Below are 67,175 nucleotides of genomic sequence, written 5' to 3'. Positions count from 1 at the left end.
GTTTCGTTTGAATTGGATGAAACTTGTAGGAAGAGATAAGTACACAAAGTTCAAATGACTTTGTAATATTTCAAAGGCAAAAACAAATTGGATAAAAAATCCCGATGATATGCGCATGTCAACTTTATGTTGACTACGTATACTAAGTTTCATTTGAACTTGATGAAAACTGTAAGAGGAATTGAGTATACAAGAAAGTGTGACGGATGGACAGACGGACTGACAGACAGCTCAAACACTACATACCTACAGTGTTTTCCACATCGGAAGTAACAAATTGTGAAATATCTTATTGTTAAGTGATAAAACAGTTTTTTTAACGGAACAGGCAGAACACTTTTGAAACATATTATCACGAGAACACGGCAAACTTAATGTTTTGTAATGGGAACAGAGCATACCTAACGTATTATCATTAACCTCAAGTGCTTCCAACTGTACGCTGTCTATGATATCTGTAATTGAAAATAAATAATCAAATTAATAAAAGAGGCAGAGAATGCACACAGCTATTAGCCACCTCAGCACAAATAACGGTTAACCACATTGACACGAAGGGTTAACTACACTGACATAAAGAAACAGTTAACTGATTAAGTACATTGGTTTAAAAAAGCAAATCTACATTGGTAAAGAAGCAGGCAACTAGTTAAATGCGTTAACATAAAGAAGCAGTTAACAGGTTAACTATGTTGATGAGTGTGTGTGTGTGTGTGTGTGTGTGTGTGTGTGTGTGTGTGTTTTGGGTTTAACGCCGTTTTTCAACAGTTATGTAACGGCGGGCAGTTAACCTAACCGGTCTTCCTGGATTCTGTACCAGTACAAACCTGTTCTCCGCAAATAACTGCCAACTTCCCCACATGAATCAGAGGTGGAGGACGTATGATGTCAGACACAATGTCTTTTATCAAATCGTCACGGAGAACATACGCCCCGCCAGGGGGTCGACCACGCGACCACGTGATCCATAGATCTGCGCTCTCTATGGAAAGCTATAGCTGCCTTCTGATGTTGATATAGCACTTTATACTGTACATATATCAGTATATGAAGTGCCTCTACTTGCATGTGCAGTGCTTATGCATGTATATGATGCGCTTAACACTGTATATGGGGTACTTTCATCAGTATGTGCGGTGTTTTTAACTTTATATGCGGTCCTTTCATGTGACTGTGCGGTATATTTAACTTTGTATGCGATAGTTTCAACTGTTTATGTGGTGCTTTCAACTTTATATGCGTCGCCTTTATCTGTATATGCTGTGCATTTAACTATGTATACTGTACTTTTAACTATATGCTGATTTAACTGTGTACGGGGTGCTCTTATCTGTATATACGGTGATTTTTACTTTATAGGTTTTGCTTTTAACCTTATATGCGATGCTTTAAACTACATATGCTGTGCTTTTAACTTTATATGATATGTGTTCTACTGTATACGTGGTACTTGCAACTGTATATGGACTGGTTTTACATTTTCATGCGGTGGTTTCAGTTGTACATACGGTGATTTCAGCTTTATATATGGTGCTTTCTAACGTGTATGCGGTGCTTTTAACGGTATATGCGGTTGTTTCACCTTTCGTCGGTCCTCTTTTTCATTATGTCCAGTGGTTCGATTTTCATATTCGGTACTTTCAGCTTTATTTGCGGTGATTTCAAGTGTATATGCGGTGCCAACTTCATTATGGTTAAATAACATTATGAGATCCAGGTTATTACGAAAAATAACGAGCATCGCCGGAAACATCTGACATAGGATTTCATACAAGAGTACTTTTTATTTATAAACATGTGTCAACATTATCTATAAGTTGAGAGAAAATGCAAACAAAACAATAGGAAATAAAACAACATATGGCTTATTTTCGCACTTAAGGTTATTTTCGTTAGCGATTTTGACCCACACATCATAAATATTTGCTGTTCATTTCGTTATTGTTGGTACAAAATCAATTATATTTCGTATATAAGTATGTGCAAACATGTTCTTTAAAGTAACAGAAAATACAGTTTTAAAAAATGTAAAAAAATAAAATATATAGCTTATTTTCGCATATTCAAAGTTATTTTCGTTACCGATTTTGACGCGTGTTAATTAAAATCGCTAATTTTTTTCCTAATTGTTGGACTAAAATCATTTATTTTTGCTTATAAGTGTCTACTGATCGTATCTGTATAATGATATAAAATAAATTCAAATAAAATATAAAACAAAAAAAATATGGCTTATTTTCGTTAAAAGAATCTTATTTTCGCGAAAATAACCTTATTTTCGCACTTTAGGCCTACCCTGAACCAGTGTAAAAGAGGCAGAATGCCCTCGAATAATATCCTATGTCGGATGTTTCCGGCATTATTCGTTAACTTTCGTAATATTCCGATCTCATAATGTAGTTTGCACATAATGTTATTTGCACCGCATATAAAGTTGAAAGCACCGGATATAAATATAAAGGTACAGCATATACAATTAAACGAACCGTATATACAGTTGAAAGCACCACATATACAATACAATGCGCCACATATAAAGTTAAAATCACCGCATGTAAATTTAAAAGAAATGCACATACAGTTGCAGGTACCTCATATACAGATGAAAGTTGAAAACACCGCACATAAAGTAATTCCGATACAAAGTTATAAGCACAGCATATGCAGTTGAAAGCACCACATATACAATTGAATGCACCACATATACAGTAGAAAGAACTGCATATAAAGTTAAAAAGACCACAAATGCAGACTGAATCACCATATATACTATTAAAAGCACCACATATACAGTTGAAACAACCATATACACAGTTAAAATCACCCCAAATACAGATGGAAGCACCGCCTATACAGTGTTAAGCTCTTTATATAAATGTATAAACACTGTATATATGGGTAGAGGCATTTCATATACCGGTATATGTACAGCATAAAGTGCTATATCAACATCAGAAGACAGCTAGAGCGTTCCATAGCTCTCACTATTGAGGTAAGTCGTTAACGACGTTGATGAAAAGAAGCAATTAACTGGTTACATGTATCGGCTTAAAGGAGTTGTTAACTGGTCAACTGCATTGATATAAAGAAGCAGTAAACTGCGGAAGATAAATCAATACAGATATAGGGGTGCATTTCATCTATCCGAAACGGAAACCTGGTATCGTCGGTGAAAAACACTTTTCACGTAATTCTCATGTTTTCAAACCGGTCACAAACAAGCAGTATGCAGTGGCTACTGCAGTCGCTTTTACTTTTCTTAGGTTCAAGACTTTTAATAAATCAATGGTGATAGATGCAATAACTTTGCTGAAACCGAACTTTTGATAAGTTTCGTCAATCACGGAGCTTTTGAGCTTGATTCATTTCGATCATCAGTAAGTGGTGATTTGATGGAGTTGGTACATTAAAATACACCGCTGAAACATACATGATTCGTAATTAAGTTTCGGATAAATCTGACGCACCAAAGGTCAAAAATGAAATATTTCTGGTAATACTTGCTTTTCATTGGGGTCTAATTATTCGACGCCGCCCTGAAGGCGGTGTCGAGTATATGGGATACACTTTTATTTCGGACCCTGTAAAGATGGTAATGAATAGTTTCGGAGTGATAAACTGAACACAGTGAATAGTTTGTAAAAGGATCAACGATATTGCACAATACATTTTAGTGAATAAACAAAAAAAAAGCAAAAAGAAAACATAAAAAATGTATGTAATGCAACTTATTATGTGATTTAAAACAATGCTATCTGTCTTTCCTCTCCTTATTTGTAGAGCAGAACATATTTTTTTTATTTACAATTTCGTCAGAAATGTTGATCCGATTTATTTATAAGGCAGGTTACTCTGTAAGGCAAGTTTTCTATTTCTATTCTTAGCATGACCTACTTACCTATCTCATTTTCTATAAATAGAACACACCGCAGATATACCGCGTGAATCGCCTGGACAAGGGAGCGTTCGTGTATTTTACAACTTCGAAGAGAATATTAAAAAAAAATATGGAAAATTACAATTGCCTGCATAAAAATTCCTTGGAAGAAAAAACGTATTTACAAAGTAAATAAAGGAATCAATAAGCATAGATATGTTGAAATGAACGAAGGAAGTGCTGCTGTTAACTTATTTTTAACCTTTTTGTCTTATTTTCTTTGTTGATAGGTACAGTGATGTAATTTCAGAATGCGCACACTTTTGCAAATTCCTATTTCTATTTGTTTTGTTTTTTTTTGTTTGTTTGTTTTTTTTTTCTTTTTTCTTTCTTTTTTTTTTTTTTTTTTTTTGCTTATGTATCATATAGATCTATTCATTGTTTACAGATATACACTGTCAACTAAGGTGTGCAATAGGCTAAAGAGCACTTGGCTGAATTTGTCAGTGACAAGTTAATACTTCTTTAAATGTGGTTAGATCGAAATATCAAAAGCCATGGGACCATAACTTATCAAAGCATCAGTGACTTTAAAATAGAATTCCTTGTTGAATTTATATGTTCATTGATCTTATATGACTAGTCAGTTGCTCTGGTTTTATTATATCTTGTTACTTGCTTCTTTTTTTTTCTTTTTTCTTTTTAATTTAATAGATAGTTTTTGTATTTGTCCATTCCTGACAAAAAAAATAAAATAAAAAAAAAAAAAAACATTTTCATTGAAATATTTTCTACACTTTGGCAGTGGGTTATTATGCTTTCTAAATTTCTTGTAATATTAGATTTGAACTAGACACTGACATACTCCTAGTAACCTTACAGTTCAACGAGGACTTCAAGTTTATCGTTCGTCCGAAAAAAAAATGAATTCTATGATATTCAAAAGTATATAAGAAAGATTCATGCTTTGTGAATAGGGGCAATATAGAGATTATTTATGTTATATCATTCTTTTCTTGGACAAAATTTTTTACTGTTTTTGTCAAGGGAAACAGTAAATTGCTGTGTATAATCTGCATTCTGAAATCTATAATGTAGGTGACTAAGGTCCACAAAACTTCATCAGCAAATAGAAAACACTCATTACATTACATGATAATAAAAATAATGGTTTCTGTGAACCACAACTTTGAAATAATTTCAACATTTCCTCATTTCCAAACAAACTGCATTTCTGTGAAACTTCATACACACGCTCCTGCATATAAGAACTTTTCACAGGAGATGACCTTAGTTAGTGAAATAATTACTTTAATTTTGTATGTAAAGGGATCACCTACTCGCAATGTTAATGTCATTGCAGGTAGAGGATTTGTATTGCATGGTAAAACTTCTCTATCATGTTTATTCTTCATGTTTTAAACAGTTTATAGCATATATTGTTTTATGTGCTAATGTTGATAACTTGTAGCCAGTCAGACTAATAAAGTAATGATTAGGTGATTTCTCATATTGCAATAAATGTACTTCAGACACAACACTTGGCGGCGTCTTTGATGCTTGCATCAATGAATTGCCTTGTATTTCATTGTTTTACAAATTTACAAGACCTGCATGCAAATGAAAAATTAATTTAAGAATTACACCAATACACGAGTATTCAAATTGTATATAAAAGCAAAAGGATCAGGCAACAAGTTTTAACAACTGTCATACTGAGATTAACAGAATTAATAATACTCATTTTTCTTCGTATTTTTGTAACATTCAGATTTATGGTAAGAACGAATATTCGATAAATGGAGCTTGAATATTAATTGTTAGATAATGATAATGATAAAGACAGTTTATTTTATCTATGTGTGGGTGGGGGGCGGAGGAAGAGGACCGCGGACTGATGGGACGAAAGAGAAAAATCCCTGTGTTGATATTTTCCTGCAAATAGTCCCATCAGAAACAATTAGACAACAATTATTCGATGTGCGTTTTTTAAACCTACAGTATGTTAAGTTTTTATTGTCTTCATCACTTTCAAGAATGGTTATTTCCAAATAGATCTTTGTTAACACTGAGAGATAGATATCCAAGAGTACGACACATGCAAAATTTAAAATGCATTTTAGAAATGAATAAAGAATTATCACGTAACTGATACTAAATGCAAATCTGTAATTAGATTGACACACTTCTTTCTAATTTCAATGGGTTTTAATTAGTCTGTTTTTGCTCAAGTATGTAATCAGGCCAAACGTATGAAGCATCGAACATTCAGCATTGCAAAATGTAACATGTAATATTGCAGCATATTTTAAAACGGAATATCAATGAAATACTATCAACTGGCGTCTTGGTTATGTAGTAATTTACGGATCTTGAAACAATTCAAGGCCAATAACTCTGAGGTAACTGATGTGATCCTGATGAAAGTTGCATGTGGACCACCAAACTAAGCTTTTGGTGTTAAGTGCTGTGTGGCGGCCGTAAAAAGTCGCCCCGACTTCATCTCAGTGTTGTTATATTTTCTGGTCCTTCGGGATCATTGATTTCAACTCATTTAGATTTGAAGATTGAATACTGCTTAAGCCGGTGCTAGGGGGCGTGGGCAGTGTTGCATTTTCCATTACTGCTCATGAACAGACTTAATCAAACCGAGTCTGCAATTTTCACTGTTTGCTTTGTTTTCGGTGCTTCCGAGGGATCTACTTTCCAGATTTTATTTGTTATATTAGTTATAAGTATAATGAGGTTCTACCTATTGGTTACTTTATAATGTAGAAATCTGTGGATTTTTAAGAAACTGATGGGCAACAACTCAGCAATAACTCCAGACACTATTCTGGTGTATATTTGAGTGAAATGGAATTATACTAACTGGCTATTTCGTTGTGTTGGAATTTAAGGATTTTAAAACAACTGAAGGACAATAACTCTCAGGTTACCAAAAAGACCCTGATGCACATGCACCACCACACTATGCTGTTGTATATTTAAAAAAGGACGTACAAAATGTATTTTTTCTTTTTCTATGATCATTGCTTGTATGTTGACTTAAGTTGTAACGAGTTGTTCTCCTTAAATCTTTTTCGGTAGGTACTATCTCTAGTTGAAGAGTGTACTTAGTATTGATTTTACCATTGTTTGATATATGAAAATTCATCTTTTTTCATTTCAGTATCAACACTATACTAAGATGAACTTTTTATTTCAAATGATCAAGTTTTATATATTGATTATTATCCGTCCACATTATACCTTGACATTAACACATGTTCACACCGTCGAAGCGAAATGACATCATACCACTCTCATCTTTTCAAACAACAATGTTTGAGAGTGGGGGGTGGGGGGGGGGGGGGGGGGGGAGGAGAATACCTGGAATACTTGACGCCCTGACTGTTATTATTTCCGGAGACATGTCTTTCACAGTTCGGTAAACCAGACGAAACGATTCTTCGGTCAGTGTATTTAGAATGTAAAATGAAATCTGAACCGATCCTGAAGCAGTGTAAATGATACCAGGTGGCCTGTCAAGGGTGCAGTACCTCCTTTCGTCCATGAATTTATCGGCTAGAATAAAGCCGGACTCTGAAATGAAACGGTAAAATGTTTGGTTATAACTATTCCATCTATAATTCGGCGACATTTTTTCCTAACACTTTGCAAGACACAAATATACATTTGAAGGGAGTGTTTGTAAGAGATTTTGATAAAATCTTGAATTATATCAAATTCAGTCACATTCGTACGAAAATGAAAATCAAAAAGAGTCATAACCAGAGAAGTAACAACAGGGTCATGATGACCCTGGACCACTCACCTGGGTTATATGAGCTAAATGTTTCAAATGTCAAACTGATGCTAAAATATTAGGAAAGTAGGTCAGTAGGTCACATTCATGGTCACTGAAAGTCAGTTTTAAGATCGGTGTGCAAAACTGTACATGTCACGCAAATTTCAAGGCTGTATCTTATAAAACAAGAAAGTAGGTCAGTAGGTCACATTCATGGTCACTGAAAGTCAGTTTGAATATCGGTGTGCTAAACTGTACATGTCATCTAATCTTAAAAAACAAGAAAGTAGGTCAGTAGGTCTCTTTCATGGTCAATGAAAGTCGGTTTTATGATCGGAGTGCAAAACTGTACATGTTATCCAAATTTCAAGGCTGTATCTTAAAAAACAAGAAAGTAGGTCAGTAGGTTACATTCAGGGTCAATGAAAGTCAATTTTAAGATCGGTGTGCAAAACTGTACATGTCATCCAAATTTCAAGGCTGTATCTTAAAAAACAAGAAAGTATGTCAGTAGGTCAAGGTCACAGTAATTATAATTAAACAGTCTAGGAAATATGATCTGATAATTTTTTAAGTATTCTTTTCCTGTATAACGCATATAACAAGTGACCCCCGAGCGGGGCCTCTTTTCACCCCAGGGGCATAGTTCGAACAATCTTGTTAGAGATCAACTAGGGAATGATACAAACAAAATATCAAAGGCCTAAGCCTTGAACTTTCAGACAAGAAGAGTTTTAAAGTTTTTTCCTATATAAGTCTATGTAAAACTTGGGACCCCCAATGCAACATACCAAATATCAAAAGCCTAGGCCTTTGCAGTTCCAGGCAACGAACGACGGACATCGAGCGGTCACAAAAGCTCACCTTCAGCCTTTGGCTCAGGTGAGCTAAAAAGACAAGTAAAAAGGCATGTTTACCTGGGTAACATTTAACATCAAAATACAACATTTCAATCCGAAAGGTGCTTGCGTTGTGGAATATATTCCAATGTTCGGTGTAGCCATAGTAATGTATATTATTATATGTCAGCGAAGTTAGGTACATAACTGGCATATCACAGTATTCAACGTGAGGGTCCGACAAAGGATTAAAGTCATAAACCGTAAAGCATGTAGGGATATCTGTAAAAAAGAGGAATGTAAAACACAAACATACTTTGATAACATTATATAACAAGAGCTGTCCGTAAGACAGCCAAGATCGACTATTCGAAATATTGTCACAGAAGCAGGAAATTATTACCCAAAATGTTAAATATCAAACGAGTTTTAAGTTCCGAAACGGGACATAATTTGACCAAAATGCATATTAGAGTTATGGGACTTGATGCTATCAACTAGTTTTATAACCCCGAAGAAACATGTTAAGTTTCAATTCCATATCTGCATTAGTTTTGGAGATAGTAACTTGCATGTAATACTTTAACCAGAATTTTCTAAGTCCAAAAGGGGGCATAATTTGCTCAAAATACATGTTAAGAGTTATGGAACTTGACCCAGTGAGGTTGGTAACTGACCTGGCAAAGAATAAATAAGTTTCAAATCTATATGCCTTTTAGTAATAGCTGTATGTACTTGCACGCAAAACTTTAACCAGAATTTTCTAAGTCCAAAAGGGGGCATAATTTGGCTAAAATACATGTCAGAGTTATGGGACTTGATTCTATCAACTAGTTTTATAACCCCGAAGACACATGTGAAGTTTCAATTTAATATCTGCATTAGTTTTGGAGATAGTAACTTGCATGTAAAACTTTAACCAGGATTTTCTAAGTCCAAAAGGGGGCATAATTTGGCTAAAATACATGTGTGAGTTATAGGACTTGACCCAGTGAGGTAGGTAATTGATCTAGAAAAAGAAAAAATAAGTTTCAAATCTATATGCCTTTTAGTAATAGCTGTATGTACTTGCACGCAAATGTTTAACCAAAATTTTCTAAGTCCAAAAGGGGGCATAATTTGGCTAAAATGAAGGTCAGAGTTATGGGACTTGGTGCTATCAACTAGTTTTATAACCCCGAAGACACATGTGAAGTTTCAATTCAATATCTGCATTTGTTTTGGAGATAGTAACTTGCATGTAAAACTTTAACCAGAATTTTCTAAATACATGTTAGAGTTATGGAACTTGACCCAGTGAGGTTGGTAATTGACCTAGAAAAAGAATAAATATGTTTCAAAGCTATATGCCTTTAAATGATAGCTGTATGTACTTGCATGCAAAAACTTAACCAAGGTGTGACGCCGACGCCGACGCCGACGCCATGGTGAGTAGAATAGCTAGACTATTCTTCGAATAGTCGAGCTAAAAAGCAAACCTGAAAAACAATATATACGCATGTATTTAATGCCTTTGCAGAAGACAGAGCATCAAGAGAAACACTAGTACAGTCCCAAAGAAACAGGCCAAAACAGCTCTGTCGCAGTTGGACTTAACTCGTTACGTTCCAAAGAATTGTTCACAGATTTTATCAATACCTGTCCATCATGGAATCCTCTACCTCCATCGTACTTGTAGAAGGTCGTTGTTTCTATCAGGAATCCCGTCAAGGCATGACATAACACCTTGCACGGCTCAATCAACATTGCAGCTCGCAAGTCTTTGTATTGTGATTTATGTCATCTAAAGCATTTAAGCTGTGATTTTTACAAATTATAATGTAAAACTAACCCTGTTTTAGGAGTATAGCACGGAATCCTCGTGCACGATTATCTGTTGTAGTGTAATGAAGACAGCTCGTGAATGTGACAGTCAGCTGGTGGACTCTTGAATCTATTATAAATATCCTGTCATTATAGTTATTGTCAACTGTAAAACTATGCACCGATTTACTGCCATTTGTGTTAAACGCCTTACGTTCTTCATCAAACTTGAGGGTATCATCACAATGCCACTGGTTTGCTTCATGCTAAAATACAAATCTATTTTCATTAATTTGCAAACCTGTCATGTGTTTTAAAATCTAAAATTTAATACGTATTTAGCACTTGCAGTAAAAAAAACATTACTCTACCTGTAAACTGATGATTCAGTTATTACACAGTCATTTTGTCATGATTTTATTAATGTTTTCTCCTTGTATTATGGTTTTTTGCCACTCAACATGACGACGTCCGAAATTTACAGATTCATTTTTACGTCTAACCTTGTATTTCAAAAGAAATGACGTACATTGTATCCAAGTAACTTTACTAAAGGGTATATTTTGAAAATATTTTTTTTCATTATATTTACGATTCCCATTCCTCTACGTTCAAGTTCCGTATAAATGTATGAATACACCACTGCAATTCACAGTCAATGAAATACTAAAAACACAAAGAAACTAAATATAAGACAATGGTGAATATTCAATTAATTTAATCACAAACAAACACTAATGAACAAATATTACTAACAATAGTTGTAACTGGACTCCTTAATAAGTTTTCATGACTTTTCTTTTGCAAATATGTATCAAACAGATTTAAAACCACCCTGCTTAATCTTCATTTATAGGGGATCATTCATGTAAAGTTTCATTTAAATCATATCAGTATAAGTATGGATATGCAGTTTTGATTCTCATCAATATTAATTTAAAATTTCACCTTATACACATTTAGTGACAGGTTTGTGAAGACAAGCTGTATGAATTCATATTCTCTGTACTGAATGACCCATTTGTAGCTTTCTCCATATCCATATTGCAAAGGGTAGCCAATACTGGATAGTATACTTTCACTGTTTATCACGGATATATAGGCTAGCATTGTGCTAGTTTGATTTATCGGCGGACTGTAGAGAACGTTTGGAGTTTGTATGTAGTCTGAAAAAAAAGAAACGAACATTGTTGTTCCATCAACAGAAAATAAAAGATGATTTCGCCGTCTAAGAGACATTTGCAACTCTGAACCTATAAAATCTATATAAATGAGGGAAAAACAAAACTGTTTTAAGTATGTAATGAATAACATGAATTAAAGCAAGTAAACGTGGAGGTATAATGTGCAGCCTCCACACACTTAGACACGCCCATGTGGAGGTATAATGTGGAACATCCACACACACTTAGACACGCCCATGTGGAGGTATAATGTGGAGCCTCCTCACACTTAGACACGCCCATGTGGAGGTATAATGTGGAGCCTCCTCACACTTAGACACGCCCATGTGGAGGTATAATGTGAAGCCTCCTCACACTTAGACACGCCCACTTGGAGGTATAATGTGGAGCCCCCACACACTTAGACACGCCCATGTGGAGGTATAATGTGGAGCCTCCTCACACTTAGACACGCCCATGTGGAGGTATAATGTGAAGCCTCCTCACACTTAGACACGCCCACTTGGAGGTATAATGTGGAGCCCCCACACACTTAGACACGCCCACGTGGAGGTATAATGTGGAGCCTCCACACACTTAGACACGCCCAGGTGGAGGCATAATGTGGAGCCTCCTCACACTTAGACACGCCCATGTGGAGGTATAAGGTGGCGCATCCACACACTTAGACACGCCCATGTGGAGGTATAATGCGGAGCATCCACACACTTAGACACGCCCATGTGGAGGTATAATGTGGAGCCTCCTCACACTTAGACACGTCCATGTGGAGGTATAATGTGGAGCCCCCACACACTTAGACACGCCCACGTGGAGGTATAATGTGGAGCCTCAACACACTTAGACCGTGAAGCATGTGGAGGTATAACGTGCAGCCTCCACACACTTAGACCGTGACGACCACGTGAAGGTATAATGTGCAGCCTCCAGACACATAGACACGCCCACGTGGAGGTATGATGTGCAGCCTCCAAACATTTAGACACACCCATATAAGTTTTACTTAAAATTAGAATAAGTGAACGGTTATTTATTTAAACAATCATGTTAATACGGACAAAACCTTTAGACTAAATGTGTGAAGTGAGGTTCAACTAAATACATACCTGACTCACATAACTTTGCGGATGTGAATCCTGCAACATCTTCCTGAAGGTACCAAATTTGGTCGTCATTTTCGTTATTGCAACTTTGGTTAAACTGAACACAGAGTCCATTTAGATATAAATGGGAAAAGGTGCACACATTGCTTTCTACGCATGCGCGCTCGCATTCTTCCAATGACGTGTTTTGCAATATGTAGGAATGTTGGTCCTGCGGTGTAACAAGTCCGGAATATCGTTTGAAATCATTTGATTGTGTGCACTGTAAATGCTTTATTCCTGCAATTCGAAGTATCATTTGATATTAACAGGTAATCGACGCAATTTGAATTAATTTTGCAAAAGAGTGTAGGGAAACCCGTATGAGTCAATAAGACATAAGCTGACTGGATAAAAAGGTAATGTTTACAATCATAAAATTGTGTCAAAATCAAACAACACTATGTTTTCTGTGAAAACAAGAGTCTGACTGAAAGCATGACTTTATTGTCACTTTAGAATAGTAGGTGTCAGTGGGCACTTGGCCTCTATATACCATTTAACATAGGCGGTAGTTGTGCTTGAAGATAAATTGTATAAAAATTGAATAAGTTAAGCCTATATAAAATTACTGACTTTTTTGGTGTCTGACATGTTATCTTGAAGTGTGGCAGGCTCGGCCTGAACACGTTTTGAGATGTTTTCCTTCTATAATAAAGGTAGCGGACCTGCAATATACCTGTGATGACACTACGCAATACCGTTTATATGACGACGTATTTTATGCCATTCAGCAGTATTCGGATGTAAAACAAGATGAACGCGCACAAGACATTCCGTAAAAAACGAAGAATGCCGAAAGTATATACAGTGAATGTGTAATTTGCCAACACTACGGGTCCGCTACCTATAAATGATCCTTGTGGACCGTTGTGCTCATCTTTTGTGGAAAGGAACAGTTGCTCCCTTACTCCATGCTTTTCCACTTTATCATGAATAATGTTGAATTTTTGATTAGTGAAACAAATTCTTTTGAGTCAACAATGAAATCAGCAACAATCGTAATGTCTTCACAGCTCACACATTTACAAAAAAAAAACAACTTGAAATTGTTTTGCTTTTTTATTTTACAAAGGCTAATAATAAATTATTCGTCCCTATTAACGAAACTATTTTGGTTAAAATGTTCTCATGATGTGTATTGGAAATACTGCGGAAATAACTTAATGAAATAGTCTAATTAAAATCACTACCAATCTTATTCGATTGACATTTATATTTCCTGATGTATTTCCTAAATTTAAGAAATAATAAGTTCCCAAAGGTGGGTTATCGTATAATAACCCATGTTTTGAGTTCTTATGCGTAAGAATATGTAATATATTGTTTCGCATAAGAACGAAAAACTATAAAAAATATAATGCATAGAAAACCCGTGTTTTATTGTTATTAATACACGAAGAGAGGTTATACGTCCGCGGAATAATTTCACGAGGGCGTAGCCCAAGTGAATTATTCTGGTGACTTATAACCGATTCTGAGAGTATTATTTAAGTAAAACACGGTTTTCTATACATTATTTCGATTCAGATGTGCCCTTAATCTTAAAAGTAGATAAAATATAGTAGCGCTCTTTCTTGGTCGCAACAAAAACATTGACGTCATAGCATAGGACAATGAAACTTAAACTGGCACCTGACACAATAATATCGTTTAAAGATATTGGTTAACCAGTTTATACCTTTCAAATTGATAAAATAAAATTAAACAAATTTTGACAAAATATGTTTAAAAAAAGCAGAGAAATAAATGCACAAGTCTAAGCGAAAATCATGCAATGCTAACCTGTTTTTCGACATCCATGCAATTCAAAGCGAAGGCACTTCATGTTTTGAGACAAAGGTTCTATTTCATGTATCTTAACAACTCTGGCATACAATGGTCTGTAAAACCGGAAATACTGAGGTTCATCCACGTCATGAAGTAAATCTACCTGAAATCATCATACACAATGTGCGGTGTTTACATTACTTCCCTTTTATGTGCAGTACAGTAATGCTGAAAATGTATAATTTCCATTTGACAAACTATATTTTGAAAAGCGCAGTTAACTTTGAAATGTAGTATTTTGTTTTATACAATTTACATTTTGACATTCAATATGCTCCTCTTACATGGTTTTCGAGAATAATTGAAATGTAACAGTGAAGAACATGTATACATGGTTATTTCACAGTGAAATTTCTTTCACTGTTTGCACGGGTCAAATGAGTCGAGTTTTGTTAAAACCATTTAAATGACATGAAATAAAACGAATCATAAACCTTGTCTCATATGATGAGGAAGATGATATGGAAGAACCATTTTAAGTTTGAAGCAAATGCATCAAGTAATTACAGAAATAAAGCGAAAGTGCATCAAAACTTTAACCAAGAGGTGCAGACGCGGATGCCTGGTCGAGTAGGATAGCTCTTGCTATACCGTGTATAGCTAAAATGACTTGACAAATGATGTCATATATATGAAAATGTGCACGTCCATATTGAAAAATGCCGGTGTATCATGTCCAACTGCAAGTAAATGGATACTGAAAATAGGTATCACAAAAAGTATGTGTATATTTTAATAGCTATCTATTGCAATTCGGTTACAATTATTACCTTAAAATTCAAATATGTAGTGAGGTTGTCCTCTGTCAGACCGAAGGAAAGTTTGAAGGATTTAGTCCCCATCCGAAAGAACTGTTTCTCAACAACACCACTCACTACTGCTTTGAACGTTCCCTCCCAATTCCGTATTGTTATACCATCCAATCTAACTTCTCGACGGAAACGAATCTATTGATTTGAAAAGAAATACACCATAGTTTCATTAAAGGGAAATTTGTTACTCATCTTTAAAGGATGGTTAGTAGTATAAGAAATAGCGCTTATAAGCCACTCTGACCTCATTTGACCTTTAACCCTTGGTCGAAAGTGACCTATGCCGGCCAATTTAAAAAATATAAAAAAAAAACACAGGTTTTCACAGTACTTTATAAAAACGTTCAGTAAATTATAATTAAACACTTCTGCCAAATTTCTGCCAAAATCCTGTCACGAAGGCAGCAATGTGGCAATGTCTGCTTATTTATATATTTATACCGCAGTTAAACAGACGATTTATTATCGCATTCATATTATCAGCTGTTACTTGCAATAATCAATAAAGCGACACCGGTGCCGCAAGACTTCACATTAAACCAATATTTGTTTAAACTTTTTGATATTGATAAACTTGAAAATGACACCGGTGTCGTTAATTAGTTTTTGTTGAATGAAGGAATGTTAAAACCATTAAACGTATAGATTATAGATGGGAGTATTATGATATTCAACCATGCGTATGAGTATGGCATACTACTACGGTTGAATGGTTTCAGTTGTTTGTACATTTACCAACGTAAAACACACGTTGTATTTTGTTGGCAGAAGTGTTCTTTAAATAATTTTAAATACATATAATATAAATGAATCAAAAACAAATACACTGTGTAAAAGAAAGGAAATTTACTGATAGTATAAATCCTCAATATGTTACAACAAAAATGGTAGACTTAAGTTAAGAGCCCAGTGTGCATCCTGCGGTAATATAAAAACACAGTTTGTGAAACGTACTGGAGCTTTAGCTCCTTATGAGCTTCACGCTCAGCCTGGAGGTGCAATTGATATTTATAAAGCAATGTTACCTTTGTTAAATAAGAAAGGTGTAACACTCCCAGGATACAACTATTGCGGGCCGGGAAACCCTTTAGATAATGGACCTCCTGTTAATGAACTGGACGCAGTATGCATGGACCATGATTTTTGCTATACTAGTACAAATAAAAATGAATGTGATAAAAAATGTTATCTAATTTAAAGAACACTAAATCAAAATCTGTTGGAGAAAAGATAGCTAAACATTTAGTTGTAAAACCTGCAATTAATATGAAATATAAACTTGGGCTTGTCCTCGGGAGCTGGAAGCTCACTCGGACAAAAACAAAAGTCAAAAAAACGGGAAAAGGGGGTAGAGTATTTACTTGGACGTAAGTCCTTGGAAGCTAAAAGCTTACTCAAAAAGACCCCCGAAATAACATGGAGTGATGAATTAGCAGAAGAATTACATAAACCAATTAAACGAAAATTTATGAAACGAAGAGTGATAGTTAATGATATTGATGATACTTGGTCTGCTGATTTAGTCGATATGCAAGCGTTTTCAAAATATAATAAAGGTGTAAAGTACTTGTTAACCGTTATTGATATATTCAGCAAATATGCTTGGGTTATTCCATTAAAGAATAAAACTGGAGAATCTGTTACTGAAGCATTTGAAAAAATAGTTTAAAAGGTAGAACACCAACACATTTATGGGTAGATGAAGGAAAAGAATTTTATAGTAAAAAGTTTGAATCATTTTTAAATAAAAATAAGATTAACATGTATCATACATTTAATGAAGGAAAAGCTGTAGTAATTGAAAGATTTAATAGGACACTTAAACGGATAATGTGGAAATATTTTACAGCAAATAATACTTATACTTATTTAGACAATTTGCAGGATATGGTTGATAAATATAACAAAAGAAAACATTCTAGTATAAAAATGACACCGACTGAAGCCAGTAAAAACTTAAATAAAGGTACTGTTTACTTTAATTTATATGGTAATTTAAAGATACCAAAGAGTAAACCGAAGTTTAAAATTGGTGATCGAGTTCGCTTAAGCAAACTAAAACGACATTTTGAAAAAGGATATACACCAAACTGGACAGAGGAAATATTTATGATTTATAAATTAATAACACAACTCCCAGAACATACACTATTAAAGATTTAAATAAAGAAATAATTCAGGGTTCATTTTATGAGCAAGAACTTTTATCTAGTAAACAAAAGATTTTTAGAATAGAAAAAGTTATTACACGAGACTATAAGAAAAAAACCAAAAACAAGCTTTAGTAAAGTGGAAAGGCTTTAATGAAAAATTTAATAGCTGGCTACCATTTAGTTAATTGGAAAAAATTTAATTTAAAAAATATATTATATAAATGAGTAATAAAAATCTAATTTTTAATGGAATAGAAACAATAGATCAATTAATTATTCACTTGACTAAACTTGCTGCTGCTTACAGAAAAAGTTATAAGTTTTGTGGAAGTACAAATTACAGCAGGTATTTTTGGTTGCTCGACTGCATTAGTACTTGTTCCTGCTATTCCTATATTTGTAGCAGCTGCTGGCGCTGTTCCAGCAGTAATTACTATATTTACTAGTAGACTAAAAGTTGAAGACAGGAAAACTATTTTAAAATTACATCATCACAAAATAAAACAACTAATAACAAAAGCACGGATTGGAAAAGTAAGTAAAGAAGATGAGAAAAAAGTTATTGAAGATATTTTTATAATACTGTTAGAAAAGCAGAAAGAAAAAAAAACTATTCAATGCCTCTTGAAATGCATATGAAGGAATTTAAGCTTAACGGATATAAAAATAAAAAAGACATGTGACATGTTGTTAAACAGTAATAACGAAATAACACATTATGTTTGGATAAAAGACTTTAATAGATTAATGTTTAACAAAACAAAATATCAACATAAAAAACATTTTTGCATATCATGTTTACAATGTTTTTCTCCAGAAAGAATATTAAATGAACATATTCCAAAATGTTTAGCTATTAATGGCATTCAAGCTGTAAAAATGCCAAAAGAGGGAAGTAAAATACATTTTAAAAATTATCATAAAGGCTTAGCAGTACCTTTTGTAATTTATGCTGATTTTGAATCAATAACTGAAAAAATATCAACTGCTTTACCATCACCTGAATTTTCATTTACTGAAGCATATCAAAAACATATAGATTGTGGTTACGGTTATAAAGTTGTTTGTTGTTATGATGCTCAATATACTAAACCAACACAAGTTTACAGAGGTCTTAATGCAGTTTATAAGTTTACTGAGAAAATGCTTGAGGAAGAAGAGTATTGTAAGAAAATATTTAATGAAAACTTTAACAAAGATTTGAGAATGTCTAAAAAAGATGAAGCTTTATTTAAAAAACAAAAGTTTTGTCATATCTGTGAAAAAGAATATAAGAAAAATGAAACTAGAGTAAGAGATCACTGTCATATAACAGGAAAATTTAGGGGAAGTGCTCATCAAGAATGTAATATTAATTTTAGATTAACACACAAAATTCCTGTTATTTTTCATAATTTAAGAGGTTATGATGGTCATTTTATTATGCAACAAATAGGAAAATTTAAAAAAGAAATTAATGTTATTCCTAAAACTATGGAAAGATATGTGGCATTTATAGTAAGTGATTTGGTGTTTATAGATAGTTTTCAATTTATGTCTCAATCATTAGATAACTTAGTAAAAAATATTCCAGAATTTAAGTACACATCTCAAGAATTTAGTAAAATGAAAAACTTGAATTATTAAAAACAAAAGGTATTTATCCATATGATTATATGGATTCTTTTAATAAATTCAACGAAACAGAATTACCTTCTAAAGAAGAGTTTTATTCAATTTTAAATGAAAGCTGCATCAGCGACAATGAATATGAGCATGCTAAAAATGTTTGGAATAAATTTAAAATTAAAACAATGGGAGAATATCATGATCTATATTTAAAAACTGACGTATTACTTTTAGCTGATGTTTTTGAAAATTTTAGAAAACTATGTCTGGAATATTATAAACTTGACCCTTGTCATTACTTTAGTAGTCCTGGGTTAGCTTGGGATGCAATGTTAAAAATGACTGGAATAAATCTGGATTTAATAACTGATATTGATATGTATTCTTTTATTGAAAAGGGACTGAGAGGAGGAATAAGTTATATAGCTAATCATTACAGCAAAGCAAACAATAAATATATGAAAAACTATAATCCAAAATTTAAATCTAAATACATTATGTACCTCGACGCCAATAATCTTTACGGTTGGGCCATGTGCCGACCTTTGCCCTCTGGAAATTTTAAATGGGTCACTTTAAAACAATATAAGAAATTAATTGCAAAAGGTAAAACTAACTTCATAATTGAATGTGATCTTGAATATCCAAAACAATTACATGATCCTCACAATAATTACCCTTTAGCTCCTGAAAAGATACTCATTCAAGATCAATGGCTTTCAAATTATAGTAAAAATATTACAAGAGGGCCAAGATGGCCCTAGGTCGCTCACCTAAACACACCATAACAGTGTTAACATGTTTGACATAGTGATTTCATGGAAACAAATATTCTGACCAATTTTCATTAAGATTGGACCAAAAATGTAGTCTCTTGAAGTGTAAACAAGTATTTTCTTCAATTTAACATAATGACCTAGTTTTTAAGCCAAGGTAACCTACATTCAAACTTAGCCTAGATTTGATCAAGGCAATCATTCTGACTAAATTTCATGAACCTCAATTGAAAAATACAGCCTCTATCGCATACAAAACCTTTTTCTTTGATTTGTCCTAGCGACCTAGTTTTTGATCCCAGATGACCCGTATACAAAATTGACCTTAATTTCATCAAGGCTATCATTCTGACCAAATTTCATGAAGATCAATTGAAAAATACAGTCTCTATCGCATACACAAGGGTTTTTTTATTTGACCTAGTGACCTAGTTTTTAACCACAGATGACCCATATTCTAACTTGACCTAGATTTCATTAAGGCAATCATTCTGACTAAATTGTATGTACATCCAGTGTAAAATGCAGCCCCTATTGCGTACACAAGGTTTTCCTTTAATTTGACCGGGTTGACCCTAGATGACCCATATTCAAATTCAATCTAGATTTCATCCAGACAAACATTCTGATCAAATTTCATGAAGATCCGGTGTAAAATGCAGCCCCTATTGCATACACAAGGTTTTTCTTTGATTTGACCTTGTGTCCTAGTTTTTGACCCTAGATGACCCATATTCGTAACTGGCCTAGATTTCATCAAGGCAATCATTCTGACCACATTTCATGAAGATCAATTGAAAATTACAGCATCTATTGCATACACAAGGTTTTTCTTTGATTTGACCTAGTGACCAAGTTTTTGACCCCAGATGACCCATTTTCGACATCAGCCTAGATTTCATCAAGGTAATCATTCTGACAAAATTTCATGAAGATCAATTGAAAAATACAGCCTCTATCGCATACACAAGGTTTTTCTTTGATTTGACCTAGTGACCTAGTTTTTGACCCCAGATGACCCATTTTCGAACTTGGCCTAGATTTCATCAAGGTAATCATTCTGATCAAAATTCATGAACCTCAATTGAAAAATACAGCTTCTATCGCATTTACAAGGTTTTTCTTTGATTTGACCTAGTGACCTAGTTTTTGACCCCAGATGACCCATTTTCGAACTTGGCCTAGATTTTATCAAGGTAACCATTCTGACCCATGAATATCAGTTGAAAAATACAGCCTCTATCGCATACACAAGGTTTTTCTTTGATTTGACCTAGTGACCTAGTTTTTGCCCTTAGATGACCCATTTTCGAACTCGGCCTAGATTTTATCAAAGTAATTATTCTGACAAAAATTCATGAAGATCAACTGAAAAATACAGCCTCTATCGCATACACAAGGTTTTTCTTTGATTTGACCTAGTGACCTAGTTTTTGACCCCAGATGACCCATTTTCAAATTAGGCCTAGATTTCATCAAGGTAATCATTCTGACTAAACTTCATGAAGATCAGTTTAAAAATACAGCCTCTATCGCATACACAAGCTAAATGTTGACGGACGACAGACGACAGACAGACGACGGACGCCGGACATCGAGCGATGAGAAAAACTCACCTGAGCATTTCACCTGAGCTAAAAACAAAATTTGAAATAGGAAAAAGTAATGTAAAAAAATTAGTTCCAACTTCAATGAAAAAACAAAACTATGCTGTTCATTATAAAAATCTTGAACTTTATGCACAATTAGTATTAAAAGTAACAAAAATACATAGAATATTAACTTTTGATGAAAGTCCTTGGTTTAAAGGATATATTGATTTCAATACTCAAAAAAGATCTAAAGCAAAGAATTCTTTTGAAAAAGACTTTTTTAAACTCATGAACAACTCTGTATTCGGTAAAACGATGGAGAATTTACGCAAAAGAATCAATATTAAATTAACACATGATGAAAATATTTTATTAAAGTATATAGCAAAACCTTCATTTGTTAGTTCAACAATGTTTAATCAGAATTTGTTTGGTATTCATAGAATAAAAGAAAGTTTATTATTAAACAGACCTTGTTATGTTGGAATGTGCATTCTAGATTTATCAAAATATTTAATGTATGATTTTCATTATAATTAAATTAAGGAAAAGTATAAAGGTAACTGTAAATTACTATTCACTGACACTGATTCATTATGTTATGAAATAAAAACCAAAGATGCATTTAAGGATTTTTATAAGGACAAAGATTTATTTGCTAATAGTGATTATGATAGTAAGTCAGAGCTTTATTTTGATAATAATTAAAAAGTAATCGGAAAAATCAAAGATGAACCTGCCGGAATTCCCATTGTTGAATTTGTTGGATTAAGAAGTAAAATGTATTCATATTTGTTAGAAAATTCATCTGAGCATAAAGCTCAGGTTAACATTAAAAAATGTAAAGGAATAAAAAAGCAAGTGGTAAAGAAAACAATAGTTCATGAAAATTACAAAGATACTTTGTTTAATTCAACCCAAAGTAATCACACCTTTAAAGTTATTCGTTCTGATAAACACAATCTGTCCAGTTATGTTATAAATAAAACGTCTTTATCATGTTATGACGATATAAGATATATTCTTGATAATGGTGAAAATACCTTAGCTTATGGTTATATTAATTAAATTACAGAACCATAAATTGTTAACTGAATATTCATAACGTTTAAACTATCTATATAAATAACATCATTCATTTTAAATTCATTAGCATAATTGATAGAAATAGATTCATTTTTTTCTGTTATTTTTTGCATAATATCTTTGAAGAACTTTTTTTTTTTTTTTTTACTTGGATACTTCCTTCTCCTTTATCTAATTTAATTGCATCTATAAGAATAATTAAAATGCAATTGTGTTTGATTGTTACATTATTACCATTTTGAATTAAACCAGGACTAGCATTTACAACATTCCATTTAAATAATCCAGCAACATCTTCTGTTGCAGATGTTAAAAACAAAGGAGGTTTTCTTACCGTTTGCCTTTCTATTTTATTTACTTTTTCAATTATATTATTGAATATTCCCATTATATAAAAAAAACACAGTAATTAATTAACTAGATAGAATCTAACATAGCTTTCTCTTTCTATAGTAAATTTAGCATTTTCAGGTGGCGGTACCGGATAAATGGCAAACGTCGCTTCTTTGCTTAAATTAACTTCAATCTTTTTTTGAAAACCAGTGTTGTATTTTTAGCCTCAACTGGTATAAACTCATGTCCGTTTGTGTGATCACTATACCAGCTAAAAACAAAACGATTTAATTCTTTTCCAGAGTATTCGATGATAATATTTATTTCAATTATGTAATCCCCATCTTCTTGGATTCTAAATCTACCCTCATTCCTTTTAATAAAACTTTTATAATCTGTAACCTTATTAACTCGTATTCCAAATAATGCAAAAAAATCTAGGGTATATGCCACTTTTTGTTGTAACTGTTTATCTTCAATATCATATACTACATCATGAATCAATACATGTAGTTGTCTGTTATTGTAATGTGCAAAAAGAAACACTTCACGTCTTACTTTTTCCAGTTCAGATTTATATTCTGTAAATTATTTTCATGTTCAAGAACTACTTCAGCCAAATTATCAACTCGTTTTTGTTGTAGCAACTTCAGAAGCAGACAAATTGTCAACAGTATTTTTGTTCTAGCTAATTGTGTTTCTTGTTTTAAAAATTCATTTTTTACTTTTGTAATTTCTTCAGCATTAGTGGAAATTGCTTCAGCATTAGAGGTAATTGATTCTCCTTGTTTAACTGATTTTTCAACTACAAAGTCCATATTATTTTTTTTCCAATTTTAACATTAAACTGCGCTCTATCTTTTTGTAATAGACCTGTAAGTGTACTTAATTCCGCGTACTTTAAATTGTGACATGTGTCAACAGTACTAATCAAGATCCGAAGTTGTTTCTTCAAATTTTCTAAGTTAGAATTTAAGTCAGAATTAAACTCTTTTTTTAAGATTATCTAATGCTGTGTCATGATCATCACCTCTTTGTGAAGCTGCCTTTTCAAGTTCAGATTTATATTCTGCAAATTTATTTGAAAAGTCAGTATTTGGCCTATTTATTTCTGTTTTGATTTCTAACTGATACATATTTTGTAACTTTTTCTCAGCTTCAATAATCTTGTCTTTTAATTCTTCATGTTTAATCATACTATCTTTTAATTCTTCATATTGATCGCATAAAACTTTTAGATTAACTCTGAATACTTCTTTCAACTGACTATCTGTCAAATCAGATTTCTCTTCAAGTTCTTTAATAGAATCAGCCATAGCTTTCATTTCTTTTTCAATTTTACCTTGTAATTCAACTATTAATAATGAATTGTTTTTAAAATCTTTTTCTAATTCTTCAATATTTTTTACTTCTGCTTCCAGTGTCTGTTTAATACTTTTAATGTCTTCAAGATTATAGTCTTCTATTACACTTTGAATTTTTTTAAACACAAACCGTTTTGAAACTGCATCATTGGGATTATCTGTATTTCCTAGGTTGATTATTTCATTACCTCCCATATCTAATGCTCTGTTCATTGTGTTATCAAGTTCCTTAATTTTATGAAGATACGATTCCGATTCCTTTTTAAGCTTTTTAAATTCTTTTTTAGTTGCATAATCACTTAAATCGATATCAAATTTAACTTTACTTATACTGTCTGGTTGATTAATTTGTTTTACATCATTAAAAACTCCCATTATATAATTATTATATAATTCCCGTAAAGTGTTTTCTTGAAAACTTCCTTGGTTTGTCAACATATAAGAAATCATATTTTTGTTTTGTTGCATTAGCAAAAGAATCACGATTTATATTTTGTTCATTACAAATCATATCATTTTCCTTTTTACCTGGACTTTCAAACAAGATATAGTGTGAACAGTTAATTCGAATATCTTTTGGTGTTTTATAGTAAGACTGACTTAAATAAATAACAGAACAGTTTTTGTGACGTCCTTGAATAAAGTATTTTGTTATTTCATTCTGAATCTTTTTTTCTTCACATATAAAATCATCAAATATTACTACTTTTTGTTTTTCTGATTCAAGGCTATCGCAATCAATTATTTGGCTGGGATCAGCCGAACATTCAAGTATTTCATTTAGATCTAATTTAATTCTTTTTGCAGTTTCATTTAAGTGATTTATTAAATCCTGATATTTAGATTGTTCTAGGTTTTTAGCAAAAAGATATAATTTATCATAATGTATAAAAGGTTTTCGAAGCATATGCATTAATGTATTTGTTTTTCCTGATCCGGAAGATCCACATATTAACATTTTAAAACATGAATCTGGCATAAAAGGATAAATTTGCTTAGAGTTATTAGATTTATCACTTTTTGTATCATAATTAGGAATTTTCATTATATAATAATCTTACATTATCTTACATTATCTTACATTATTATATAAATGCTAGCAAAACTTAAAGAAATGAGAGAAATAAACAACCTAGTTGGACAAAAAGTAAGAGCTAAAAGAGAAGAAATAAGAAGAGAAAAAGTTAGAAAAGCTACTGGCTGAGAAATGTATAGTGAAATTTATAAACCAATTACAGAAGGAATAGAAAATCAAAAAGAAGAACTGAGTCAGTTAAAAGCATTACCTGGAATCAAAGAGCAATTAGCGTTACTCCCAAAAAGTATTTCAAAAGATCTGGTGCAAGGTATTACTGAAATAACTAAAGGAATGCAGGAAGAATCTAAAAGACAACTACCTTTAAAACCGGCTCCCTATTTCCATTCGGTACATTGGGGAGATGAATCTGTTCGATAGATGATTCAAGATGAATTTCAGAAATTAGAAGATTATGAAAGAGAAAAGATGGGAATAACTGAAAAACCGTTACCACCAGAGATAATAATGACGAAAGAAGAGATTAAAAAATTATCAAAAGAAGAGATTAATAAATTAGAAGAAAACTATATACCAACACTAACAAAAAACGATTCTATTAAATGGTCTAAAGAATTAGAACATAAGGATTTGGATACGGATGATGATGAGTATGAAGAAGCTGAAGAATTTCCTGAAGAACTAGGTGCAAGACCAAAACAAACAAAAGTTAATTTAAATAAAGGTATTGACCTAGACGCTTTGTGCGACTATCCAACACCACAACAAATGTATAAAAATATCCTTAACACCAATCCATTTTCTAGCCCGGTCGGACCAGCAAACCCGGAAACCATTATAAATCGTGTGACAAAAAACATAAAAACCCTAAATGCTAAAGCAATGGGTAAAGAAAACATAAACAATCCTACAGAAGCTGACAAAAAAGAAGCAAAAGATTCAAGATATCAAGCAAAAAATTTAAAAGCTTACAAAGATCGAATTAAAGATATCAAGAATCTTAAATCTACATATATGGGAAAGGGAATAAGATATCACAATCCGTATAAAGTTTCACCAAATGGACAATATGGTAATTTAATTATTCATCTTAATAAACTTTATGGTCAAAACAAATTGATTGCTTTGGATCAAAAAACTGGAAAAGAAGTATTTAACGTTAAGGTAGATGATGATTTGATTGATTTAATTAATAAAAGATATAACAATAATAAAAAACATTCAATACTTTCTAGAAAAATATTTAAAGAATTAACAGTAAGATCAGGATTACCTACCAATAAAAGATCTATGAAATTTAAAAAAGTAATTAGGGGTCAAGGTTATGACTTTGTCCATGCAATCCAGAAGAACTGGTTAATAACTTAGAGCTTATTTGTGGTTCAATTGATGCTGGAAATAATCAAGTCAAGTCAAGTCAAGTCAATATTTATTTATTGTCGGTAGATAAAATAACATTATAAACATAAGCTATGTATAGCTTTTGACCGACATAAAATAATAATGAAGAACTAAAAAATGAAGATATTAGCATAATTGATGAACTATTAAAAATAAATAAATTGTTACCAAAAGAACATGAAATGTTATATAAAAAAAATATTTTTCTTGAATATATAAATGGAACAAAAAATAGTGTTAAGTCATGAACAGTTAAAAATTATAATAAAAATAGTCCAAGTGATTTTACAATCAGATTCAGTCGTCCTTTAATTTTGGATAAAAATAAAACTTATGTTGTTGGTTTGGGTAGTATTAACACTATGACTTATTCTTGGCATAATATTAGTGACGAGTACGATAATAAAAGAATTCGTTATAATAATGGTAAAGATTGGAAAGATATCATATTTCAAAATGGTTCTTACAGTTATACGGACATCAATAATTATATCAGAGAAACACTAATAACTAATGGTGATTTTGAATTTAATAAATCAGACATTGCTCTAATAAGTTTAGAATTTGATTTAAGTAGTTTTAAAATCCTAATTTCAATTAAAGATAATTTTATGTTCGATTTAAGAATGTCAAATTTTCATACATTGCTTGGATTTGAGAATAAAGCTTTGAGAAATACCGAATGGGGAACTACAACACCAAATATAACTAACTCTGTAGATACAATTTACATTCATTGTGATCTTATTGATAATTCATTTGTTGATGGTAATTTTAGTGATATTATCTATGCTTTAAGTACTGCAGATTTAACAAGAGCTTATCCATTTACAAAAGAACCAAACAGAGTTGGATATTCTGAAATTAATAAAAATATTATAAATTCAATTAGAATATATATTACAGATGTCTTTGGTAGAATAATCAATTTTAACGAAGTTGAAACAAGTTTTACATTAATTTTAAAAGAAAATATAAATATATAATGTACAAGAAAGTTTATGATAAAAACAAAGGAATATTTATTTATGTTAATACTCAAACCGGAGAAGAAATTATACAAGGTTCAGACATCTCTGACACTTTAACAAAATTGTTTTCATCTTCTGTTGCATCATGGATTGGTAGTGCTGGAAAAAAAGCCCTGGAAACTGCAGGAAAAACTGCTCTTGAAAGTGGAACAAAAAAGATCGGAACGGAAGTCGGAAATTTAGCTGCTAATAAAATTGATTAAAAGATTTAAAAAACCTGTAACACCTGCTTATGGTGATTTAATTGTTAAGGAATAACAAAAAGCAAATTCAAATAATGAAGATGAGGATATTAATATAAGAATAAATAAAATATTGTCAGGATCTGGGACTTTAGCTCAGCGTAAACGTATTAACAGATTAATTTATAAAAAATAAAATAATATATAATATACATGTTTAGAACAAAACAGTATTGTGTAAGATACGAACTAAGGCCAGACTTTTTTTTATTTTTTGTTACTCAGATTTTGGGCAGAAAAATGTTGACAGGAGGAGGGAAAAAAATAAAAATAAAAAGGCAGTAAAATTTACTAAAACAACAGACGATAAGTAATCACTTCAAATGTGTTGCCTGAAAGGATTTTAACACTACTTTAATACGCATTTAACATGTAATACAAAGAAAATTATCATTCTGTTTTTAACTTTTTTCAAAAAATTTAACAAAATCACTCTTTGGGCATGGGTACTATTTGCCCTTGGTCATAACATCTCCGGCGAGTATTAAATTGATGACTGAATAGCAATTTTCAATGGTCTGATCGGCTGGTTTCATTTTTAGCATGTGCATACTTTTATTTTTAATTCATAAACTTTTCTGACCAAGATCTTTATTTAATACATTTTAATATTTATTTGTTGTGTTATAAGTCACACTGACAAAATTTTATAGGTCATATGGTGCCTTTCCAGACTTAAATGGTGCAGGAAGACCCCAGGTACTCCTCTGGGCATCACCTCAGGCAAGAATTGGCATCTGGGTAGAATGGCCTACCTTCAGTCAGCCAGCTGGATATCTTTTTCACATGATGACCTGAGTGGGGCTCGATCCCACAGTGGTCAGGGGCAAGTGATTCAAAGTCGGGCCACTCTTTATTTTATATTCGATGGCAAGAAAATGACTGAAAGCATAAGTAGCTAGATAGGTCCATGCAAAGGATTTGTATGCAATGGCATATATAGATAAATACCTCCAATCAGGCAACTTGTAATATATATATATATATATATATATATATATATATATATATATATATATATATGTCTTCATAAGCATATCACAGGGTTTTATCCCCTTCATAATAGGGTCCTTCCCTCAGAAAATATATTTTAAATTATGCAGTTTTCCCCAAAAACTGACTTTACATCAGGTTTTTTAGTCCCCTTTGCCCAAACACCAAGCTGTTTTTGCTCCAGATCACAGGCCTGGCCCCTTTCCCTCCTGGTAAAAAAGCCCCCCCCCCCCCACCCCCCAAAAAATCTGAAACGGATGACTCCTTTGTTTGGCAGCACTTTGTTGCTCCTATACCTCATTCTCATGTAATATATAACTGCCAAAGGCATGTCAAATTCACATTCAATGTTACCGTTGTTATTTACGTCGGGTAAATCTACGTTTTTCTAACATTTTGAGACACCGTTACTGACCGTAACCTTTACAGAACTTGTTTTTCGTTGTTTTATTGTCTATATACTAGATCACAAACCAAATATTCCGCTTTTCCATCGCGCATAAATCATTCAAAGACAATCTTAAATTTCACTCAAGTTTTTGTTTACGTACGGGAGACGCTTCCATTTAAGCGGAAATTGCGCCTATATGACACTGACGGATAATGGGCTGACGAATATCGACGTTGTCATCGTCGTCAGAATGCAGCAAAACATCGATCGTCGCCCGAAAATAATTTTGAAATTTTTGAAATTTCAATTTTTATTTCTTTCGAAAATGACGGAAAACAGGGTCGGCGGGTCTGAGTAACGAAAAATCAAAGAACTCTGGCCTAACTCCTATTCAATTAGATACACCTTTAATTTCTGTCTTGGGAAATAATGTTAAACAACAAAAAAGTGGGTATCACTTTACAATTAATGATGAAAATTCATATTTTGATTGGTTTAATGGTTATTTTGAAGTATTACAAGTTTTAAAGTTAATAAAGTTGCTAATGGTAATAATTATGCTGATGGAGATCAAATTGCTTTAATCAACAATGGAAAAATTGTGTATGATTGTAATAATTTATACAAGGTAACAAATGTAAAAAATTTAGTTGAACTATCTAAGGATTACGCAGAATCAACTGGAACAAATGAATTTATTTATTTAGATACTACTGCTGTTGCTGAAAGTAGGAATGGCCAAGCTGGATATAATAAAGGTTTTGCTGTTAGAAAGGAATTAATCCAGGATGGTAGTAATGTAAATGCTAAAATTCCGTTAAATAATTATTCATTTTTTCAGGGTTTGGAACAAACATGTTACCCCTAAGCCAAATCCAAATAACATTACAATTAACAAATGACGATGAATTAATTTACAGAGCTAATGCTGCTGATGCAGGTAGGGTAATTGTAACTAAATTAATTTTGTGGGTTCCACGTTTAATTTTTAATCCATATGGAATTGATTTAATTCCTGAAAGATATATGAAAGCAACAGGTTGGAAATACCTTCGTGAAATGATATCACAGTCAACAGATACGCAACAGGTTACTACGACTTTTAGAATAACAGCTGGTGTAACAAAACCCGAACATGTGTTTGTTTATTTACAACGGCCTGATAAAAGTAATTCACAAGAACATAATCCACATTTATTAGATACATTTAAAGCTAATGCAGCAGATAATGACTGCAAGCTGGAATCTTGCCGTCTTGAAGTTGGTAACGGTGTTTTTATCCAGAAACGGAATATACAAGTATATCAAGAATTTATGATGATGTTCTTAATTATTTTCATAAACAAAATAATAAAACCACTGGAAGTCTCTTAAATTTATCAAATTTTCAAAGTTTGTTTGGATTTATTCATTTTAACTTAGAATTTAGAAAGGAAGGTATAACAGAAGATCCTAAGCATATTACATTACACTTACGTTTAAATAACTTCCCACTGCCAGATATCGTATTTACGCGATTGTATTGTGTGAGGAAACAGTTGAAATAAATACTATTGGAAATGAACCTGTTATTGTGTAAATGAAATATATATAAAATATATAATGGCATCAAATTATATTGAATATAAAGTAAATTTAACAGATGGACAGAAAAAAATTAGCACAAGTTTTTAACAACAAGATTCCACATACTTTTAGATTAAAACATGAACAATTACGTGCAAACTTTTCTTTACTTTTAACAAAAACACACATTAATCAAATTGAAAAGTCTATTAGGAATAAGAAGGGATTAGAAATTACAATTTCAAAAAAACAAATGTCCAGTCAAGGTCAAAATGAAAAATATATTTATTATATGATCATTTAACTAGTCGAACTGTTGAACTTAACCTACTTACCAAAAGCAAATTGGTAAAACATCCTTTACTTAGGTCCTAAATCCACCTTATAAGTAGGTTTTATAAAACATAGAAAAAATCTAATTGTATTTTTCTACGATTAAAAATTAAACAAACAAATGAAGAAAAATCGAACCCTAAAATATGCGATGTTTATTTCAAAAAGTTTATATATTATATTTTGAAAGGGGAACCGCGAAGCCCTCTCAGTGTTATAGCATTTCCCGCCTTTTTATAACGTCCGATGTGTGCGTGTCGTATAAGTAAGCACAGTGCAGGTTACCAACAAAACTTATAAAATACGTCCGATTACATGAGCTTCAGCAAATCATGTGCCCTTGCAATGAAATTTTTAAAAGTACTCATTACCAAGTGGTGTCGCGTTACAGGACATGCTCTCAGATAGGACTAAGCACTTAAAATGTCTTGGAAAGTCTTGAAAATATAGATTATACACTTTAAGAATATGATATAGGTACAGACAAGTAATTTCTATTTTGCTACAAATACATACGCGATAGAATTCAATGAATCACTTTACTTTCTCATTCTTAATTTCGAAAGATATATGAATTTAAACCTGAAAGCGTGCTCTGCAAGTGTTTGTAGAAAGTGATCAATTAAATTATACACAGATACATGACACACAATATTCAGCCAAATTGCAGAGAAATAATGAATAAATTTAGTATGTCTGACATTCATTATCAGGAAGAATGGTAACTGATTTTAGTAGCAAAAATTCGTTTCACCGTAACATCAATTAAATATGGCGTTCGGATCCAGCTACACGGAGCGGCATCGTGGGGACCAATGGAACCGGGATAAAGACTGAAAAGAAACTTTCTCTTAAATACCATTATGAATGGAGAAGTGTCATTCATTTCGGCACACCAACCACGCAGAGTAGGCCGGGCAAATTCTGCAGGAAATTCTGGCTGAGAACTCGATGACAGTATGTCAAGGTCATCTATATTTAGGTCAGTCATTCCCATGTCGCTGTTACACGGTAGGCTGTTGTCGGCATAGTAACCTAGTAGTACACAAAACGGAAAGTTTTTACTGAAATATTCTTGACATAACGACGTTCTAGAGCTAGAACTTACTAGAATTTGCTTTAACCAAAGACCCGGGTTTTCCGTTTATCAATACTATATACTATATGCAGTATATGTAGCCATACCACATAGACAAAATGTAATTTGGGGGAAACAGTACAGAGCTGGGCATCACCAGAAGTATATACTACAATATACTGTACTCAATCGTTGTTAACCAACAACAAAAAAATGCTGTACTGAAAAACATGGAAGATACGTAAAACTAGACTCGACTTGGCTTCTCTAACTTTTAAACCAAGTTAGGGTGAAATCTAATCTTGCAGTCAAACAGTATAACTATAATATTGTACGATAAAATACCATTGATACTTTAAACACCACTGTAAGAGAGTTTGATGAGATTTATTCTGTAATTTCAGAGAAGTAGCTCGAAGAAGATTTAGATTAAAGTTACCTGACAAATGTCCAAATACATGTATATATGACTGGTAATAGAATACTTGCTATCAAGTTTCATTCAAATTTTACTGGACAAACTTCATTCAAAACTAGACTCCGAACAGAACCTTCTCACAAACTTTATTGAAATTCAAAATTCAGATAATTTGTCATTTCTTACTTGATGTATTAAAAGTCTCGAACTCGGCCAAAATTCATTTAACTGTAAACTTTGCAAATATGCTTAGTTATAGATCATTCTTTGGAAGTTTCACTGAAATCCCATCAGTACATGTATAGGGCAGGTGGACCGGAAAAATTAATTCACAAAAACCTTTGTGGCCATAACTCCATAGAAAATACCGATAATATGCGGAACTAGCCTTAGCACTGGGTTAAAAACCCAATCAATAGTTTAAGAAAAGTATTTCTAGCAATTTAATACAAGTAGTCGTAAAAATACAAATTATCTAATATTCCAATGGCCTTAAATTGTGACAAATCATTTAACCATAAAATCGATAATATATAATTATACTAGATGGCTTAGTGCTGATAATTCTCTGAAATTTTATTGAACTATCACCAGCAGAATAAGAAAGGTAGTTTGGATCAACTTCATTCAACTCCTAAAAACAAATCTCAACAACATTCAAGACGAAATGTCAACAATTCTCCAGCCGAAATGTCAACAATTAGTCTGGCTGCCGACTAGATAATCTATTTTTTTAGAAAAAATAATTCTGTAAAAAAAATCTGACTTCATCAGTCTTGGCTCTGATTATCTATGTTTTGAGAAGAAAGGGACATAATTATACAAAATTTGAATAGTCTCTGGAGTTATCTCCTGTGAACAAAACATAGGGTCTGAACACAGCCTAGTCAACAATATGCGAGAGTACCCTTAGTTTTTAACCTTCCTACAAAATTCTTATAAAATAGTTTCAGAGCAGTAAACCAGACAAGCTTTTTGTAACAAACTAATTGCCAGACAGACAGACAGACAGACTAAGTCAACATACGACTTTTCATAACTGTAAGAAATGATGCAACCACAAAGCTATTTACACTTTTCCTATCTGCTATTCATATAATCAGATTAAAACAATATCAAACCATAAAACCCATGTAGGGCCTTATGACAATTCTAATGCTTTTCAACAAAGCCAACTATCTTAACCCTTTCCATGACGTTAATAACTTTTAAGGGGGCCAGTAGTCTAGTGCTTCCAAAAGTACCGGCCGCTCAACCTTTGTTATTGGTTCGAGCCACACTACAGTCACCATCATACCTTCTCATATAGTGCTGGATTTGTTCTAGGAGACAGACGAAAGAGTGCTTCAAATAAGCTTGAAGCTTTCATCACCATCGAGCTTAAACAGATCTAGTATAAACTAAACTGACAACCTTTTACTTTACTTACTTAATAATTGATCTGTAGTAAAAACTTTCATTAAGACGTCTACTTCTGATGTGACGGTCTCCGTAACGGTTGCAAAAGTTCTATCTTTTGTAAGAATTAACACGGTCTCCGTAACGGTTGCAAAACTTCTATCCTTTGTAAGAACTACGAATCTGCCTTCCATTATTCTAAATAATATTCCAAAATCTAGTTTTAATGGTGACAAATATTATCAAGATAAAACATTTATTAGCTAATATACAAGATGCATAAAAGTGTCATGTTCGTTCTCATTCATTATTAAGCATAATGTTGTACTAAACTAATATTATCTATACAACATATATTCTATAACGATGACGAATATCTCTTCAAATGATAAATACTATCACAATTACTATTCCGAATCACCCTTATAGTAACAAGTACAACTTTGGGTTACCCCTTATAATCAAAATTACTACCTTGAATTACCTCCTTATAAAGAAAACTACTACTTGGAATAATTGTTATAGATGACAACTGGTATGAAATATCTACAATGTTTTCGGAGGAAAAACAACAATTTCTCTTAATAAAAAGAAAAAAACGGTTTGTCACATGAGAGGTTTAGAAGAGTCAGTATGCCTTAAAAACTGAATAAATGCAAACTTCTCTGACACAATGATATAAACAAGAGGACCATGATGGTCCTGAACCGCTCACCTGTCCCCACATGACCCAGTTTTGAACTGAGTATGACGTCGTTTTTTCTATTATTTGACATAGTGACCTAGTTTTTGAGCTCATGTGACCCAGTTTTGAACTTGACCTAGATATCATCAAGATAAAAATTCTGACCAATTTTCATGAAGATCTATTGAAAAATATGGCCTCTAGAGAGGTCACAAGGTTTTTCTATTATTTGACCTAATGACCTAGTTTTTGAAGGCACGTGACCCAGTTTTGAATCTGACCTAGATATCATCAAGGTGAACATTCTCACCAATTTTCATGAAGATCTCATGAAAAATTTAGCCTCTAGAGAGGTCACAAGGTCTTTCTATTTTTAGACCTACGTACCTAGTTTTGACCGCAGTTGACCCAGTTTCGAACTTGACCTAGATATCATCAAGATGAACATTCAGACCAACTTTCATACAGATCCCATGAAAAATATGGCCTCTAGAGAGGTCACAAGGTTTTATTTATTATCTGACCTACTGACCTAGTTATTGAGGCATGTAACCCAGTTTCAAAATTGACCTAGATATCATCAAGGTAAACATTCTGACCAATTTACATGAAGATCCATTGAAAAGTATGGCCTCTAGAGAGGTCACAAGGTTTTTCTATTTTTAGACCTACTGACCTAGTTTTAGACCGCACGTGACCCAGTTTCGAACTTGACCTAGATATCATCAAGATGATCATTCTGCCCAACTTCCATAAAGATCCCATGAAACCATGAAAAATGTGACCTCTAGAGTGGTCACAAGCAAAAGTTTACGCACGCACGGACGCACGGACGACGGACGCTGCGCGATCACAAAACCTCACCTTGTCACTTTGTGACATGTGAGCTAAAAACATTACCTGTTAAAATGCATATAGTAGCCAGTAACTTTGTAGGAACAGGACAGTGCACTATAGTGTAGGAAGTCCCATTTCCCGTTGCTGATGAAACATCGTGGATAATTGTCATTCTCTAACACTAAATCAATAAATCAAACTGCTGTGATATCAGTGATAAACAGTACCAATGCTTCTTTAAAGTGATCATACTTAAATAAGATATTTGACGAAAGGTCAACAGTTTTTTTATCTAACTATATCATATCATTTATAAAGCACTAAACAAATGTTCTAAAGGAAACCGAACATAATTTTAAACTAAAATACAGAAGACAAACGGATTTAGGTATAAACATTAAGTTAAATCAGTCAGTTAGCAGACATGGCCCTTAACAGACATTTGAAAGCAGTCAGTGTATCGGATGTTACGCACAAAACTCGTTAACTTTTTACATTTTTTTTCTTCCGAACATTTCATTTAATTGTCTGATTCTATTTCTTTATTTCCTCCACTCGGGAGATTGCTAGGTGCATATTACAATCATGTTTAACATTAAACATAGGTCTACATGTATATCAAAGTACAAAGGTAATATAAACAATTATGATGACATATCAGCAACAATACCTTTATGTATACAATTGTATCATTTATAAATATATTCCAAGAAGGTAAACGGTAAAGTAAATTCCTGTTGTGTTCTACTGCTCTTTCATAGTTTTTTTAACACTTAATAAATATTCCGATTCTCTGATATCAAAATCAAACGGTCTTTAATGCCGCAAGAATTCGATATTTCCTTCGGAAATAGTGTCAAAGGCAATATATATAATATACTCCTAACTTTAAGGTAAGCTTACTAATATTTGTTTATTTAAAATGTTATTTTTTCTTAAAAAGTTTATAATGAATATTTACTTAAACGCGATCATTTAGGGGTACTTAAAACAAATAATCCTTTGTCCGAGTCATCAATTATGTCTTTTTACTTTAAAAAAATAAAAAAAAAAAACATAAAAAGAAATCATCAGTGAAACTGATGGAGGCTCCATGTTTCGTAGAACTCCAGTTAGTAGTTGTTGAGAAAATGCACTTAAAGATATGCGCATCTCCTCTTGGGAGTTAAACTGCCTATGACTTTTCGCTGAATTCAAGCCAAAGGTTGCTGAGAAATACTCTGGTAAGGATGGTAATATGAATATTCAAAAGGCAATAACTCAGTACAAAATCATCCGATCAGAACATGAAGAAAATATGCACATTTCCTCTTAGGAGTGAAACTTCATATAGTTTCGCTGAATTCCAGCCAGTAGTTGCAGAGGAAATCGCCGGACAAGAAATTATGCTAAATTCTAACACGACCCGGTTCATTTTCCGATTAGGGGGTTTATCACCGGCGCAAAGCGCCGGGGATGAAAATCCTCGAGACGGTAACGTCCGTATATAGTTATTCGTCTTTGTTGTCTGCATATACCGAGGCATTTTCTTCGATGACTTCAGGTTCCATTTTATGTACAGTCCGCAGACTGGTTGTCTGCATGAGTGACAGAACACCCCGAATCAGTCGCAGAAATTCGAAAACCACGCCAACATGTTTCTTTTATTTCTTTTTTCGATTGAAAATGTATAGATTCTATGCAACTGAAAAATATCTTTTAAACAGCTAGGAGTTCTGCGCGGAGTGCAAACAAAAAAAAAAGAAAAGAAAAGAAACGAGAACGCGGCGAATGACGTCACCGTGACGTCTTTCCGTTAATTTTGCAAAGTATGATATTCGCTGTAACAGGTATTATGACACTAAATGTAAACTTGCTGTTTCAAGTGAATAGATTCCCGCGAATTTTCACTTTCTTTTGAGTAGTGAATAGTTTCTTTGTACTGATAAACCTCAATTCTAGGTGGTGCCTTAATTCATATTAAACAAAGAGTGTTAGTATTTCTTGCACACCGGACTTGCGTTTCCGGTGATTTTACCCATGCCGGCAAAACCCATCTGGCACCCCCATGCCAGATGACTCTCGTGCTGTTAATGACAACTAGTGGTTCATGCACTGATAATATATTGTTTATGTAAAAATACGAAAAAAGCAGGTACCTTGATAGTTTCTCTCCGTTCCTTATAGTATATCTCTCGATTCAAAATACGTTAGTTAACCATAAGAACATAACGTTACGCTACAAACGATAAAACTTAAGTGGAACTTTGTTATTGTGCGTAACGCAAACATCATGACGTCACTTCTGCTTACGGACGTTAATTTCCCGCGCTCTACTATAAGAAAGAGTGCTTCAAAGAAAATATTTCTACCTGTTATTTGTAATATACGGTATGCAAGAAAAATAATCTGCCAGAATAAAATGCTAACATGTAGACGATATGCAAGAAAAAATATCAGTCGTGTTTACGAATCGGATGGAAATATCCGTCCCTCGGCCACCTGCGCATGGGCGGTAATTCGGCAAGCCTCATTACCGCCCAATGCGCAGGCGCCCTCGGGACGGATATTTCTATGCGATTCGTAAACACATGACATATATTATTAACAATACATTTTTCTGACGTCACAATTATTAGCGAGCATAGCGCGTAGCTCGCCTTACGGCAATGTGTAGGCGAATATAACAAAGGTGTGCCGAATGGGGCAAAATGATGTAGCTGAAAAATTTTCCTCTCGTCTGGGCGCCGCCATTTTGTTCTACTTCCGTCAAAGTCGGGAAAATTGTTTTTGTTTTTTTTTAATTTTATATTTGAGTTACAATCTCTATGTTCATTACGTGTCTTTATTTTTAAAAAAGTTACGTTATGGAAATAATTTCAATATTGCTTTTATTTTACGAAGTGCGTGTCCCTAGAGGACAGGTGCTCACAGGAAATGCTTTGTTGGCAGTGAATACAGAACTTCATTTGATTGCTGAATATTATCCATCACTCAAAAATAATGCAAGAAAGATTTCCAGTTGGTAGAAAAAAAAAATATCGTTTTCTTTTAAAAGATCAAGCATTGCCCAGAAAATGGGATAAAATGTCATAAATAAGCATAAAGCCATAGGAACGCCGGAAACAGGTAATGACGTCACCGTGACACCGGCTTTCCATAAATTTTGCAACGTATGATATTCGCTGTTACAGGTATAATGACATTAAATTTTTTTTCTTTTCAAGTGAATAGGTTCTCGGAATTGTTTTAAGCAGTGGATAGTTTCTTTTGTCGTTTAAGCTACGCTCGCTCAGAGGCTTTGCCTTTTTCATATTACGTCATAGGGGATGAAAATCCCCGAGACGGCCACGTCCGTATATAGTTATTCGTCTTCGCTGTCTGCATATACCGAGTCATTTTTTTCGATGCAACGTCCGTATATAGTTATTCGTCTTCGCTGTCTGCATATACCGAGTCATTTTTTTCGATGACTTCCGGTTCCGTTTTATGTATAGTCCGCAGACTGGTTGTCTGCATGAGTAACAGAGCATCCCGAATCAATCGGAGAAATTCGTAAACCACGCCAATCATGTTTCTTTTATTTCGTTTTTCGATTTGAAAATGTAAAGATTCTATGCAAAATAGCTTTTACACAGTTAGGAGTTCTGCGCGGAGTGCAAACAAAAAAAGAAAAGACGAGAACGCGGTGAATGTCGTCACCGTGACGGCTTTGCGTAAAGTTTGCAAAGTATGATATTCGCTGTAATAGGTATGATGACACTAAATGTAAATTTGCTGTTTCAAGTGAATAGGTTCTCGCGAATTTTCACTTTCTTTTGAATAGTGAATTATTTTTTTGTAATAGGAATATATAATGATAAATCCCAATTCTAGGCGGTGCCTTAATTCATATTAACGTCAAACGGCATAGCGGTGCGCTGGAAAAGAAACCCACAGAAAACAGGCAATCATTTGATGGATGTCGTGAAGGATGTACTTGGAAATGCTTGGTAACATGTTAGAATCGAAATAATATATCTCATTTAGTGATTTGCTCTTGAATAAAATCATTGTCGTTCAGATGCGTATTTTTATATGACTCAGACTGCGCCATCGCGATAACCTACAATTCCTTCGCATCTGAACTCCAAACAATGATTTTATTCAAAGACAAATCACAATATGAGATATATTATTTCTTAAGTATACGAATGTTGAATAATCAACGGGCAATTGCTCAGTGAAAAATCATCCTATCGAAACAAGAAGAAAATGATGCGCGTCTGCTCTCACTGCAGTTTCGCTGAATTCCAGTGACTGGTTGCTGAAAAATACCTGCAACTAAGTTATAGTCCATTTTATTTGACCTGGCGGGGCGTGGTTTCGCAACGGTCCAGTACATTATTGTGCAGGGTATGTAGTACATGTAACCAATGTAGCGTTGAATTTTAGTCTTTGGTTACCGAATATTACGGAATTAAACAATTATATTGCTCTACCTATTTTGCTCGTTTTTTTGAGATTACCATTATTTGCAAAAGTCAGAAATTAACTCCGCCCCGCCAGGTCGAATAAAACGCACTGTAAAAAGGACCGTAATCTGTATGTTTTTGTTGTTGAAAATATCACGTTAACAAAGCGTCGGAACGACGCTGATTTTGACACAATGCAAATTGTATGTGTCAGTATTGTCACTGTAATTGTGCATAACGCCATTGGTTGCAACTATATGACCCCTTCTTCTTCAATCTTCGAAGAATTTCCGGTGAATATAAACCTGAATAAACATCTTTCTAATATTATAATTAAAACAATGTGCCATTTTGGTTAGCCAAATAGCCTCTACCGCATATTTAGTGTTTACAGACAAGGAACTGAAACTTATACGTACAAGGCTGGAATATAGCAGTGACTGGGGTCGTTCTACCCAGATCTATCATTGTCCAGTCTATTTGTGTTGTTTCCTTCATGCTGTGTGCTAGTATCTCTGATAAACCTTCCACGAAAAGAAAAGAACAAAATATATAAACTGCCTTAAAAGATAAAATCTCAACATTAACGTCAACATATCATAACAACAATTGAAATAGTTATTATTTGACTTTTCTTCTAACGAGATGAAAATATATCACTAACGCTATATAGAGTTTTACTGTATATTTGATTGACTAAATAAGATCATTAAAAACATAAACTTCGAATATCGTACAGTAAACCACATTTACATTCAAATTTAATCGAATTTCGTTCAACAAACGATATTCGACAAACGGCATGAAAACTGTTTAAAGTCGTGTAGTATACGACGTTCGAAATTTGAATCTTCTGAATGTTATAAGTCGTCTGCTAAACGACATTCATTTTGTACAGAACTAAACAGTATTCAAATGTCACATGTCGCCTGCTGAACGGCATTCCTTTTGTACAGAAATAAACAGTATTCAAATGTCATATGAGGTCTGAACGACATTCACTTTGTACAGAAAAACAGTATTCAAATGTCATATGTCGTCTGCTGAACGGCATTCATTTTATACAGAAATAAACAGTATTCAAATGTCACATGTCGTCTGAACGACATTCATTTTGCACAGAAAAAAGTATTCAAATGTCATAAGTCGTCTGCTGAACGACATTCATTTTATACAGAAATAAACAGTATTCAAATGCCATATATCGTCTGCTGAACAGCATTCCTTTTGTACAGAAATAAAAAGTATTAAAATGTCATACGTCGTCTGAACAACATTCATTTTGTACAGAAATAGAAAGTATTCAAATGGCATATGTCGTCTGCTGAACGGCATTTATTATGTAAAGAAATAAACAGTATCTAAATGTCATATGTCGTCTGCTGAACAGCATTCCTTTTGTACAGAAATAGAAAGTATTTAAATGTCATTTGTCGTCTGAACGACATTCATTTTGTTCAGAAAAAACAGTATTCAAATGTTATATGTCGTCTGCTAAACGGCATTCATTTTGTACAGAAATTAAAAGTATTTAAACGAATATCTGTTGATATTTTTTAAGTCATATTGTGAATGTCGTATGTCGAATGTCGTTTGATATTGAACTTAGGCCTGACTGGCCGACTCAGCCTTACTCGCGTAATGGCTACTCGCGTAATGGCGGACAGGTTTTTGAACATTAATGTTTCACTTAGTATGACCACAGATGTCTAAATTAAAAATGGTTTATGTGGATTTTCGGAAATTTTGGTAGTAAAAATGGGAGAGAAGGTTGTACTTTGTGAAGTGAATGTCAATTTTAGTACGAGTATTACTAGCAGGTCACAACAGTGAGATTTTGGTGTGCTTTTTACAGTAAGCAAATGTGACAAGAGAACTCTCTCTTAGAAGATATATGACCACTATTTTTCTCTTCATTTATGTCAGTTTTATCATAATTTTTCAAAATGAGTTAAGGATTTGTTCTTTGAAATGGGTCTGCCTATGTTTGGCAGCTCTTTAAAATTGTCAGTTTTATAAAGAAGACACAGAGAATACTATTCAGGCGTACGTGACCTTTAAATTTCTTGAATGTCATAAGTAGTTCGCTGCCCGCCATTTGAAACTCTCTTTTAAATGTCGTTTGCTGCACGAGAGTTCTTTTGTAAAATGTCAAAAATGATATATTTTGTACGTTATGTGCCGTTTGCTGGAAAATATTCAACTTAAATTTCGTAGTACGTATGTTGGAATACATTCTTGATCTCGATGAAAGAAATTCAATTTTTGCAAATACATTTGTAGTCAAAATATTCTATGCCATTCGCTGCATGACATTTAATTCTTTTTTTAAACTTTTTTGAATGTCGTATTTTGTTAGCCGAGGCAACCTCGAAATATGCCCGCTAAATATTTAATGTTTACCATTAATTTGATTGCCTGCAGATTCCACTTGCCGCGACAAAAACAAGTACGACTCAGCAGACACCGTTCCTTTTGAAATGTAAACATTTGTGAAGACGAAGGTATCTAAAACAGACACAAGAATCGAGATATGTACACGCATATGTTTGGAAATATGAAAATCTGAAATTACGATAAACATTTACGGATAATAAACTGTGACAGTAACAGCAAATGACCCTACCATTTAAAAATGGATACAGCGGTACTGTTAATATTGTTAAATGTTACATAAAGTAAAAACAAATCAGGTTTAATATTTTGTTGCTGTCGTTGTATACTGTGAAATAAAATCCAAGGGGTCGAAAATTGAAAATATTTAAAGTTTATTTCATTTTAAACACTTTATTTTCTATGCTTCCTGGATGAAAAAGAGGATATAGTAGTGTAAGGAAACCAGGCATGTATGTCGAGTATGTTCATTTCTGTTTTCCTATTTGAAGTAACATCCTTTTCGCGAGAAATGTCTACTCATAAAATGTTATGATAATATGAAAATAATACTAAACTGTCTGCCTTACTTGCAAGAAACTGTTTGTCAGTTGCCATCTCTTCCGTCTCGTTAAAGTCTGCAATAAGACATTTAAGCTATTTTATGTTCCAATCAAGAACTGCTACATTAATTCTATATTGAGACTACTCGGCTTATCAAGAACTGCTACATTAATTCTATATTGAGTCTACTCGGCTTATCAAGTACTGCTACGTTAATTCTATATTGAGACTACTCGGCTTATCAAGTACTGCTACGTTAATTCTATATTGAGACTACTCGGCTTATCAAGAACTGCTACGTTAATTCTATATTGAGACTACTCGGCTTATCAAGAACTGCTACGTTAATTCTATATTGAGACTACTCGGCTTATCAAGAACTGCTACGTTAATTCTATATTGAGTCTACTCGGCTTATCACATAATTTTATGATGCTACTTAAGTTATAAGAACTCTTACGATTTCAAGAAGTGCTACTGCTATAAGAACTGCTACTTAATTCTATATTGGATCTTCAGACTTATCAAGAACTTCTACATTAATTCATATTGAGACTTCGGCTTATAAGATAGCATTAATTCAAATTGAACTTATTTATCATGTACGCTACCATTATTAGCATATTGCATACTATTCGGCTTATCAAGAACTGCTACATTATTTCTATATTGAGACTACTCGGCTTATCAAGAACTGCTACATTATTTCTATAAGTACTGCTACTATCTAATTCATACTGAGACACTCGGCTTATCAAGACTGCTACATATTATTTTTATTATTAGACTCCGGCTTATTCAGACTGATCTATACTTCTATAAGACTACATATCTTATCAAGACTACCTGCTTATTTAATTGATCTATCGGCTTATCAAGTACTGCTCGATTATCTATATGATCCTCATTAATTCTTAACTGAGACTACTCGGCTTATCAAAGCTACATAATTAATTATTCTTATAGATTGAGTTATCTATTGGCTACTTATCAAGAATGCTACATTACATTATCTATATGTATCATACTCGGCTTATTCAACTGCTACATTAATTCTTATGAGAACTTCATATCTATTTAGTATCCCACAGAACTGCTACATTAATCTTTATATTGACTCGGCATCAAGAACTGCTACAATTAATTATCTATTGGTTACTAACTGCTCATTAATTATATCTACATTTTTAGTCTATATTGAGTCTACGCTTATCAAGAATCGACATTAATTCTATATTGAGACTACTCGGCTTATTAAAACTGCTACATTATTCTATATTGAGTTACTCGGCTTATCAGAATGTACATTAATTCATTTATTCACTGTTATCAGCTGCTATTCTATTTGAGACACTCGCTGAGAATGCTACATAATTATTTATGAGAATACGCAATCAAACTGCTCATTAATCTATTTGAGACTACTCGGCTTATCAGAACTGTAATCTAATAAATTAAGCTATCGGCTTACAAGAACTGCTGTCGTTGCATATGTAAAAAATCGGGGTTCGAAAATTGAAATATTTAAAGTTTATTTATTTTAAACACTTTTTTTCTTGCTTCCTGTGAAAAGAGGAATGTATTGTAGGAAACCAAAAGTATGTATGTTCATTTTATTATCTATTGAAGTACATCCTTCCGCAGAAATGTCTACTCATAAAATGTATGTAAATGAAATAATACTAACTTTTCCTTGCAAGAATCAGTTTGTAGTTCATTCTTCGTCTCGTTAATCTGCAATAGACATTAGATTATGTCACAAGATGCTACATTATATTGAGTATCGTTATCAAGGGTATGTTGGAAGGAATACAGCATAGTCGTTGTATTCTGTTCTTGAGACCTTCGCGAGAAATGTATAAAAATGTATGATATATAAAATAACTGTCTGCTACAAGAATGTTGTCAGTGCCATTCTCGCCGTAATTGCATAAGATTTAGCTATTTTGTTCCAATCAAGAACTGCTACATTAATTCTATATTGAGACTACTCAGCTTATCAAGAACTGCTACATTAATTCTATATTGAGACTACTCGGCTTATCAAGAACTGCTACGTTAATTCTATATTGAGACTACTCGGCTTATCAAGAACTGCTACGTTAATTCTATATTGAGTCTACTCGGCTTATCAAGAACTGCTACGTTAATTCTATATTGAGTCTACTCGGCTTATCAAGAACTGCTACGTTAATTCTATATTGAATTCTATATTGAGACTACTCGGCTTATCAAGAACTGCTACGTTTATTCTATATTGAGACTACTCGGCTTATCAAGTACTGCTATGTTAATTCTATATTGAGACTACTCGGCTTATCAAGTACTGCTACATTAATTCTATATTGAGTCTACTCGGCTTATCAAGAACTGCTACGTTAATTCTATATTGAGACTACTCGGCTTATCTACTCGGCTTATCAAGTACTGCTAAGTTAATTCTATATTGAGTCTACTCGGCTTATCAAGTACTGCTACGCTAATTCTATATTGAGACTACTCGGCTTATCAAGTACTGCTACGCTAATTCTATATTGAGACTACTCGGCTTATCAAGAACTGCTACGCTAATTCTATATTGAGACTACTCGGCTTATCAAGAACTGCTACGTTAATTCTATATTGAGACTACTCGGCTTATCAAGAACTGCTACGTTAATTCTATATTGAGACTACTCGGCTTATCAAGAACTGCTACGTTAATTCTATATTGAGACTACTCGGCTTATCAAGAACTGCTACATTAATTCTATATTGAGACTACTCGGCTTATCAAGTACTGCTACTTTAATTCTATATTGAGACTACTCGGCTTATCAAGAACTGCTACATTAATTCTATATTGAGTCTACTCGGCTTATCAAGAACTGCTACATTAATTCTATATTGAGTCTACTCGGCTTATCAAGAACTGCTACATTAATTCTATATTGAGACTACTCGGCTTATCAAGTACTGCTACATTAATTCTATATTGAGACTACTCGGCTTATCAAGTACTGCTACATTAATTCTATATTGAGTCTACTCGGCTTATCAAGAACTGCTACATTAATTCTATATTGAGACTACTCGGCTTATTAAAACAAAAGGTAGTATATGTGTTTTACGAGACATTTTGTCGCTTTTAGAAATGAGAACCTATGGGAAAATCAAAACTTAGAGAGACATTTTTATGAACATTAATATCTTCAGATGGAAATCCTTAAAACATTTCAAAACTGAAAATAAGTGTGTTGCATTCTCGACTTTCCAGTAGACCATAATCCTTTGCGGCATTAGTGACTTCCGGTTTACTTCCGCCATTTACAATCGACAATTGATCGTACAAATTATACCACAATAAAATAGCTAAACAAGGCCATACGCATTGATTAGGTAAGTGTTTAACGCTTTTTTACAAAAGAACACATTAAAACTGAATAATTGAGTTCATAACTTATTGTTGATAGATGTATCGGAACTGCAAAACTGACTTTGAGCGTCGTCACCCGAAGAGGTACCTGCGGGTGGGGTATTTATTTAATAAAATATTTATAGCTTGCCCATACATAGGATTATTGTCGACATCAGTCATTTTGACTTTGAAATTATTTTTTACTTCTCATACAGTACATTCTCAGTATTAAAAAGTATTGTTTGGCAGATTTAGGGTCTACTAAGCTAAGGGCCTAGTGTACGATAGTGGGCCTGCACTGGCTGCAGTTTAGTATATTTGTACTGTAATCCTGTTGCCAAGGTGTGGTTATAGGCCCTAGCCACTGATGTATTGTTTTGGTAGGAATATCTTTTGGAATGAGCTTGATTTAGATTTTAAAAAATGGCTAAAACATTGTCAAGGGCCAAGTGAGAAAATGTGCAGCCAGACAAGATTTTGGACACGGGGCCTAAAACTCCCTTTGATGTACACAATCCTTTCAGTTTCGATATATAAGTCCTATACCGTGGCATATAAAAAAGAGTTTGTGGTAAGTTAAACATGTATTTGACAGCTGTCCGGCTACTTTTATACAATTACTAGATGTTGTAGCATAACTTATATTTGATTATACAATTGTTCGAATTAAATTTCAGATAGATGGACTGTCCTACTAAGCCACGCTCGCCCCGAATAGCCGGTGGATACAAAGGATCTGTAGGAGCCTACTGTTGTGTGCCTGGCTGTACAAATGCTCAAGGTCGTTGTAACAGAATGGGGATGAAATTGTCATTCTACAGCTTCCCAAAAGACGTCAAGCAGAGAAAATTATGGCTCAGTATGATAAGACGTGATGTAATTGATGACAACGGCAAGACGGTACCCTTTGAACCAAAGTCTCATTCCAGAGTGTGCTCAGCCCATTTTGTTGGAGGTACATTTAACTTTTTCTAAGTCATATATTATACATCAGAAATTAAGCATAATTATGGGCTGTCATTAATTAGTATGGTTTGGACCATAATTTAAGTAAATTTGGTAAAAGCGAGACTCAGTCATTTATGTCAATGTAATAACTTTCACTGTATCATCAAACTGGCCTGTGATACAATACATGTACTGACAGACTAATGTATTGTGATACAAAGAATAATATTGATTTTTCATTACTCCCAAAGTAATTGTTCAGTGTATAATAACTTAATAAAGTAAATGTGTTGAAAAATGTATTATTGACCGACAATACAGTTTAAGTAAAAACATGACATACACCCACCACCACCACACAAAGTATCGAAAGAGCTTTAATCTGGTCCCTCATTCAGAATTAGCCCTAAAATATCAGTTATGGTTATTGTTAAACATTTGTCTGAACAGCAATGTTTAGGACATGACAGAATGAACCAAGTATCTAGTTTAATGTCATACTTGATATTAAGCAGTTCTCAGTTACTCACTTGACTTTTGTCATTTCTATGTTATTCACTCTTTTCAAGACAAGTGGTAACTTTTCTATGCATTTATATTACTTTTGTTATTTTTTATGCATTTTTACTTCAGGTTCTAGATCTAGCAGTCCTGTTAGTGCAGCATATGTTCCAAGTATCTTCCCCAGAAACAGCACATTGAAGCGTCAAACTAAAAGAGCACAGGCAGCAGGTATATAAATATCTTTTTGTATTGCTTTCTAATTTATAGTGTTACAAACACAACACTTGTATCATACAAATCATATAACAGACTTGGAGCCCTCTTGCGGAAATGAAAACATTGTCATCCTAATGGCTGTTAAGTGTATGTGTGTACATCTGAATTGTTTGGCCATAGAACCTAGGGTCTATGTGCTGCTTGAAGAACCATATGACGGTAAAGTATGACTCGTGATGTTTATTGTTTGAGAGCGATTACCGGTTTTGCAAATTTTAAACCGGTTTCACACAGTAATCAAATCGGATCCGATTAACCGAATATTCGTCCCAGTCCTATTTATACGATTACAATCAAAAAACGTTTGTCATGCTTTTACTCCAGGTAAACTGTCTTGATTATAAATATTTATGTTTTGAAGTCATAATTCATAAGTCCTGTGTCTTCAAAAATTTGAAAAAATAAGAAATATTACCATTAATTTTCTGCTTGTTAAACTGATTGTAATAAAATGTTGCTTTTATTTTCAGGCGAGGATACTCCAAAAACACCGAAATCGAACAAAAGGAAAAAGGGTCCAGAGACGGAGACGTCTGATATGGCTGGTCGGCCAAAAGTGAAACGCCATCTGAATTTTCCGGAATCAGTTTGGGAAACAACAGACCACGATTATGTTAAGTATAGTAATGTCTGTGTTGAAAATGTGCAGAGTGAGTCAAAATTGTATGACTTAGAAAAGGAAAATGAGGAACTCAAGGCTAAACAATTACGTTTGGAAAATATTAAGGATAATGACGAGAAGTTTCAGTTTTATACAAATCTCCCAAATTATGCGGTTTTCGCAGCTCTATGTAACTATCTGAAATCAAGAACTAAATCAGGTGTCAATTACTGGAGAGGGAAGTCAACCGGCACTTCTACAGAATCTCCAGTCACCAGTAAAGGTCCGGAAAGGAAATTTACCGTAGAAGAAGAAATCTTCATTGTGCTTGTTAAGTTGAAGACCGGAAACTTTAATGAAGACTTAGCTCAGACTTTTGATACAAGTCAAGCTCACATTTCAAGATTATTCACCACATGGATAAATGTACTCTGTACAGAGTTAAAGTTATTGTTTGAAATGCAGAGTAACGAGGCGGAAAAAGCTGAGTGTTACAGTAGTTTCAATGACTTGAAAATTGTAATAGACTGTACGGAACTAATGGTGCAACGAGCATCAAACCTGGACTCAAGAAAGAAAACATTCTCTAATTACAAGCACCACGACACGGTGAAATTCTTAGTGGGTCTGTCACCAAATTTAGCAGTTAATTATGTTTCTAAAGCATGGGGTGGCAGGTCATCAGACAAACATATTACCCTTAATAGTGAAGCACTTATGAATGGACTGTCAGCAGGTGAGACAGTTATGGCTGATCGTGGATTCACAATCAATAATGATTTGAAGAAAAAAGGGGTGAAATTGTTGATTCCCGAGTTCAAAGGACGCGATCGACCACAGATCAGCAAGAAGGAAGCAAATAGATCGGAATTCATATCCAAGGCGAGAATTCATGTTGAACGCATTATTCAACGAATGAAAACGTTCTATCATTTGGAGAGAATAATTCGATTAAATATGCAGGATTTGGTTGAGCAGATCTTTACTGTATGTGCATACCTCACCAACTTCCAGCTGCCAATAATTCGTCGTTGACTTGTATAAATGCTGATTTCTTGGAAATTGATACCATGTTAGTAATTTACCATTAGAAAACATGCATGGAACACAAAACTTTACTGTCTCCTGTTATTTCAGTATTTGTGTAGTTTATCACAATTTTGGATAGTTATTTACAACTTTGCATATTTCAGACAGAACATATGAAATTAAATCACATTTACTACTGATTACATTGTTTCATTTCATTTGCAGTATTGTATACTGAAAATTCCAGAAGTGTAATGATTTAAACATTTTTTAGCTCCACTTTTCGCAGTGACTGTCAACCAGTGCAGATCATGATCAGACTGCACAGATGTGCAGGCTTATCATGGTCTACACCGGTTGCAAATGTAGAATCAACCATGTTCAGCATAAGTGTTTTGCTTGTTGCGCATGTTCCAATCAGGATTTTTTTCTACAATGTAGAGTTTGATTTAATCCAATTTTTATATAATATGAAAACAATTGACCTACGCAATTTTTCATGAAGTGGAGTCTATGGTAAAATTGACAGCTTTCATAACATGTACCTGAATAAAATTTTTACCACCATGTAGATTTTAATGAAACTGCACATTCATGAATAAATAATATGGTCTATAACTGTGTGGAATAAAATATATAGATTAATGTGCTTTTCCCAGAGTAGAAATTCTACCACGACTTCTAATTATTAGACCCCATTCCAAAACCAGTTGAAAATACACTGAATTTATCATACTACTTTTCCTCTTTCGTAAGTAAATTGATTGAAACAAGTGAAGAAAAACTCTGTTTAGAATCATATTTCCTTTATTAAAATAAATATGGAATTGACATGCATTAATACTAAAGAAGTGACTATTGTGACAATAGTAGTAGTTGCATATCATAAACATGCTGGTTATACATAAGTTATCTTTAATTACACATAGTCCAAGCTAAACATCTGAAAGAAAAAGGTATGCGGAAATTATCTTTAAACATGCATTAATGCTATTAATAAATAAAGAAGTGACTAGTGTGAAAATAGTCACAGTTGCATAGTTGCATATCATTAACATCCAATGCTGGGTATGCATAAGAAACCTTTAAATACAAATAGTCAAATATAAACATCTGAAAGACAACTTTTAAGTATGTGGAAATTATCTTTAAACATAGTCAATTATGTACATATAAAAAATCATGTATCTATTTTTTCTGAATTGTAATGGTAACTTTGAAGTTGCAAGACAATTACCAATTACAGATTACTTCCAATAAAATAGGATTAAGACAAAAGATTGTAAATGATACAACATGCTGTAGGTGTATGTACATAATGTATCCGAGATATTTTACAAGGTATCAGAACTTTCATGCACTGAAAATGACAAGAACCTGTAACTTGAGTAAATAACACTTTCAACATTCATGAATTTACTAAACTGACAACTCCAGATTAAAGTTTGGACACAACAGGATGTATGTATGTGGTTACTTGCAAATAATATCATAGCACTGCATTAAACTAAACTATTTTAGGAAAGGAAATGGCTGTAGTTTGTTAAAAATGTCTTTACAATTTCTATATTGAATACTAGTAAAAATAAGGTTGATGCTATGGAATTACATTGAAATGGAAAAAACACCACTTTCTTATGATGCTCAGTGCTGAAATGAAACTGTTTATCTTGATATAAAGAACATGATAGTGTTCCTGATTATTTCATTTTTATATAACATTAATCTGTTTTATCCTTGATACATTGGGGTTTTTTTTTACCAGGAACATTTTTAATGCTACTTTATTTAGAAATGACTACTGAGCATAAATGCTGCTGAAACTTCTGCTTAATTAGACAAAAGGAACAACAATGTACATGAAATCATTATGTCTCAACAATGTATCAGAAATGAATGTTCAGACTTTTTGTATCTGAAACTACATATGTGTATTTATATTAGCATTATGATCTGTTTTGTTTGTAATTATCATATATGTATATCATTGTTATTACACTGACAGGTATTCATTGAATAAATGAGTAAACACTGTTTTTGTTTGTGTCACTGCTTTTTTAGAGTAATACTGACATTCACTAAAAAATCATAGCCGTCAATACACTAGATCACATTCTCGCGAACATTCAGGACAATACCAGTTATCGCCTGAATCAGCCCAATCTTGGTCATACTTTGCGCAAGGCCAACACATCCAAATATCACACCCACCACAGTTCGGACAGTCACAGCCAACACTGGCATCTGAATTATCAGGGGCAACATTGTCATCGGGCAGAAGTTTCTTACAAGTAGCACATTTGTAAACAGATGATTCTGCCAATATTAACTGAGCAGATGTTGTTTGCTTGAGGGTAATTGTGGAAGACGGTATTACCAGCTGAGATGATGGATTTGATTTTGAAACCGCCTTCTTGGCAGTTTTTCTTGGTGATTTCACACGAGTCCTTTTTGACGCCTGGTATTCATCTGTGGATACATGTTCAGTAGCTGGGGGTGAAGCGATATATATATCTGAGACATTAGTGTTTGTGTTAGAGGTTAAATGGACGGCAGGGGATGGGGTGGGTAATTCTGTTTCTTTCAGAAGAAGTTTTGGTATTATGTGCACTTTAAAGAATTCCTTACAGGACGGTACCAGTCTGTCTGTAAAAAATTGTTCATTGTAATTAACATTTAGAACCATCATGTCACGTGTTGTCCAAACAACAAAATTGCAACGTTTGATGTTACCAATCCCCATCAATCCTTGGACTTGCGCAAAGTAGCCATCCGAAGAATTTTCTTTCAACTGAAATCGACCGTTCACTTTCTCAAGGAACTTGATTTTTCCTTGTGCAACACCTTCTGTAACAGTCATCATTCTTGCACCAAAAGGGCACTTAATTTCAACAAGAATGCTTCCATGACAACTGCAAGTAACAATTCCATCAGGACTTCCTCTTATAAAATGGCAGTCCTTATACACCATTAATCCCTGTTCCTGTAACTTAAAGTCTTTGTGAGACTGAGCAACCTTGTTTATGTATGCCTGCCTTGCTTTGTTTTCATGTTTTCTGCCCCATTTGACTGCTGGTACATTCTTAAGTTTATCAGAGCTTTTTCCACACATGTCTTTCACCATAGAGTCACAGTTTCTTTTCTTTTCAGTCACTTTTATTACACTTGAAAATTTTGTCCCTGTAATTGTCCCTAACCTTTGTTCATGCCACTCTTGGTTTTCTGCCTGACCCTTCTTTAGGTTATTGACTTGATCGATGTCAATACCCATATTGGTTGCCTTTGAATATACCTCTTCGCTGGCTTTGCTGTAGCCCTCATCTGTTATACTATCAAACTTTTTTGGCACTAGTTGTGTCATTACTACAGGGGTAGTTTTTATTTCCACTTCTTTTGCTGGAGCGATAGCTGCACTGTCATATCTTAGTGTATTCGGCAATTGTTCTGTAATATTTGGAGGCGGTATCACAGTATTTTCAGGTTTAAATCTATCACAATTAAGAATGTGGATAGCAGGACAGTACTGACCAATATGGTGTGTTGCTGCAATTAGATTAGCTCTTAATTCAACGACATCATCATACGAGGGAGGAGCTGTATTTATCACTTTTTGACCATAGTCATCAACTGTTCTTCTCATAGGAGGATCAAATTTTCTAATATTTAAACCATTCAAAGTACAGTATGTCTGAAAAAAAAAAGCGGTCACAACTTGTTCAAATAAAGAATAAACAACAAGTACATAATTGTATAACTATATCATATATTGTGTAACTTGTAAATAAGTGACATATCTAAAGAAAAGGCTAATAAACAAAAGAAAATGGTCCTGTACAGCATATACATTTATTTACAATGAGTGTTTGCTTTAACACCACTAACGCATAAAATGACATTTACCACCACCATCCTAATTTACCCCACCCACCTTCCAGCCAGTCGTCGTAATTTTGCAAGAGGAAGATTTTCACATTTAAACATGTTAAACAACAGAGATTTTATATCAGATAAATGACAACGACATATATTAATGAACTATAGCAATTTAACCTACCTGGCGATATACTAGGTCATATTATAAGTAGTTTCCCGTAATATTTTATAATCAGCTGATCAGCTGTCAAATCTAAACCGGAAGTCATCATGCCGCAAAGGATTATGGGTAACTGGAATAAGGCGAATGGCAACGTTGTCGTATGTGACCTACAGAAAAAGGTAATTCTGAGTAAAATGCATTTTACCGATGAAACCAATTGTTCTTACCGTTATACCATTTGATTGGCCAGTAATAGCAAACTGTCATGAGTGACGTCATTGTTGTGTCATTATTGGGATCTGACAATATCGGCTGTATGTATAATAGTACAGCAGTAACGGTCATTTCATCAGCAGCAAAACATTGGATGGGGTTCTCCTCCTAAATGAATTGCATACACATTTTCTATAAGTCATTCTAACGTTTAAACTTATTTATTTTAATCGAGAGTCGAAAAAGTTCTCATAAATTTAGTAAACTACTTTCTATTACTGGTTCCTGCATTTCTGACGAGTCCTCACCACGTGGTAAGATACTTTGGGAACCGCGGTCATAATGTGCTACTTTGGCTAAACATATGCAGAAATGAAACAGCGGATATAAATAAACTTTATATAACTAATTGAAATAGAATTGTAATATAAATATTGATTTGAAGTGTATCGCAAATAAAAGCTTAAATATTGAGTTAAAGGTAAAGTTATTAGCAATTTAAGACGGAAATAGAAATGTGAAGCATGCAGATGCTGAATTGAATTAGGAAGCGTATAACGCAAGTATGAACTCTTTTTTGAGAAAATCTTTTTAGAAGTTTTAGTCTTTTTGTAAAATGTACATTTCGAAAGGTCTCTTACATTCTAAACAGAAACATCAGAACGGATAATATAAGTTATGTCTAACATATAACGACATAAAATTAAATCGTAAACAGTTACACTATTTCCTGAATAAAATACAGTAAAACGTACAGGGGTTTACCGTGTACAGGGGTTTACCGGGTATAGGGGTTTACCGGGTACAGGGGTTTACCGGGTATAGGGGTTTACCGGGTACAGGGGTTTACCGTGTATAGGGGTTTACCGTGTACAGGGGTTTACCGGGTATAGGGGTTTACCGTGTACAGGGGTTTACCGGTAGCTGTAAACCCTGTTCAAAACTGATGATGGTTTAGACAGTATTTGCCAGCATAGCATACTTAACAGTAAAGCGGTATTTTTGTAATATAACAGTTATATTACAAAAATACCGATTTACTGTAAACTTGTTTAGCATTTTATCAGGTTCTTTGTAGTGTAAATACGTATCACTGACTTTTCCATAAAGCAAAACGAATGGCTCATCAGAAGGGAAAGTGTTAGTCTCGGAATATGCACCCCATTCTTTACTGCGAGTACAAATACGTATCCGAAGCTCTGAAAATATAAAAAATGATTTGGTCAGTTTGTTGTTATCATATATCAATGTACGGAAACAGTTACACCAACACTCATTAGATTTAAAATAAATAGGAGCCAATTTATCTAATCCAGTGTACTTAGTAATACAATGTATAATTATAGAAAATAACATAATTTTATCATGTTTGAAACTTGGGAAATATTTTCTAAGTATAAACATACTTAATTGTGTTTAACCACAAAGTAATGATAACTTAACAGTCCAAAAAGGTTACAAAAGTAACAAGGGTATAAATGCTGGAATGTTTTACATTTGTTTTTCGAATGGGACACGTGAATTTCAAACACAACAACCGGAATGGGATATGTCTTTTTGAAATCCGGTAAATTTACCTAGACTTTTTTTCTCCAATTATAAAAAAGGTATTAAAACTATATCTCAAAAGCGCTTGTTTTAACCCGCCCGCTTAGCTCAGTAAGGAGAGCAAAGATCTACGGATCATTGGGTCGTAAGTTCGATCCCCGGGCGAGGCGTATGTTCTCCGGGACGGTTTGATAAAAGACATTGTGTATGAAACAATTCGTCTCCCACCTCTGACTCATGTGGGAAATTGGCAGTTACTTGCGGAGATCAAGTTGTACTGTTACAGAATCCAGGAACACTGGTTAGGTTAACTGGTCGCTATTACAAACCTGAAATACATTTGAAAAACGACTTGAAAAACGACTTTAAACCAAAACAAATTAACAAACTCTTGTTTCGTCTATACCATTATTTTGTTGTCGTTTGTTCAGTTGGAAGTAAGGAAGCTATCCATTGCTAACCCAGAAAGATGTCTTCGGTAGCTTTATAAGATTTTCTTCAACGGCAAACCCTGAAGTGGAGCAATATGTAAGTGTTTAAGTACAATACGGCATCTTACTCAACATTGAAGTTGTGTAATTTCAATTTGAACATTCTTCAGGTACTTAATATGACGCATTAACTGTTGCATAATGTATGCAATAAAACAGTTGGTTAGTTTGGTATCAAAACCGTAATCACATATTATCGATCTCTTCTTGGTTCAAGTGATGTAAAAACAGAATCTAATTCTAATCGATAACTTGATGGTATGAAGTGATATTTTAACTACAACCTGTGTAACAACCAGCAGTATCAGAACAGCGCAAAATCTTTACTTTTTTACTCTTCGACCACCTGACGTCAAAGCAAATCTATCACTTGATTTAGAGTTAGTGATATCAGAACAGTACCTAACCTTGATCTATCAATTTTTAGACACCCAGTGATATCAGTACTGTGTCTAGTTTTGATCGATCACCAGTTTTACAGTAAGCGATATCACAGTATCAACTAGATTTGATCTATTTACATTTGATAATCAGTGATAATAGAATCGCACCTAATTTTAATTGATCACCTGGTGGAGAGGCTTATACATATATAAAAAATACATTAAATACCCGTGTAAATCGTGAAATATCAAAGCAGGACATATATATATACAGTTAGTGATGTCAGAATATAACATTGGCCAATTACAGTTCATGTAAACAGGGCATACATTTCCATCAGTGGGTATAATATCAGTATCTTAAAGTGATCAATTACCTTGTGGGCATCCGCTGATATCTCCATATATTCCGTAAGAACCATTTGACCACTCGCCTATGTCTAGTATGGAATCATTCCTCAATTTGAAACAGAAATTCAGCTTTATTCTATATCTGCTGTATGGTCCCATTATCAAACTCTGTATATCTGTAATCTGGACCAGGGTGATATCCTCCAGGTCAACAGTTGTGTCATTATCATTTACTACATCTGATATCGATATGTTCCTTGTTAAAACAGCATAAGGGTTTCTCCACGTAAAGTCAATGTAACCTTGCTCCCAACCCTTCCATTTTGACTCTGGACATCCGTCAATTGGCATAGGTAGGGCATAGGGTCCCGGCGGCCAATCACTGACGATATCATCTATTATAACACATAGACCAAATTTCTTAATGTGGTATTTTTATACCTTCTTATACCCTAACATCTGTAATAAAATTTACAATTTCTAGGTAAACAAAAAATCATGATGCGTAAAACATAAATAAGCATGCAAATTGATATTGCTCGCAATTTACAAACGCTGATATATTCAGTCCGGATGAGGCACCGACGCCTTCTTTATAACATTAACAAACACCCGAGGACTAACTACAGTACATACCAGGACACATCAATGTAAAATGTGTTTGTTTAAAATTACGCAGAAATGTTTACAGAGCAAATTCAAACTGAGAACTATAGTAAAAGTAAATTAATATGCAGTTCTGGACAAAATTTTCAAATCCCACTCATTTACCACTTAAGTTTTGTTTAACTGAAGTCCAAATGACCCTAATATGATTACGTGTGCCATGTAAGAAAGCAACCTGAAAAATGCTATAAAATAAGATGTACACTTTCTTACCTGAAGTGTACTAGATCTTCAAAACTAAAAGTCGGTTATTCAGACTTTTGACGTTTCGAATTTTTACGACTGTGCATATTGTCAAATAGCAATTCTTGAGTACCAGATATATAGGTATACTTACTATCATAAAAGAATCACAGAATTCGAGTTTTATTTCTGATCATATCAAAAAGACCGACATGCGCTACAAAATATAGTTCCGTTCATGAGCTCCCCGTATGAATTATCAATGATAAAGCAGTCTAATTTAGCCCAACTCCTTTAGGTTATGTACATCACTGCATTCCAGTTGACCATATGAGATTCGTGCGGGATCGCACATATTTTACCATAGATTTAACCCTTACCATGCTGGACACGATTGATTCTGCCTTTGCGACCAGTGTAGATCATGATCACCCTGCACATCCGTGCAGTCTGATCATGATCTGCACTGTTATTCAGCCAGTATCCTTTAGGTAAGTCCTTCTAACAGTTAATGGCACTGTCCGAATTGGAAGATGGACTAGGTGATTAATGAAATTTAGCAGGGTAAGGGTTAAAGTACATGTGTATATCAGAAACAGACTTCGGTAATATATATTTTCGGATATTCCGGTATGATTTGTTACAAATAAATTGTTACAAACACATCAGAATTATAGTATTCATAGCGCAATTTATAAGTGTGATACTTATACAGTTTAGGCGGTGCATGATTTTATATTTTACATGCAAACAGTTTGTCGTTTTTCTATCCTCGAGATATAATTTGCCCTCAGATAAGTGATCTGACTTTTTTAAACAAACGAAATGTAAATTCAGTTACTCTCTGCATACCCTAACCGTAAATGAATGACATTGAGGTACACAGTCATTGTCATAAGACAAAAATAAATATACCAAAGCGCTACACGAGACATCTCAAAGATTTAGTTTATATTCTAACACGATCCGATTCATTTTCCTATTAAACAAAGAAGACTGTGAACAGTGAATTATTTTACGACAATTCACTGTTCTGACGTCACAATATTACGTCATAGCGTTAAACGGCATATAGCGGCGCGCTGGAAAAGAAACCAATTGAAAACGGGCAAATATTTAATAAATGCCGTCAAGGATGTACTTTAAAGTCCTTGGTAACGTGTTAGAATCGAAATAATATATCTCATTTAGTGATTTGCTCTTGAATAAATCATTGTTTGTCGTTCAGAGGCGTATTATTATATCACTCGGGCTACGCCCTTGTGATATAATTCCTTCGCATCTGAACTCCAAACAATGATTTATTCAACGACAAATCACTGGATGAGATATATTATTTCTTAATTAACTTATGTTGGCTCCATTGTGATAAAAGCTTGAATTTTATTTCAATCACTTTTAAGTCCACTTCCTGGAAAAAACTGGTGGCATATAAGAAGCCGTGGATGTGACTCTAGTGGGCTCGAATTCACGACCTCTGATTAATCTACCGATTTCCTTTTTGAATGATTTGACTACAATACGTGCTTTTGTCGATGTCCTTTTGTCAAAGTAGGAAAACAGAACCGATATACAGATCTATATAAAGGTATGATATTTTGCGAAAAACAAATCAGCTTTCATGCCTTTTCAAATGACACTTTGAAGTATTTATACCAATTGTTCATAAGCAAAATTTAATTCGTAATACTTTCATGTTGTTTAACGAACAGCTAGAGTGAATGAGTCGACTGATCTATGAAACATTGCAAATAATTTTCAGCTTACCTGGTTCCCAGTTGACGTCTTTTATTTCAGCGCACGTGTTACCGTCCCATGAACATTCGGAAAACCGGAAGTTATCAGTCCTCTTCAAATTTCTAACCACACATACTGTAAAATCTAACATACATGAATATGGATTAATCAGACTGAAGAATTGATATAAACGTAACAGTTGTTAGATGCTTTTGTACCTTTAAAAATGTTATATTCGCAAAAAGTCTGGCTATAAAAGACACTATCTGACAAAATGGAAAGTCGTGAAAATAGATTACAAATCGTCAAACACAAGCTTTTATCATTAAAATGTAATTACATTAAGTTGTAAGTGAAATGGAGAATCACGTGATTTAACGCAGTTCAAATCATAGCATTTCATGTATACTTTGTCACGAGGACGTGATTAGGGTAGGTTACCCTACCCTAAAACAAGACGGTCATCTGTTTTCTGAAAACATGATGGTAACATAGGCTTGAAACTCACCTAGAAATAAAGTTATGTATTTGAAATTTGAAATTTGGATTACTCATAATCGAGTTTCAACTGCAAGCATAATAAAATCATCGTCAGTGTATTTCGCAAAGCTTCAAAAATCAAATTTAAAGAATGGATCCGTGTTAATGTGACGAAACAGCAGCTGCTACTTTAATGCAATTACCTGTTATCAGTAGAATGGTGATTAACAATTGCGTAGTTCCGTAAACTCCATGCAAATACATTGTAATATGGCGCACTATAAACAGTAGTGTCTTTGAATATAACCACCGCCTTTAAATATAGACACTTCCAGCAAGTCCAGCAGCTTTTATACTACAGCACAATACTTACATTACTGTCTGATTCAAGTATGTCGTAACAAGGTTTTCATTTGTTTCTTTTGGAATGTTAGAAAATACCACTGATATTTTACGTCACTCACAAGAAAAGCAAGGGTGTAAGTATTCATTATTTTAACTAAAAGTTAAAACGATTTTGATATCTGTAATTTCATAGTTAGACCATGTTAAACATTTAGAATATTTTACATAACACAAAATAACATAATTTTGTAGAAGTTCAATGAAATTTGAAAATAAAATTAGAAATTGTCATGCATCAATAATTTACACTGGAATGTTCTCATGAAAAGTACAGATTAAAATGTTTAAACACATCTTCAAAATTCAAAAAGTTAACATGATGTGTTTTTGTTTTTGTTTTAAAAATAAGCAGAAATTACGAAAGCCTCGTGCTGTTCATCTTTTGAATCAAACAGTAGATCAAACTATAGTGACTGTTTTTTCTCGTGCTATTATTTTCAGTTTGCACGTAATATCATATTAACTGCTTTCCGTTATTCGTCTCCCGTAGCTAATAAAATATTATCGCTCCTAGCCAGTCTTTCAGCTTTTCGTGATATCGACTAAAATGTAGCAACTAAAAATGTGTGGTTTTTAGTTTTGTAGAATTTCAATATGTTTCTAAGAACATATCAATTATCCTTACGTGTGGGGAAATCAAATAATTTTTTCGTAATCTTTTGTATATGTACACAGTTCCTCGAGATTAGAAGATTACACCGCTTCACTGAACGATTTGCATATTTAATAACACCGTCAATGGCCTCCAGTAATAGGACTGACTTTACAAAGGAATTCATGCCTTCAAAAGTTGTTTTGAGAGCACGTCAGTTTGAGAATTCTTTGCTCTGTACAGGCAATAAAAGCTTGCTTCAATTTTCTGTCCTAATTTCAAAAATGAAACAAGGCATATCGCACTACACGTGCACATACCTGTTGAAACAAGGCATATCGCACTACACAACCTGTTGAAAGGCACATTTTCTTTGAAAGATTTGAAAGAAGAGTTCTTTTGAAAAGATCTTAGCCCTTTTTAAGATTTAAAGTTATCTTACAATGCCTATTTTAATCCATGCCGAAACACATACACGTAATACGCGTGTATCATAGAAATTTCGAACATTTCTTTCATTTAGAACGAGCCTCTGCAATAGCTTGTTCCCAGCTTGTCACTCAGCTTGTCTATAGATCGCAAAGCAGATCTCCGCGGTATTCGAAAGCTTCGGTCTTTTTCTTTATTTTTAAGCAAAATATTAAGTAAACGTAATTTTACCGATTCGTCGAGACAGATCGAAACACTTAAGTATCCAGTAACTACGTAAAATACATTTACGTTTGTGTCTGAACAGTGCACATAGGAGTTTACACCGTGTTAAAAAAACCTGGAAGTTTTGTAAACACAGAACAGAACAGATATTTTGTTAATATCTAACTTGAAGATTTACCGTTCATCGTTACATACAAAAAAATATACATGTACACAGTAATGTAATAAATAATACCAAATAAAAACAAGTAAATCCAAACAGAAACATCTATCATCTATTGCACTGAATTCAATTCGTTTGGTCTTAATTCAAAGGCATTTTTACAAAACAAAACGCATGGCTGTCAGTATGTAATTGTGATTGCAGCAGTACAAGTTATCTGATAAGCCTTTGTTACGCATTTAACGCTACTGACAAAATATTTAATCAAAGATGAGTAGATGCAGTTCAAAACGTTTTTTGTCATCGTTAATGGAAACCAAAAAATAAAAATATTTCAGACAGCACTTAGGATAATGGCAATAGTTATTAATTGTTTATAAGTGAAGCTGCAGATTTCCCGTGGTAGCATTTTAAAGGAGATAATTATTTGCTTCATGTTTTAGACTGATTAAATGCAACATTTGCATATCTCATGAGTACTACAAGTGTATACAATTATTGTAGACTGAGTTTAAAAGCCACTTTAATTAATACCGTTATTCTGTTAGCGTAATAGAAATCGTGACATCCATCTCAATATTTGAAATATAAATAAAATCTATAAGAAGATCATTTAAAGGCCATTCAAATTAATAACATATCCGTTTTTAACCGGGTCTGTTCATGGAAGTTAACGCGTGCCCTTAGTCTACCCGTCACGTAATATGCGGAACTATTCATGAAATATTATTCTAACACGACAATGTTTGGTTTCCTACTGTGTGTTAGTATGTAACAAAGTCATTGTTTCAATTGCCGGTCAAAGCACATACACTTGCGTCGCACTTATTACGTCATAGAGTGAAACATCAAAATAAAATAAAAGACAAATGGTGGGTATTTTCAAAGATGTAGGTAAGAATCATTGACAATGTGTTAGAATCGAAATAAGATATCACAAACAGTGAATTGTCGTTGAAAAAAAACAAACAACTATATGTCGTTCAGATGCATAGATTCTATCATATATTTTGGACTGCTCCCTCGTGATATAATTCCATCGCATCTGATTTCCAACGATTTTATTCAATCACTGTTTGTGATTTATTATTTCTTAAACAAAGAGGACTGAAACTATGTATCATTATGCCACACAACGACTATTTGCACGTCACAACAGCGTCAAACGTCACAGTTGCGCGCTGAAACAGGCGAATATTTGGTGAATATAGTCAAGGATGTACATTATAATTCTGTTTCAGGTATGAGTATAGAAAATCGAAGTCATTGTGCAACCGTTATGAAGACTGAACTAAATAAAATACTGCTAGGTGCCAAATTTACCGAAATCAGAGAAAATGTTATAATTCAGTTTATTTGTCACAAAAAGATCTATTGCAAGAGGTTATCTCACATGTCAACAGTCAGTGCATTTACACAGTGTGTAGACTCTCTGTACGCCCAACCGGAAGTCGCCAAAAACTAGACGTTCAGAAATCAAAACACAATTTTTTGCTGTCGCGGATGGCTTGGATTTTCATTGTTTATTTCGTTACTATCGATTAAAGTAAGTGTATTTTTTAATCTACGTATGCCGATTACACTGTCCCACTAACCGATACATTACTGGCCCACTAATCGCAATTTCTAAAATCCGGACTGAACGCTTAGTCGAAAAACTGTACGCCTATTCAAAACTTCTTTTCATTCATATATTTCAATAATTTGACTTTGTTTTATGATAACCAACAGTTAAAAAGTAATAGTTATAATTTCTTTCGTTTTCGCAACAGTCACGGACCAGTTTATATGTTATTACTGCAGTTTCGAATCCACTTTTCGTAAAGGTAAGTGTTTATTAGTAAGTAATTATCAAATTAATTTAGTCTAGCGCGGTACGGCCGCGCGACTAATTCAATTTGGTAAATGCGTACTAATAAACTCAAACCTGCATAGTGTTTGAAATTATTTTTTGTGATAATGACTAGATTCTTTACACATAAATCACTAACGCTTCATTCATTCAATCGTTACGTGGCACAACTCAGTGTTTGATCCATTTCCGGCATCTCAGAGACTTGTTCGGACTTTACCTCGGGAACTTTATCATTATTCACAGAAGAAACAGCTGCCGTCGGCGCGGTTATTGGTAATTTCTGTTTATTTTAATATCCGGCTCCAAATCACCTCTGATATCAGTCAAAATCAAGCAGATTGAAGTTAATATCCAGTTATTTCTCTTTTGCATTAATAATTATTGCAGTAATCGCTACAAATCAAAATGAAAATGACCTGGCTCCTAATGTTTACATCAGTTGTTCTACACGTATAACTAACCACCGTCTTGGAAGATAGATGTTCGGACTCGTTTTGGACACGTTGATTGTACAAAGTTTTCATGTAGACAGCGCGTTTGTCTGTTGGCGGAGCTTAAACTCAAAAAATAATTTCAAGTACAACACCTTGAGTGACCTTCACCTTGGGTATAATGGGCAGTCCCTGCATAAAAAGGCTTTGTTTGCACAATGTTTATGTGAAGTTACAGTAAGGTATAAGCAAAAGTAAAAAAAAAAAGATGTGACAGAAAAAAAGGTTGCCGAAAAACTTAACTTTAACCGAAACCGGGGCGAGTAGAATAGCACCGATATTCCCCGAATAGTCGAGCTGAAAATACAAAGAAAAAAACAACAAAAAAAACAAAGTGTCCTGTCAAGCTGAGCGGAATCCATATATATTTTTCTCGTATGTTAACGGAAACACGTACACAGATTCTATTTCTTGTCCAAGACAAGGACATCGTTGGTGAAACAGACCAATAAATACCGTTTCACTGTCGCAAGTAAAATACACTACAAAACGTATATTTATAAATTCAATAAGTACAGTGTATAGAGCCTAAAAGCCCAAACACGTCGTCATTTCTTTATTGAATAGGCGTACAGTGTTTTGGCAATAGTGGAACAGTTTTATATAAAGTTTTACGACTAGGCGGTCAGTGCATAATTCAGATGCATGTTGAATTAAACAATATTTAAACTATTTAGGATTGTAAATTTATATTTGTAGGTATAAACTCATTTGCATGGATTTATAATTTAACATTTAGAAGCGGTTCTGACACGTATTTCACTCGCAGTTCCTAAATAATGGGCATTGTTAGCCTGAATGCATCGTCTTTTGCTTTGACCTGCTGGGTTTTGGGTGAAAATACGTTTTAATTTCATGTGTTAATGTCTATTTAACCGCAGTTTGTTGCAGAGACATTTATCATACATTGAAAAATATATATAACAAGAATATTTATTTCAAATAGCCAAAGAAAAACATAAAAATACTCACTACCGACAGCTTCCAAAAATTTGAAAAACGAAAGTGAACTCCTAGTTATTGGCGACTTCCGTTTGGGCGTACAGAGAGTCTATAAACTGTGATTTAGGTATAAAAAGTCAAAAGGATTTTGTTGTGCATAGAAATGACTTAGTTTAGAACTTTCACCGTCGTGATTTCGACTTTCACTATAGTGATTTCGTCTTTCAAAGTATATGTTTAGAAATAAAAATCCCGATTTTTCATACCCAAGTTGTATGTCATTTTATCCCTACTACATAGCTAATAACATTATAACATAATTCCTTAAAACACCATGTGTCTAAAGTTAAATTCCTGACCTATTTAACATCATTTCTTCTATTTCACTTCTTTCTTTCCTATCCTATCTTTTTAAATATTAATATAGAAAAATTTTCATATCAATGACAAATCTGAGACAATTAATTAATTAATCAATATTCTTTGTGAGAGACATTTGTTTGTTACAAGTCAAATGATATTCGCGGTTCGTCTTCGGAGACGGTCAGTATATGGTATACTATAAGATTCTTTCACTGGTTGTAGGTGCAGATGGGAATATCCGGCCTCGAGGGTAACTGTTTAGGCGGTAACGAGGTTCCTACCGAGTTACCGCCTAAACAGTTACCCGAGAGCCGGATATTCCCATCTGCACTTATAACCAGTGACAGAATCTTTTTCTTGCATACCGATATCAAGATAAAATAATGAAAATAAAATCAGTCGAACGGCTTTCTTTTTAGAACTATTTCTTATAGCAGTGTATTTAAACAAAGCGCGGGAAACCAACGTCCGTAAACAGGAAAGACGTCATGACGTTTCAAAACAAATAACAATGTTTAGTTCCGGTTTCGTTTTATCAGTTGCAGCGTAACATTATGAATTTTTGATAAAATAACGTGATTTGAATCGAGAAATATACTATCAGGAACCAATAGGAACTGTCAAGGTATTGAATTTTTATTTCGTTTTTTTAAATAAAATATAAATTACTACATAAATCTTCTACATATATGTAGTTCGTAGTACGTCATTTACAGCACGAGAGTCATCTTACACCCCGGGGTGTAAGATGGATTTTTCCAGCACCGGTAAAAATACCGGAAATCCCCGTCTGGTATGCAAGAAAGAATACAGAATACATGGCGAAGACGGCGCTTAAAAACTGTCGCTTTGGCAGGTACGTCCAATCGACACATACTAAGATTCACACGACAGCTAAGTAATAATTATTACGTTAATGCATGTCGTGTGTCAACCCGACAACAACGACAAAATGCTAGCATTTAAAAGCAGCTGTTATCTTGTCGTTTTGTCAATGCAGAACGACACAATGTCAAATCAGAAAATGTAAATTTGACGGGCGTGATATAACAACATTTTTAAATCATTTTGCCTTCCCCGTCACAAAGGCAGAATGACAAAGATGGAGGTTTTGCGATGCTTCTATCGCTGTGTAAGTAAGTGTCATTCTTTCGTTCTACTGCGCTACATTTTTCTGTTTTTATTTCTAATTTTGGTGGGGGATAGAATACATAAGAATATAAATTAAAGCTGAAACCATCGTCCTACAATTTTGGCGGTGGCGATACAGCGAAATAAATGATGCTCTATTAATTAAACGGGCGCAAATAAACGACCGAACAAAACTGACAAATGTCAGGCGCCATATATGTTTCCTGTGGCCTCGATATTTCTACTTTCGTTTATGACGAGCCGATAGAAAGCCTCGTTACACAGGGGAAAGTTAGAAGGATAAAATATTATAATATCCAGTGCGAATAGCGGAATTGATTTTTGTGATAAGAATTAAGAATATAAAACGGGCATTTGGGTAAAAACACTTCTCTGTCGATGCCCATCGTATGCATTCTCCACACGTGCCAGGGGCAAATCCAATAGCTGTGCGAGCCAAGTGGCGAAATCAGCGACTCCAACCACTTGGTTTTGGAGGCCCAACACATTTTTTGAATCCAGGACTGATATGGAACAGCTCCAAGTAAGAAATATACAAGGAATTTCACTTTCCAATGTTGTCCTGGTTACCTTGATTCCATAAAAGTGTTTAATTACATTATGTTTTGTAGAAATTCTGGCTTGGTTTCAAATCATATCAGTAAAACATTTACAGACAGTCTTTCCCCTTTCAATGACCCTGTTTAGTCAATCTTTAAGAGAACAGTTTAAGCTGCCCCAGCGACCGCTCACTGTGTTGTCTCGTCC

The 67,175-nt window shown here is 33.6% G+C and overlaps 1 protein-coding gene across 1 annotated transcript; it reads left to right on the top strand.

The window, feature by feature from the left end:
- The first annotated feature begins 46,269 nt into the window (after positions 1-46,269).
- Positions 46,270-51,328, top strand: LOC128546976 (uncharacterized). The gene is made up of 4 exons (XM_053518403.1): positions 46,270-46,346; positions 47,043-47,320; positions 47,947-48,045; positions 48,564-51,328. Exons 2-4 carry the CDS (start codon positions 47,047-47,049, stop codon positions 49,727-49,729), a joined length of 1,539 nt encoding a protein of 512 aa, XP_053374378.1. The 5' UTR covers positions 46,270-46,346; positions 47,043-47,046; the 3' UTR covers positions 49,730-51,328.
- The last annotated feature ends 15,847 nt before the right edge of the window (positions 51,329-67,175 follow it).

The sequence above is a fragment of the Mercenaria mercenaria genome, chromosome 11 (genome assembly GCF_021730395.1).
Source record: "Mercenaria mercenaria strain notata chromosome 11, MADL_Memer_1, whole genome shotgun sequence".
NCBI classification, from domain to species: domain Eukaryota; kingdom Metazoa; phylum Mollusca; class Bivalvia; order Venerida; family Veneridae; genus Mercenaria; species Mercenaria mercenaria.
The sequence above is the reverse complement of the archived record's forward strand: the minus strand, read 5'-3'. Positions and strand labels throughout refer to the sequence as shown.

Coding starts and splice junctions, on each gene's coding strand:
- LOC128546976 (XM_053518403.1), top strand. CDS start 47,047: ATGGACTGTCCTACTAAGCCACGCTCGCCCCGAATAGCCGGTGGATAC. Junction 47,321..47,946: donor CTCAGCCCATTTTGTTGGAG/GTACATTTAACT, acceptor TTTTTACTTCAG/GTTCTAGATCTAGCAGTCCT. Junction 48,046..48,563: donor TAAAAGAGCACAGGCAGCAG/GTATATAAATAT, acceptor TTTTATTTTCAG/GCGAGGATACTCCAAAAACA.